This window comes from Hemiscyllium ocellatum, chromosome 35 (genome assembly GCF_020745735.1).
Source record: "Hemiscyllium ocellatum isolate sHemOce1 chromosome 35, sHemOce1.pat.X.cur, whole genome shotgun sequence".
NCBI classification, from domain to species: Eukaryota; Metazoa; Chordata; class Chondrichthyes; order Orectolobiformes; family Hemiscylliidae; genus Hemiscyllium; species Hemiscyllium ocellatum.
Window position 1 is genome coordinate 33,273,906 of NC_083435.1, and position 72,089 is coordinate 33,345,994.

Below are 72,089 nucleotides of genomic sequence, written 5' to 3' on the forward strand. Positions count from 1 at the left end.
CAGGCCATGTCAGTGGAGAATGTATAGATAGAGTTAGGGCAAAATTGGACCACACAATCATGACTGCACATACGGTACAGTAAGGGGGTGAGTATGCAAACTTGCAGAGCACCAGTGTGAAGGGTTATTGTGGAGGAGATTTTTTTCTCACTGATTATGGTCTGTGGGCAATTAAGTCGAGGATGTATTTACTTGGATATACATTTTTGTGCGTAATGTGAGGTCCGAGACACAAGCAATTGACTAATGCAAGAATCATTTGCAGAAATCGGTTAAAGCAATCTTTGGAAGGAAATTGGTCATGCACGGGCAATGCCAGAAGTTGTTATAAAATATGCTTACAAGTACAGAATTGTGGGTAGGTACGAGGTCAGACGTTATCTAAAGATGATAACAGATATCACGTATCCCCCTTCTCCAGGGTGATCATATGCAGCATTGCCACGTGAATTGTCAGGTTGCGATTGTTGGAAATATACATCGCAGTCTGCAAGCGGTTTGCCCCACTCAATGCAGTCGAATGATCCATTGCAATAACTCCTTGATGTTTGAGTTGCACAACCAATGGTTGTGTATTGGAGGACAATTTGGAGCTCAGAAGATTGTTACCAGAGGAGACTGCCAGGGCTTTTCCACAAGCAGATATATGGAAAACTTTTATGTGGCTATCGGTCCAGAGAAAGGGCTAGTAAATGTGTGACGGTGTTTGCACGAAATTGGAAATGGGCAACTAGCCAAAAGTGCAGGCCTACACGTTTGTCTGAGGACAATAAAAAAAAGGCAAGATGGGATATGTTTAAATGCACGCAGGCAAAATCTGATGTGAAAACATACACAACGAATTGGTAAGGATGTGTTCGATGTCTGGAACTCAGCTGCCAGTGTGGTTCCATCCCCAACGTTATGGATTACACTTATATTTTATAGATTGATAGAAAATACTGATTGACACAGAGAGATCAAGAAGCAGGCCACACAATGATTTGATAACAACTTACGGTGCAGATTGTCAAACTACTCACAACGCAGGTAATTTGGATAATCAACTCAACCACTTAACGAATAAAGTTACACAGACACCGGATATAATTAGTCTGGACAGTCAGCAAAGTGACGGGGAATGGGCAGGCAGAGGGATCATAGTGATAGAGAGAGATCTAAACGAGAATCAGGTAGACAAATATATACGAATGGTGCTAGAAGAGCATATACAATATCATCCAGGGAAAGATAGATAATGACAGAGGCAGACCAATAGAACTCTGCAGAATCCGTGGACAGTGGAGATCAAACTTCAAACTTGCTAAGCAAGGACAGTTCCCATCTTGAATCAACGACGAACAGATCAAGTATTGTTTAAGAGGATATTCCAAACAGATATTCCAAATTTACAGTAACTGACCAAGATTTGATTTTATGGGTGAAAAGCTATGGGAATGCTATTCAGGATCGAAATCACAACGTCTAAACATATTCGACTAATTGTCTGTGATGAAAAAAATGTCGGCATTATCTGAGAGGGAGTACTGAATGCATATGATGTCTGTCTTCTCCGTGCTTTTGAGGAAAAGGGATGTCTTTTAGGCATCACTAGATTAATTTCGCTAAACAAAAATAGTTTTGTGCTCCATTAATATATGAATTAAAAACATGTTGACAGTTTCTATCGAAACATCCGTTTAAAACGTACTGGAGAGATCCAGAGACTGACATAACTGGTGTAGCCTATAGGGAGAAGAGAGAATGTTGCATCACAAAATCCTAAACACCTTCCATGTGAGACTTACATATTTAACAATCAACGCACAATCATTTGTATTAGGGCACACATGCCAGCTCCAGTAAGACAAATCAAACTCGCACATATCCACCAGCGATGTGAAACGTTATTATTGATCAGTAGCAAACTCAGACAAACTTCACGAGATTATTGGAGGTCATATAACATGGCATCAAACCATGTTACCAGGAAACTGTGAGAAAGCTGTTCCTGTAACAAGTTAAGGCTTTCCTACTTTTTTTTCATAGAGGTTGCAAACAAAACAGGTTCCTAAAGCTCTGAATTCGGATAGATTTTATGGCCAATGTGTTTACAGTTAAAAGATGCTGCCTCAGACAGAAGAGTTTCAAGTCTTTAAAAAATGTATCATGAAAAGGGAATCGTCAGTTCTTGCATCTCAGCTAATACTCTGGTTTAGTTTTAATGCAGCAGTGCATGTGTGAGGAAACACTGCTGGACCATCAGTCTCCCCCTCTTTCTGACTTCTGTCCTTTAAGAACCTGTTTGATCTTTACTTTTGTGTCAAGGGATGTTAACAGGGACTGTTGCAACAGCATAAGTATGTTTGGATAATCTGTTGGGCTTTTGGGTATGATAAGTTGTTTGGTATTATGTTGTCTCATCTTTATGTTTCATTCAGTAATCTTATCAATAAATTTGGTTTTGTTAAAACTAAGTAGTTTGATCAGCTGAATCTCTCCTATAATATCCTCTGTACACTTGCTTAAATCAAGAACAAAGTTAGGTTCTGTGATACTTTCTTAAAATATTCTGAGGGATCTGGCCTGGTCCATAATAAAACACGTGGCAGGTCATGACACAATTGACAAATGTCCTACCAATTATTCAGCTTGATTTCTCCACTAACATTTGAATTTCACTGCCTGCTGAATTACAGCAATTGGGGAAGGTGTTTTTTCTAGTTCTGGTTGAAGAATCCATTGCACGGACAATACATGTCAACATTTCTAGCAGCACGCAACAAAGACAAAATTCGAATATATTGTTCTGATTTCATGGAATTTTGGGAGGAACAGTGATGATAAGAGCCAAGACAGATATATGGAATTAAAGTTGCTATGGCTAGTAGCAGCATGTTCGAGGTTTATGTTTGCATTTTGGAAAGAGAAGAACCAAGAAGTGATGCTGAAAATGTGTTGCTGGAAAAGCGCAGCAGGTCAGGCAGCATCCAAAGAGCAGGAGAAACGTCGATTCTCCTGCTCTTTGGATGCTGCCTGACCTGCTGTGCTTTTCCAGCAACACATTTTCAGCTCTGATCTCCAGCATCTGCAGTCCTCACTTACTCTTTACAAGAAATGATCTCGATTCCAAGAATGCAAATATGGAATTATCGTGCATGGTGCTAATAAATAGCAAACAAAATGAATTACAGTGGGAATATCTCGAGAGAAAAAAGCAAACCTAGGGACCAAAAGTAAATCCTAAATAATATAGCTTTAAGGCAAAATTATTGCAGTATCTATCACTCCCCTAGCCAAGCTGTTCCTGGACTGCTACAACACTGGAATAATCCAACGATGTGACGAACTCGCCAGATATGTTTCGTGCACGAACAGTAGGACAGCTCTAACCTGGGCAATAGCAACTAATTAATCAACTCTCAATCATCAACTGATCTGTGGAAAGCGTTATCAACAATGTCATTATGAAACACCTGCTTAGTAATAGCCTGCTCACTGATGCATAATTTGGGCTCCACCAAAGCTACTGAGCTTGTGGCATCATTATCGGCGTTCAATGTTCATTGTTGAAACATGTATGGAAGAGTTGAATTTCAGAGGTGAGGTTCGAGTGCCAGCCGTCATTTGACTGAATGTTGCATCAGGTACCCATAGGGACAAGGAAATTGAATCTATGTGGATAGGGTTGAGAGTTTTCAGTGATTGGAGTCATACCTGACACAGAGGAAGATGGTTGCGGTTGTTGTAGGTCAACATTCTCAACTCTCGGATATCTATGCTGGAGTTCCTCGGGATACTATCCTGAGTGTTCTGTGAGACTCCCCACTTTTCTGGATAATTGTAGCTCAAACGACATTTAGGGAGCTTGACGATATCCAGAACAAAGCAGCTGGTTTGATTGTACACCACCACCCCCTCCCCCCCCCCCCCCCCCCCCCCCCACCCATGAACATCCATTTGCGCCACCACCGACAATCAGGAGCAGAAAATATGCAACATCCACTAGATGCACTGTACAAATTCATGAAAGATCCTTAGACAGTTTCCTCTAAACTCGCAATCATTTCCATATAGGACAAGTCCAGCACATATATGGGAACACCACCATCTTTAAGTTCCTCTCATTACTGGCTTGAGCAAAAATTGCCGTTCCTTCACTCTCAATGTGTCAAAATCATTGGATTCGTTTGCTAACAGCATTCTGTGTCTACCTATAGCACGTGGACTGAACTGTATCGAGAAGTCGGCTCATTACCACCTTCTCAGGGAAAACTAGGGACAGGCAATACATTCTGGTCCAGCCAGAAAGCCCATGACCCATGGCAAAATAAAAGAAAAATGGGAATTTTCAGACAGATTGGAGAAATGAATTCGTCACAAGAAGATGAGTTCATTGAAAACATTCAGGCCATTTCTGTCCGAATATTACATGTTTCTATCAACAAACGTAATGAACGTTTTTTTTGAACTGGCAAAGAATACTGAGACAGGACGAATCGTATATCTTATGGTAAATGATGTCATAAAATAGATCAAGGCTCCTCAAAGCATATCAAGGAAACAGCCGAGACATTATTTTTTAAAATATTTTAGAGGTAGGTGTGAGGCATAGCATGGCAGATGTAATTCGGCTGTTGAAACTACTCGACAATAAGCAAAACAAACTTTATTTTTGCACTTCAGCTAAAATAAAGACAAAATACAAATAAAAGTAAAGGTTTGGCTTAACTGAACTATACCTGTGCACACAAACAAATATTCCACAAATGCAACCTTGGCACAGCCAACTTTAGTGAATTAGATTGTCTTACTTGCAATTCTACAAGCTGGAGAAGGACCCCACCTTTTAGCTGTAGCAAAGAGAGAGGAATGTTGCAGCGTTCACCATCCCAACAGCTACTGCTGAAAGCAAAACGAAAATTTTTTTGCTCTCTGTGATCTTAACCCCAATCATTCTGGTTGCCTCTATTGCTCAAACTTTACAAACAGCCCAAGCTTTATGCCCTTGGTTTTGAGCAGACCACTCGACACCTCTGCCTCAATTTTTCTTCAGCATATAAAAACATCTCTTAAAGTTATCAGACCATTACAAGTAACATGACTGGCTGTATAAACCCATATCAATGTTTCAAACATCTGCAGCGAGTAATTCACTTCCTGACTCCCCAAGGCCTATTTGACCATCCAGCAGTCCTGTTTGGCTTCAGGCTCAATTGACGACTGCAGCTGCTTAAATACAACAGAGGGTAATATTTTTGTCCCAACTATGGGCAATCAGCATACCGTGCTGCAGATATTGAAAGATACGACCCAACTTTTGAAGAACAAATAAAAGTGTCTACAAAGGAAACGAAAATAGAAACTGCTGGAGAAAATGTGCACGTCTCAGAACATCTGTGCAAATAAAGCAAAGTTAACGCTTTCTTAAAAGAAACTCTACATTCGAAAGGTTAACTTTGTTTTCTCTCCACAAATGAAGCCAGACCTGTGAGATTCTCCAGCAATTCATTTTTTTATGCAGATGTAGTGCAGCAATTTGTTGAGTTCAGGAGTGCACAATCACATTTACTCAATATCGGCAGTCAGCAATTTGTAGCAATGTTCACATAACTTATTGAGCTTGATAACAAGCAGCAGTTTAGATATTATTCATTAGTTTAATTAGATGACGAAAATACATGACCGTGACAACTCATGATGTTTCCGTGATGTCAGAGGGAAACTGGCACAGAATATTTTCGTCTCATTAGTGTCAAAAAGGCTGAAAACTCATTGTCTGTGTATTCCTCCTCCTCTTCTAATCGCACATTTTCTTCATGGCGAATACACCTATTTGAGGATTGATCAATGATGCTCATCTCCTGCATGGTCTTTCTTTTGAGAACTGATCAATGTGGACTATAGCCTGCAGTCCACCATCAGAAAACTAACCATCCGAAATTCCAGAATTAGTCTGCCCTTGCCTCTGGCACATATTGTTACCAGATATGCAATTAACTGAACGTAGTGCCAATCAATTGTCTGGTCATTTGACCAACAGTCATGAAGCAATTACTCGGGATTTTGGGTAACCACTGTCACCTTGCCCATCTTCACCTGAGGGGTACACGCATTCAATGTATGCCATGACCAAAGTGTCTTCCATGGTGATTCCTTATGCTTTCTTAAGCCAGAAATTGTGAGAGCTAATTACTGCTCCAACAATCAATAAATAATATTTTATATTGCACACATGCTTGGAAATTTTTTCCTTCAGGAATACAAATTTCCAATAATAGAAGTTTTATACAATGGCAGGAAAAGTTGAAAAGCAAAATAGTATTAAATAACCAAAACACTCAAAACGTTGTAATGCTTGTGTGACTAGATGACTTGCATGTCAATCAGAAATTACATGCAGCACGAAATTCGGCAGGAAAATTATTTGGTGTTCTTCATTGCAAATGAGATACAGTATAAGATTGCTTGTTACTGCTGGACAGAGCATGGCCGAGCATTCGCCTGAAGTAACGTGTAAACCTCTGATGTCCTTACGTGAGATTGTCATTAGTCATTGGATATCTGTTGCAGAGACATCAGGGAAGACCAACATTTTAAATATTGCAAAATATGAGTTTAACAATCTTGAGTTGACGGGGTATCCATGGTTATTGAAGGGAGTCAGTAAAATATAGATTAGATTCCCTACAGTATGGAAACAGGCTCTTAGGCCCAACAAGTCCACGCTGACCTTCCAAAGAGTAAATCACCCAGACCCATTCCCCATATTTACCACTGATTAATGCAACTAACACTATGGGTAATTTAGCATGGCCAATTCACCTGATCTGCACATCTTTGGATTGTAGGAGGAAGCTCACGAGGACACGAGGAGAATGTGCAAACTTCACACAGACAGTCGCCCGAGGCAGGAAGCAAACCTGGGTGCCTAGCGCTTTAAGGAAACAATGATAACCACTGAGCCACCGTGCCACCCTAAGGCTGACCAAATCCATAATGACCATATCGAATAGCAGGCTGGGTCAATTGGTCAAATGTTGTCCCAAGTTAATATTACTCTGAATCCTATGCATTGGAGTGCACTTCACATTAGCACATTGTGCAAGCAGTTTATAACATATACAAGTAAAGGAAAAGCTTGACATAAAAAAACCTCGTTGGATACAAATTCAGACTCTCAGAGGAACTAAGTATCGACATAGTTCAATCTGTTAACTTTAATTTGAAAAAAACTCTCCCTACCAGTACATGTCACAACATGCTGAATTCCCTGTGTATAATCAGTGCGGGTGCAGGAATACCAGTGATTTCACAGAAAATATCATGATGTCTTTTGAAAACAGTGAGGCATTTTGAAGTTTTACAACTTTAACTCAATTATTCAAGAATTGGAAAGAAAACTGGTCAGTGGAATGCTTCTTGGAGCTCGATATTTCCTGTAGTGATGCTCAACATGCATGGAAAATCATGGCATTGACAAAAAAGAAAAGCATTGTTACATTTTTCCGAGAAACGTGAGGAAAGAGCAAAGGGCTGCTGGAAGGTGAGTAAAAGCGTTTAAAACACTTACTTCCGGCATCGGGGCCTCCATTTGCCGAGAGGTGCGAGGGAGGAGCCCATGACTGCTGGGAAAGTTTTAAGTGGGTGAGATCTAGACCCTAGACCCTACACCGTCCGGCCTTCCTCCCACCCACCTCCTCTAACCTTACGAAGAGGCTGGAAGCTCGGTAAATTTTCAGGTTTCTCTTTTTTTCTCTTCCTTTATTTAGTCCTGTGTGGGCTTTCAGCGTAGCTGGATATAGTTATTAGGACAGTTGTACGTTCCTCCTGCAGAATGTGGCAGGTGAGAGACACTTCAAATGTCTCTGCCCACTACAACTGCGGTAAATGCACCCAACTCCAGCTACTCGAAAACTGAGTTAGGGAACTGGAGCTGGAGCTGGATGAACTACAGATCACATCCAGGAGACTGAGGACGAAATTGAGAGGATGTACGGTTCACGCCCCAGACACAAGTTAAGTACAGCTGGGTTACTGTCAGCGGGGGAAAGGGAACCGACTGTTAGAGCAGGGATCCCCTGTTGCTGTTCCCCTCAGCAATCAGTATACCATTTTGGATACTGCTGGTGAGGATAGCCTACCAGGGGAAAGCTATAGATGTCAAGTCTCTGGTGTCTGCTTTAATGCAAGGAATGTCCGAAATAAGGGTGATGAACTTAGAGCATGGATCTGTACTTGGGGCTATGATGCGATGGCCATAACGGAGACATGGATTTCACAGGGGTGGGAATGGTTGCGAGATGCTCCAGGGTTTAGAACGTTTAAAAATAACAGGGAAGGTGGAAAAATAGGAAGGGGTGTAGCATTGCTAATCAGAGAGTGCATCACAGCTACAGAAACGAAGTTTGTTGAGGAAATTTTATCTACTGAATCAGTATGCGTGCAAGTTAGGAACGGCAAGGGAACAGCCACCGCACTGGGGGTTTTCTGCAGAGCACCTAATAGCAGTAGAAAGATTGAAGAAATCATAAGCACATTCTAGAAAAATGCAGAAGTAGCAGGGTTGTTCCTATGGGTCATTTCAACTTTTTCAATACCGACTGGAACCTCAAAAGTGCAGATAGTTTGGATGGAGCCGTTTTTGTCAGGTGTGTTAAGGAAGGTTTCCTACTTCAGTATGTAGACAGACGGACGAGGGGAGAGGCCATTTTGGATTTGGTGCTCGGAGTCGTGGAAATTAAGTCGACCAGACTCAATGATTATCAAGAGCAAAGAAATGATCTTTATTAAAAATCCTTAGGATTTGACTCATTACACGAAGTCAGATACCTCAATGCAAAGAGTACTGAAACATTGTACAGATGCCTGCCTTATAGAGTTCCTTATCACACTCTCAAGGGCAAATACTGGGGGAACTCAAGTTGTTATCCTCTCATCCCCGGTCCTAGACATAACAATTATTCAGCTTTCGCTGAGTTCGACTATAACAAGGTCGAGTTGAATGTTAACAGAATTCAAACAGCGATAAGCTAACTACAACCCTTCATCAAAGCAGCGTTTACAACGCTCAGTGCAGCATTGAATTTAAGAAAAGCATTCTCTTTCTTTAAATTTCAGAGTAAATGGATAATTAATTTCCCAGTAAACTGAAAGATTTCCATTACATTTTCCCTCTTTTTGTCATTTTATGACGACAAGTTTAACTACAGCAACAACAACAAAGAATAGCTCTACATCAGAAAATGTTTAGGAAACACTGGGCTTTTCCTCAGAAACCACCTACCCAAAACATAGCTTTGTGGTGGTATTGTCACTTGCTCTGGTGTGCTCTGTGCACATTCCATGTTCACCGTCACACTCGTCAATGCCATGGTCGGGTGGAGTCCATGCAATCAGATCTTCCTGCAGGAAGGCCACCGATAATTTTACCATTTGGTATCCTACCGCACTCATAAGCAAGTAGCCCTGTAGACAGGTACACAAGCAGAGTCTGATACTCATCACTATGAGCAGGACCAGTCCGAGAACAAGTAGACCGTGTAGGACCCAATACCCATCCTCGCTAAAGGGCGTTGAGCCATCAGAACCAAGAGTCATCTGCTGTGAGAGATGGTTGTATCGCTGCCTTCATATGATATATTACACTAGAGATAGTCTGGGACACATCAGGAATATTAAAACAGCCTGAGGGACCTAACATTTTGCAGACGCCCTCTCTATCGGCCGTCGATATGTCTAGTACTAATCGATTTTGTATCACTGCTTCCCTTACTGCCATTAAATCAGTGTTAATGAGTGCTCGGCCTTCCTCCGTCTCATTTGCTAACAGTAGTACACTATATACGAGGTCATTAATCATGTTTATTGTCACCGTTGTACCTGCTCCCAAAAGGATGGACCACCCAATATTCGCTCCTGGTGTATTCCAGGGGTCCGTGAATGTGTACCCATTCCAATGCCGTGGGACATCCCTTCTGGTGCGTCCGTTACCGGCTCTTGGGGCAAACACTGTTGCGCCAGTGGAAAGTATCGCGGGGTAACATCACCCTTTTCATCCCAGGGGAAGGCGGTGGTACCCTTTCTCTCCACAGGCCCACATTATATCTGCCATCGTGGTCTGATTATTGATAAAGGATTCACACAATGTTTATGGTTGTACTATTTGCATAAGTTGCTGAGCAAGAATCATTGTTCATTGTTTCGGGTGGCACGGTGGCACAGTGGTTAGCACTGCTGCCTCACAGTGCCAGAGACCCCCGGGTTCAATTTCTGCCTCAGGCGACTGACTGTGTGGAATTTGAAAACATTCTCCCCGTGTCTGCGTGGGTTTCCTCCGGGTGCTCCGGTTTCCTCCCGCAGGCCAGCTGAATTGGCCATGCTAAATTTCCCGTAGTGTTAGTATTCGATAAATGTAGGGCTATTGGTGGGTTGCGAGTTGGTGTGGACGGATTGGGCCTGTTTCCACGCTGTACCTAATCTAATCTAAAGTACAGCGTTGTGCACTGGGAGATTCCCCAAGTGGAGTCTTCCCCGATTGGTGCAAATACACGTTTCTCCTTCGCCTTCCACTTTCTGGAAGGCTGTGGTCGGAAGTGTGTCATGGCAGTTCGCCATGAGTTCTGGTGGTGGAGTGAGATTTGCCGTTATTGCTCCCCCTATCAAGTCTTCCCTCAGTTAAGATTACTGTCTGCAACTGCATCCCAAATGCACCTGCCCTTATGAATAGTCCTACCAGGGCGCTTGCTAAAAGTGTGAACTGTGGCGACCCCATATTTGTATGAGACTTCTAATCACTATTTGCACTTAATTCGTTCTGATGCTGTCCGACGTCGCCTTAGGCCCAGCCACACGCTTGCAATGGCTGGCGTGCATCCACGTGGCTCTCTCTGTGATCTTAACTGCTGTCTGTGTTGCAAGGATCACTAAAAATGGTCCAAGCCACTTCTTCGCCTTCCAGTTTTTCCTCTTGACGTCTTTCAGTCTCCAGTCTCCAGGTTCTAGATCGTGCAGCTTCCCTTATGCTGGATGGTGTAGTGTTGCTTTCACTTGATTCTGTATTTGAGATAAAATTGCAGAGAGTTATATACAGTAACACAACATCTCATCTTCACAGTGGCCTGTTATCTGTCTTACCTTCGGTCTTGGGCCAATTCCTGTGTTTGGAGGTCGACCAAACAAAATCTTAAACGTGCTAAGGTTAGCTCTTCCTCTCCTCCTCGGTCTCATATATATTCGTACAATCAGAACTGTCTTTGTCCATGTCTCCCCTAGTTCCTCACAACATTTTGTCAATTTTTTTTTAGGGTAGCATTTTCTCTTTTCATTGCCCCACCACTCGTTGGCTGGTAGGCACAGTGTTGTCTGAGATGTATTCCCAAATAATCACTGATCCACTGTGAAGCATTATTGATAAATGGTGGCCCATTGTCACTACTAAGCCTTTCAGCGAGCCCAATCTCGGAATTATCTCACTTAGCAAAGATTTGGCTACTGCACTAGCAGCCTGTTTACATGTGGGAACACTTCCACCATATTGGAAAACATATAAACTTTTACCAAACAATATATTTTCCCTTTGCTGGGCGTTAGTTCAATGAAATCCATCTGTAAATGTTGAAAAGGTTTTTGCGGTTGGGGGTGTGCTGCCTGACTCATCTGTATTCCCCTCCCCACATTATTAGTGGCACAGATAACACAACTCTCACAATATTTCTGATTATGAGTAAATCCTTTCGTGTACCAGTGTGCCAAAATATTGTCGTACATCTCCCCATTTGACAAATGGCCCTTACAGTGTGCCAGTTTGGCATAGAATGAAAATAATGATTGTGGTAGATAGGGTTTGCCATTAGGACCACATCATACTCCTTCTCTCACATTGCATCCTGCTTTTGTCCACTCATGCTTTTCTTTCAGTGTGGACTGTGACAGTAACTCCCGTACGTCTGCTGTTGGGATACAAATTTCTGCCAAACATATGTCAATCTGCTCACTTGGCGGCTGCTCGGCTGCCGTTTTTGCTGTTGAGTCTGCCCTTGCATTGCCTTGGGAAATAAAATCATTATTTTTTGTGTGGGTTTCATATTTACACACAGCAATTGATTTAGGCAACAGCGCCGCATCCAGGAGGTCATAAATCAGGCCACGGTGTGTGATGGACTTTCCAATGGAGGTCTAGAAGCCCCTGTGTTTCCACGGGTTTCCAAAATCATGTAAACCCCGAACACATGTCTGCTATCGGTGTAAATATTTACTGTCTTTCCCTCATCCAATTTACATGCCTCAGTCAAGGCAATCAGCTCCGCTGCTTGCGCTGACAGATGGGAAGGGAATGATCCGGCTTTGACGATCACGTAGGTAGTCACTACAGCATACCCTCACAATTCTGACCTGTCTCCTTGCTCCTGGATGCTGACCCATGCACACAAAAAAAACTCCATATCTGGATTCTGAAATGTTGAATCCGGCAAATCTGGTCTAGAACTGCAAATTTCATCAGTTTCAGCGACACAGTCATGTGGGTCTCCGTCTTCTTCTGTGGGTAGAAGGCGAGCAGGGTTAAGGACTATGCATCACTTTATTGTAATGTTAGGCATCTCCAAGAGCACAGTATTATATCTGAGCCAACGTGCTGATGACATGTGTGCGGTCCTTTGCTCGGAAAGCAGTAAGGATACTGCATGTGGGACCAGAAAGGTTAATTCACAGTAGCCGACTATATCCCTCGATGCTATAACTGCCTTTTCAGTTGCGGCCATTACTCTTAAGCATTTAGGCAATCCTGCAACTACGAGGTCTAGTTCAGCTGGAAAATAAGTAACCAGCCTCAATCTTTCCCCCATGATCCGGCAACAGCACAGATGTCATGCGTCCATGCTTCTCATCCACCGTTTGCACAAAAGTCTTGTTGGGATGAGAAATCTCTCAGTGTTGTTTTAGTTTGGAACGCCATTTTTAATTCAACAAAGGCACTCTCGGCCTCTGGGGTCCACTGACACGGACTCTGGTTCTGCAAAGCTTTGCCATGGTCGATGTCACTTCGGGGCGCCTCATGTGCATAATGTGGGATAAACATTCTACAGTAGGAGCACATGCCCAAAATAGATAGTGATTGTGTCTTCGTGTGAGGCTTTGGAATTTACCGGATTGCTTGAACTCTGTCTTGACCAATGGCCTTCCCTTGTTCAAACGTTAAATGACCTAAAAACTGCACCTGTTGTTGCATAAATTGTAGCTTTGCGAGACTGGCTTTTTGTCCTTCCCTTGCGAGATGGCAGAGCCATGCAAGGGTACCTTTCTCACATTGTTCCTTTGTTGGTGCCGCTATCAAGCAAGCATCTACATACTCCAAAAGCGCTGACCCTGGAGTTAGAACAAGAGTCTCCAGAGTCCTGCATAGAGCCTCATTATATATGGTGGGGGACTCACAGTAACCTTAAAAAAGTCACGTGACGGTATACGATTTCCCTTTGAATGAAAAAGCGAAACAGAATTGACTATCTGTATACACTGGTATTCTAAAGAAGGCATTTGCTAAATCCACAACAGATAATCATTTGCTGTTCGGTGGAATTTGAGCCAATATAGTACAGGGGTTGGGAACATTTGGGCTGCGCGGGACAACAGGGCTATTGACTGCCTGCAGGTCTTGAAGAAACCTCCATTCCTCCAGTTCACCGGGAATGTTTGCCTTTTTGACCTGAAAAATGGGGTTTCTCACCGGTGAGTTTCCACAGGGGATTATCACTCCAGTCTTTAGGAGGGATTCAAAGACTGGAGTAATTCCTTCGATGTCTTCGGGTTTTAATGGGTATTATGCTCTTCAAGGACGATACTCAGATTTTGGGGTTATTCTTATTAACTCCACATCATGTTTGCCCTTTGCCCTCATCTCAGTAGGGATCATTTTTAATCTTGCATCTATCTTAGGGAAATGCGAGGCTATTCCCCAATGTTTTTCAGGGCTAGCGGGGGTTACCTGGATTGTCCTATCTGCCTGAGCTAGCCAATTTAGTTTCTACTTATATATCCACATATTTGCATTGAGCCAGACACCCACATCGTCCCTGAAGACCTAACCTTTCGCTCTTTGTGCTCTTAGCACCCATGTTCCCAAATCCTGCGACCTGTCACCAGACGTCTTTGCCAGTGACACGTGAGGAGTGGAGCCTTCCACATCAAAAAGATAGGGCCTGCTTGCTGTTACAGATACCTTAGATAAGTTCACACTGACTGCACATTTGTGATCACTCCAATGGAAATTACACAATAACAAGTGATCTGGTTTAACCAATCTCCTGAACCAATCTTTCTCAATTGGTTCATCAGGACATCACAGTGTATTGTGCTGTGCAGTGCAGCATATCTCCAGCAAGAAAATCGGTGTTAATGGGATTAATGTGATTGCTTGCTTCCAGGGTGAGTAAATCGCTCACTGAACTTATCGCTCTCTGGCCTAATCGACACTCATAGACATACATCAGCGGTCGTGGGTCATATTTCACAGCCTGCACTGGTAAATCTTCCCTTTGAATTACCTGCAAGCCCATCGGAGTAGTGAGCAAGTCCAACCCCAGTCTCCCTATGAGGTCCTGACCCATCAGATTTAAAGGACAAAATTCCAATTACAAGAAGGAGAATTGGAATCTTTCCCCGTTAGTAGTTTTGCACAATAGGGGTGTGGAAAATCTCTCCCGCACCACGGCTCCTGATGCACCCATTGTGTTCAGGAACCTTTCATTCATCTTTATCTGTGTAGATTGTCTGAACTGGCTGAATTTAAGGACTGAATATATTGCCCCTATATCTAACAAAAAGGTAAGTGATGTCTGCAACTGTGTGTGTGGTGCGATGGTGCAGTGGTTAGCATTGCTGCTTCACAGTCTCAGAGACCTGGGTTCAATTCCTTCCTCAGGGGACTGACTGTGTGGAGTTTGCACATTCTCCCCGTGCCATCTGGGTGCTCCTGTTTCCTCCCACGTTTTGTGCACAAATGTGCAGGTTAGGATGCCCATAGTGTTAGGTGCAGGGGTAAATGTAGGTGAATGGGTCTGGGCGGATGTGCTTCAGCAGCGTCGGTGTGGACTTGTTGGGCAGAAGGGCCTTTTTCCACACTGTAAGGAATCTAATCTAATCTAATCTTCCACATATAACGAAGAAATGGGCATTGACGTATTGTGATATTGGACATACTATCCACACTTTGCAATCTCAGCACTTTACATAGAGCTGTGATATGTCTCAGTGCCCTTAACGTTAGTAGAAGAGATTAGCATAAGCGCGTCTTCATTGCCAAGCATAAAGAAAAGAGGCTTACCTGTACCTTGTGGGCTGCCCACCTCCACTTCAGCCTTCTGCTATCAGTGACCCTGCTGTCCAGCCTCCATGGCTGATTGAGGCTGTTTGTATGGGCACTGTCCCGCTCAATGGTCCATTGCTCCAAAAACAAAACACCTGCCAGATCTCCCTCTTCCGCAACCTTCCTCTTCCTTGACCGCCACCTCTGCCTCTCTCTCTTCATGCAGCACCCCGCTCTAACTGAGTTAGCTGAACCTTAAGTGCTTGATGTTCCATCTTTAGGTTCTGCTTATCCTTCTCTTGGGTAAGCAATTTTTCAGCATGTATCGCATGCTGTTCTGCCAAATTCAGCTTTCCCGTGTCCCAGGTAATGCATTGTGTCTTTTACCGTTTTCGCTATTTTGTGCTTCGTTCCATTGATGAAGCTGTGCCTCATACTGTGTGATATCTGCTCCCGTTACGTAGTTTGATGGTCCCAGTCCACCGTGGGGATTATGGACTTCAGTGAGACATGTAAGGTACTGAGACACTGTACAGCTTTTTTCGGTTGTTTTCTGCCCGCATCTGTATGTGTGCTGATGTTTCCACATGTATTTCATCTATCCTTTACTTGAAATTTCCTTTCTCTGATATCAGCTTCAGCCTTCCACATGTTATAAGCACTCCAATTCAAGGTTCGATTTTTCCCCTTCATTTCACCTTCTCACTCTCCTCCAACCTCGACCTCGATATGTCCAGCTGCCTTTTACTAAAATGACCTATCTCCTAAAAACCCCATTCCTTAATGTTGTGGTTCTGTTCGCCAAGCTGGGAATTTCTGTTGCAGACGTTTCGTCCTCTATCTAGGTGACATCCTCAGTGCTTGGGAGCCTCCTGTGAAGCGCTTCTGTTTTGTTTCCTCTGGCATTTATAGTGGTTTGTCTCTGTCGCTTCCGATTGTCAGTTCCAGGTGTCCACTGCAGTGGCCGGTATATTGGGTCCAGGTCGATGTGTTTGTTGGTAGAATCTGTGGCTGAGTGCCATGCCTCTAAGAATTTCTTGTCTATTCTCTGTTTGGCTTGTCCTATAATAGTAGTGTTGTCCCAGTCGAACTCATGTTGCCTGTCATTTGCGTGTGTGCATACTAAGAATATTTAGTCGTGTCGTTTCGTGGCTCGTTAGTGTTCACGGATCGTTAGCTGTCCTCCTGTTTATCCTACGTAGTGTTTGGTGCAGTCCTTGCATGTTATCTTTTACACTACCTTGGTTTTGCTCACGCTGGGTATCGGGTCCTTTGTCCTGGTGAATTGTTTTTTGACAGTAGCTGTTGGTTTGTGTGTTGTTATGAGTCCTAGTGGTCATAGTAGTCTTGCTGCCAGTTCAGAAATGTTCTTGGTGTATGGTAACGTGGCTAGTCCTTTGGAGTGTGGTATGTCCTCATTCTGTTGTCTTTCCCTTCGGCATCTGTTGATGAAATTGCAGGGATATCATTTTTGGAGAATACATTGTAGAGGTGTTCTTCTTCCTCTTTTTGCAGTTCAGGTGTGCTGCAGTACATTGTGGCCCTTTTGAACAGTGTCTTGATGCAACTTCATTTGTGTGTGTTGGGGTGGTTGCTTTTGTAGTTCAGGACTTGGCCTGTCTGTGTGACTTTCCTGCATACCTTTGTGATGAATTCTCCGTTCGATGTTCTCTGTACCATCACGTCTAGGAATGGGAGTTGGTTGTCCTTTTCTTCCTCTCTGGGAATCCGATTCCTGTGAGTGTGGCATTGATGATCCGGTGTGTGTTTTCTATTTCTGTATTTTTAATGAATACAAAGGTGTCATCCTCATATCTGACCCAGAGTTTGGGTTCAATTTGTGGTAAGACTGTTTGTTCTAATCTTTGCATTACAGCTTCTTCTATGAATCCAGAGATGGGTAAGCCCATGGGTGTGCCGTTGATTTGTTCATATATTTGGTTGTTGAATGTGAAGTGTATTGTGAAGCACAGGTTCAGTAGTTTGAGTATGCAGTCTTTGTTGATACGTTCCCCATCTTGTTATCTGTTCTGTATGTCCAACAGGTTGGCTATTGTTTCTCTGGTTGGGTTTTGTCGATAGAGTTGTATAATGCCGTTAAATCGAATGAGACCATAGTTTCTTCCTTGTCTATGTGTATATTTTTGATGATGCCCAAGAATTCCTGTGTTGACTGTATAGAGTGTCTGGATCTGCTGATCAGGTGTTTCAGTTTCTGTTGTAGTTCTTTCGCCAGGTTGTGTGATGGTGTCCCTGGTAGAGATACGGTGGATCTGAGTGGGATGTCTGGTTTGTGCACTTTAGGTAGTCCATAGAATCTGGGAGTGGTGTTGCTTTCAGGTTCTTAAATCGGTATTATAAATGTTCTGCTGAATATGCCATCAGCTCAATGTTCTGCGACGTCAATTGAAAAATGTGAGACGCCAAAGAAACAGAAAAAGAGGTCAATGCTTAATGCTGCAACTGCTGTCTGAACTGTTGGATAGATAAGTCCTTCACATCCACTAAGCCCAGAAGTTTCTTTGGAAATTTCAGAAAAACTTGTTCGAAATTTGGACCATTTTCAGAGGGAATAATCCGTTCAAATACTTGTCAGCTAAAATCTAAAACCTCCCATGCATGCATAAATACGTTTTATATCTTCAAGCACAATTTAAGTATATATGTTATGCGTTTCCAGTGTCCTGAGAACATTTTGTTTGCATTGATTTCCCATTCGAGCGGCTTGTCATAGAGTCCATGTCATGGAGGACACGTCCTACAGAGCGGTGTTTGAGCGGTTATAACGTTAGTACCATTCAAGCTATCTTGGAAAGTCGAAGTATCTGTTGGATTATATCCTTTGCCTTTGGATTTTTGAGGAAGATGTGAAGGTAGTTCTCCAATGTTTTGAATGGCATCCGTTAGGTTGATCCAAATTCTGTAGCATATAGGAAAGCAGAGATTATTGCTGTTCAATAAACGAAGACCTTCAAGATATGTTTCGTCAAATACTCTTTCCAAACTCAGCCTGAGATTCCCCTGCCAAATTGGAGATTTAAAAAATGAATATGGTTATCTCTGTGAAATATACACAGGCAAAGTGTACTGATAAGTGCCTTATCTGATCTTACAGATATTATCAGAACGAATACAAAAAGACCCACGAGGTCTGACATAATGCTAATGTAATAGCTTAGATTACGTGAGAATGTACAACAATGTTCGGCAACATTGCTTTAGACATATTTCCATGAAGTCATGATCTTAAAGCATCCAGAATCAGATGGATGAAATATCAGCATTGGTTTGTGTCTGAGATTTCGATGTTGTGGCCATTTCCAAGGCATGGATAGAGCAGGGACAGGAATGGTTGTTGCATTTAGATTTAGATGTTTGAGTAAGAACAGATAAGATGGTAAAAGACAGTAAGGTATGGCATTGGTAGTCAAGAATAGTATTACTGTGGCAGAAAGGACATTTGAGTACCTGTCGACTGGATTAGTATGGGCTGAGGTGAGAAACAGGAAAGGAGAGGGCACCCTGATGAGAATATTCCATAGGTCTCCGAAAAGTTCCAGAAATGTAGAGGAAAGGATAGCAAAGGTTATTCTGGATAGGACAATGAGATAACAGGTAGTTTGTTATGGGGTCTTTAACTTTCAAAATATTGACGGTAAATGCTATAGTTCGAATACTTTGGACGTGAGTTTTTGTCCAATGGTTTCCTGACACAGTATGTGGACACACCAACAAGGGGCGAGGCCACAATGGAATTGGCATTGGGTAATGAACCACGCCATTTGTAAGGTTTGTAGGTGGTGAGCAATTTAGTGATAGTGACCACAATTCGGTTATGTTTACTTCAGCGATGGCAAGGGATAGGTATATTACTCAGGGCAAAGTAATTATGATGTAATTAGATAAGACTTAGGATGCATAGGATGAGGAAGAAACTGCAGGCAATGGGCACAATTAAAATGCAGAGCGTATTCAAGGAACAGCTACTACATGCCCTTGACATTTATGTGCCTATTAGGCTGGGAGGAAGTAGTAGAGCGAAGAAGATGTGGTTTACTAAAGAACTTGAATTTCTTGTCAAGAGGAAGAAGAAGGCTGATGTTAAGATGAGACAAGAAGGCTCATTTAGGGCGCTTAAGAGTTACTAGTTAGCCAGGAAAGACAAAAGAGAGAGCTAAGAAAAGTCAGGAGGGACATGAGAAGCCGTTGGCAGAAAAGATCAAGGAAAACTGTAAAGCTTTCTCCACGTATATCAGGAATAAAAGAATAACTAGAGAAAGATTAAGCCAAGTGAGGATAGTGGTGGGAAGTTGTGCGTGGAATTCGAGGATATGGGGAAGGACAAAATGAATGTTTTCCCTCGTATTTCACACGTGAAATAGACAATGTTGTCGAGGAAATTACTGAGATACAGGCCACAACACTAGAAAGGATTGAGGGTCACAAGGAGGAGGTGTTGGCAATTCTGGAGAGTGTGAAAATAGATAAGTCCCCTGGGCCGGATGGGATTTATCCTACGATTTGTGGGAATCCGGGGTTAGATTGCAGACACTTTAGCTTTGATCGTTATTATATACAGGAATAGTGCCGCAAGACCAGAGAATAGCAAATTTTGCCCCTTTGCTTAAGAAGGGGAGTAGAGATAACCCTGGTAATTATCGACCAGTGAGCCTTACTTCGGTTTTGGATAAAGTGTTGAGAAAAGTTACAAGATATTGGATTTATAATCATCTCGAAATGAATTAGTTGATTAGAGGTAGTCAATACAGTTTTGTGAGGTTGTGCCTCACAAATCTTTTTGAGTTATTTGGGATGGTGGATGAGTGTAAAATGGTTGATAGTGTGCATATGGATTTCTGTAAGGCATTTGATAAGGTTCCTCATCGTAGGTTATTGTACAAAACGTGCAGGCATAGGCTTGTGGGCGGTTTAGCGGTTTGGATCAGACATTGGCTAGCAGGAAGAAGGCAATGGCTGGTCGTTGATGGGAAGTGTTCATCCTGGAGTTCAGTTAGTCGTGGTGTACTGCAAGGATCTGTTTTGGGGCCACTGCCGTAGAAGGATGAGTTAGTACATTTATGGTTGACACTAACTTCGGTGGAGATGTGGATAGTGTTGAAGGATATTGCGGGTTACAGGAGTGTATAGATAAGCTGCAGATCTTGGCTGAGAGGTTGCAAATAGAGGTTAATGCGGAAACGTATGAGGTGATTCACTTTGGAAGGAGTAATAATAATGCAGTGTATTAGGCTAATGGTAAGATTCTTGGTAGTGTAGATGAATAGAGCGATCTCGGAGTCCATGTTATTTATTGCTGAAAGTTGCCACCCAATTAGATAAGATTGTTACTGACGGCATACGATGCGTTAGTTTTTATTTATAGAAGGATCGAGTTTCAGAGCCCCGAGGTCATGCTGCAGCTGTACAAAACTCTGGTGCAGCTATGCTTGGAGTATTGTATACAGTTCTGGTCACCACATTATAGGAAGGATTTGGAAGCTTTGGAAAGGGTTCAGAGGAGATTTAATAGGGTGTTGCCTGGTATGGTGGGAAGATCTTCTGATGGTGGGCTGAGGGATTTGAGGCGGTTTTCATTCAAGAAAAGAAGTTAGAGAGATCACATAATTGAGACATATAAAATAATCAGAGGTCAAGATAGGGTGGACAGTGAGAGACTTTTTCCTCGATGTTGATGGGTAGCACGAGGAGGCATAGCTATAAATTGAGGCATGGTGGGTATAGGACAGACGTCAGAGGTAGTTTCTTTTTACTAAGAAATAAGTAGCAGCGTAGATCGCACTGCCTGCTACAGTACTAGATCCACCAAGATGAAGGGCATTTAAGTGGTCATTAGATAAACATATGAATGAAAATGGGATAGTGTAAGATAGATAGGCTTCAGGTTTGTTCCACAGATCGGCGCACCATCGAGGGCCAAAGGACCTCTTCTGTGCTGTAATGTTCTATGTTCTGTTAAGGTGAACAGATATATTCAAACAAGTGAGTTTCACGTCCTTTTGTCTCTCTGGTTTCCTCAGAAATGTTTGAAGTGTTTGGAGCTCAAGATCAGTTTCCAGGGGACGAGTCTAAACCCAAGTCTGATGATGATGTCCAAGAATGTGAAAAGTTCCCGATATTTATACAGTACTGAAAATAAGTTTCCCTGCTGAATTGTGTCTTATGAGTACTTTTCTCAAGCATTTCTTTGTGCTTGATGGTCAAAAACAAGTACAAATGTTGCTGCAAAGCAATTTGTTCTCATGTAAAGACCATCTTTTCGCAAAAATGTCTCTTCTTATGTATTTTCGATTCTCCATCTTTTTTTAATTACCATGTTCAGAAAACCCTTAGTGATCTGTTTTGGTGGTGCTGTTTTTACATTCATTCACGACACAGGGTGGGGTGGGCAAATAATCCAACATGAGGACAGAAACAAGTTTCAGCAGAATAAGATAGATTGTGTGATAGGCAGGAAAATGTCAAGTAGTATAGTCAGTGACATTATCCAGATCAATAGCAAGAGGAAGCTAAATGTTTTCTTAAATATTTAGAATCTGAAAAAGGATTGTGTTTAGACATATCCTTAGGTTTTGTGATGTTATGAAGCTGAAGGCATTTACCGTGCCCTTAAGAGGGAGTGAATGCTCCCTTGCACTAAGAGCTTCCAAGTACCTGTCATACGACTGCCTAGCAGTCCCAGAGTATACTGTGAAGTTGAAAATATGTAACATTTGGCATTGAAATTGATACCTATGTTATTTGCTGTTTTGTCAAAATTAGAAATTAACTGATCAGTTTGGATTACGTCTGGAATGCTAAAATCCAATCGAATTTGAATTTATTCTTTTGCCAACATTGAACTAATGAGAAGATACGATGTTTTGGGTTACAAACGTATCAGGCATTTTGAAAGTCAGAATGACTGCTCCCGTCTGTCGAACCATTGAGAGAGTAACTGCCATCGAGAGACACAGAGATCCAAAAGTCTGAAATGCTGTCTAGCAACATTTTCAAATTAAACATCTTCTTAGTAAAAAGATAGAAGACTAACTAGGGAGATCTTCAGCTGGAAGAATAGAGATGTAGAGTTTTGAAAGTAACTTGATGTAATATTAATGTTTTTTATTGGAAGAATGTATTGTTATAGATTGGAGGCAGATAATAAGCAGTTAAGAGTAAGGCGGGCCTAGTGTGGTGAAAAACTTTTTTAATGCTCACTTCTGGAGTTAAAGAATAAATTGATATCATTTTCTTTAAATAGTGGAATGTGGGAGTCCTCTGTCATTCATATTTTAACAGATTACGAGACAAGGTAAGCTTTTCTGTGTGTTTGGTTGAATTAACAGAAGAGTTCACGACTGTGTCATCACAGTGAATTAAATAGAATCCTAACATGCAACAGATACGGCACGTTGTAACTCAAATGGCATTTTAACATGTGTTACAATCCATTGGAATTTGCAAGTTAAAGGGTTTCACTGTAATTAGAGCAGCATTGCCAAAGACATTGCTAAGTATTTTACGTATATTTTGTCCATCTGCCTCACAAGGAAGACATATTCACAAAGGAAGAATACAATAAAAAGTTCACGCCAATGATTATATTAGATTACTTACAGTGTGGAAACAGGCCCTTCGGCCCAACAAGTCCACACCGACCCTCCGAAGGGCAACCCACCCATACCCCTACATTTATCCCTTACGTAACACTACGGGAAATTTAGCATGGCCAATTCACCTGACCCGCACATCTTTGGACTGTGGGAGGAAACTAGATATTTGGTAATGGAATGCGGAGGTTTGTTGACATGTGAGAAGTAAATGCAAGCTTGCTTGGAATGGAGAAAGATATGAAAAAAGTCAGACTCTTGAGCCACCTTTGTTATTTGATTAAAATTATAGCTCATAGAATTGTAACTCCGAATCCACATTTCCGCTGAGCCCAGATAAAATTGCATTTCCCTGTCTCATAAAAATATATCTAATACTGCCTGAAGAAACTTGCAATGACTCAGTTTCAAGCACCTTTGCAGGAGCAGATTTACAATGATTTAAAAGCTTCTCAAAGGAATATCATCTCATCTCAGTTTTTAACAAGTTATGCATAATTTTTAAACAGTCAACTCCGAGATCTAGCCTTTTTTTTAGAAGAAAGACTCTTAAAGTTCATGCATTTTTCAACCATTGGCCCCTTATTATTCTAAACAACTGAAATTACAAGCCGAGCCTATCCTACTTTTCATAAAAGGACAATCATCCCACTACAGATATAAATGTAATAATCGATCATCAAAATGCCTCCAGCTAATTTGCAACCTTCCTAAAATAAAGTGAGCTATAATGGAGCGCAGTGCTCAAACTTTGATTTTAGTCTTGCCAAAATCAAGATACTGCAGATACTCAAAAGCAGAAACATAAACAAATGAAAAGAAAGAAAACGTACAAATCTCAGCAAACGTCAGGCAACTGTTAACCCAAATATCATCTCATCTCATAATCCGTTAGAGTATAAGTGAAAGAGAACTCCCAAATTCCAGCATTTGAACATAAAAAGATCAATTTATTAGAGTCATAGAGTCATACAGATGTACAACGCAGATTTGTTATTTAACTCTAAAAGTGATCATTAAACAACAACTTTTAGAACTTCAAGCCCCCTTTCTCTGAACCACTTATTATCTGCCTTCAACTCGATACCAAAATATCGTTCCAATGAACATGTATTAAAATTACATTAACTTAATTGCAAAACTACACAGCGGCAGTTATCTCGATGTCTGTTTTCCTCTGTATGTAGATGCCCCTGGGTAGTCTTCAGTCTCTTGCTGCAAAAAAAATTATTTTTGAAAAATCTTTTCTGACAGCTACTCTGTCGATGGCAGTTCGTTTCATAGTAACTTTCAAATAGTCACATCATCTCATTGGTTTGTGATTGGCAAAAACAATAAATTCAAACTTTATGGAGCTTTAGCATCCCGGAGCATAATTTAAACAGATTGGTTTTATTTGAATTGTGGTCAAAAGAACAGTGGTATCTAGTTTACAGCTAAATGTGACATATTTTCAACTTTTCATTGCACCCTGAGACTGCTAGTCAGTTAAATGACAGGTGCTTGCCAGCTCTCAGTACAAAACAGCTTTCCCTCTATCTGAAAGGTACAGTACACGTCTTCAACTTCACAGCATAACATCAAGAATTAACGTTTCAGGTTGAGGATCTTCCATCAAAAATTCTCAGATGAAAGGGCATCATCCCGGAAAGTTAAATCCAGACAAGATGAATATGTCTCTTGGTCTTCTGTGAATTTTCACGAGGACGCAGTTATTATTTTTGTATCTTCTGAAAATTTTGACATGTAATCAAATTCTTTAACTGATTTCTGAACTTTGTCTGTGCCATTGCGTAAATAAATGTATTGGTGCAGGAACTCAGGCGTTGAAGCATGTATCCTGTTCGCTCTATGATAGTGAAATGATCATTGTAATCAGTTTGGTAAAACTGGTTTTCTGTAAATTGTACATATACATGACAGAAAGAAATTAGTACCCAGAGCGAGATAAAACTTCCAGAAATGGCAAGCAGCAATATGATAGATTTTCTACGATTTTCACTTTCTGGGTCGTTCATGATTTCTCTGAATTGTCTCCTTATGCGATTGCTCCTAACAATATGCCTGATGGTCAAAGCATTAAACAGTGAAATAAAGAAAAATGCAGAAAATGGGGTTAAAATAGTATGAAAATGCAAGTAAGCTTTCCAAGCAGGCAAAACATAGAACTCAGGCTTTACAACACAGAACCATGCCTTGTTGTCCATAATAATTTTAGGTTGGTTTACAAAATAAAGTGGCAGGTTTTGTCCAACACAAAGTCCAGAAATAATGGCTATAACCACAGCTGCAGTTTTCGCTGTGCAGTATTTCCCTCTCAACTTCTGATAACAGATTGATAGACAGCGATCAAAGCTGAAACCAACTGTTAACCAAACAGAGCAATCAATGGAAATGAAACTGAAGAGAAAAGTAAGACGACAAATGGAAGTGTAATCCAAAAATGATTTTGGGAAATAAATCTTTTTAATCTCGGACAGAATTACTTCAAATTTTATGACAAGGAGATCCGCTGCTGCCATTGAGACCAGGTAATGAGTAATGCATTTAGATAGACCACTATTTCCACGGGGAAGAATTATGATTGATAATAGGTTGGCTGAAAGAAAGCGTTGAAAAGCGTAATTAGTTTTTTTCATAAGAGAAGGAGAAGTACGTGCTAAATTATTTTCCTTTTTCATTCCTTTTTTATTCTTGCATACAGAATATGAACCACCATTTTGCTCTGTTACGTAATTTGATGGCTTGTACATTCTTGCTGCAGAACATCAAAATTGCAGCAATAGAAATTTTATAAACTTTGTTAATATGACAACCTCGTGAAAATTGGACGAAATAATGGGTCAAATTTGTGGAGAAAAGAAACAGAAAACACGCTTCTGATATGAAAACAATTAATTTAAAAATACAAACATTTGGGGATATTGTCTCCTGCATGGACTGCGTCTGAGCATTCTGCTTTAACACCTGATCGAACTGTGAAAGGACAATGCAAACATTGAATGGAAAAGAAATTCAAAGAGGCATTCACGTGTTAACTGTCAAATGATGATTATGGCAAGAATTTGCTTCACTGCTTTTTGACAAATGAACTTAAAACCAAGAGTTAAAAGGTAGCTCCAAAGAAAACGTCCTGCGTGGGCGGCACGGTGGCACAGTGGTTAGCACTGCTGCCTCACAGCACCAGAGACCCGAGTTCAATTCCCGACTCAGGCGACTGACTGTGTGGAGTTTGCACGTTCTCCCTGTGTCTGCGTGGGTTTCCTCCGGGTGCTCCGGTTTCCTCCCACAGTCCAAAGATGTGCGGGTCAGGTGAATTGGCCATGCTAAATTGCCCGTAGTGTTAGGTAAGGGGTAAATGTAGGGGTATGGGTGGGTTGCGCTTCGGCGGGTCGGTGTGGACTTGTTGGGCCGAAGGGCCTGTTTCCACACTGTAAGTAATCTATTCTTAAAAAAAAAACAATCCGCTCTGATTGTATATCCTTTTGGGGAAAAAAATACAGTTGGTCATGTTACATTGAGAATTCATTGTGTCACTAAGGATTCGAAGCCAGGATGGTCATCGATGTCATGCAAACTGACCCAGTCTACAGTCTCTTGCGGCTTTGTAACAATATATCAGACGACCAAGATGATAAGAAGGAAATTTACAAATTCATTTGTTCAATGTTCAATGATTCATTCCTTTGCGGATCCTCCTGAGAAAGGATCGCTGGAGTTGAAATGTTACACCTGCTTTCTCTCCACAGACGTTGATAGACCTACTGAGTTTTACCATAAATTTCTGTTTCTGTATCAATTTAATAATGGCTTCATCAGTCATCATATCATGCTTGGTTGTACACTGTCCTAATACATGACTGATCCTGATAACTGAAGGTGTATCTAAAATTATTGGTGATTGTCCAAATACATTAACTTTCCAGCCATGTGAGATAAAAAAGGCTAATTACCTAAAATTCCTAATGTGCAGAAAGGATGCACATTACCCATCATCTCAACAGTGACTCTCCAAACAGCATCCCAGCCAGACCTAGCCAATCACCCTATCGACGTAAATCTGTATTTACCATGGCTAACTGAACTAATATGCATTTCCCTGAACACTACAGGACAATTTGCCATAACGAAAACACCTCACTTGCATATCTTTGGACTGTGGGAGGGCATACTGCACTCAGCAGAAATCCATGCATACACCGTGTTCCTGGCTCTATGAGGCAGCTGTGTGTACCACTGAACCACGTTGCCTTTCGCTGAAGAAGAATTTCAACAGAAGTAAAAATTTAAAAACGTGAGGTATCTTTCCTTTATTTATTTAAACGAAAATGAATAGAGGCTATAGAACATCCCTCCTGAAAGCTAACCTGTCTTGAATCTCTGGTAAACATATATGTTTTTTTTTGCAATCCCTGTTTAAAGAAAATTCAATTAATTAATAGTTGAATGCATATCACACAAAAGATGAACAGTAAAAACAGATAAAATGATATACTGCGTATTCATAGATTTCGTGAGCTGTTTATATTTAAACTACAGAACTTCTTGTTTTCTTTCTAACATGGATAAAATCCTCATTTTTGGAAGTACATGCTGCAACAGCCAACTCATCCTTCTGTTCTTCCAGATCCATTGAAATACGTTTTGAGTCAATCCTTAGAGACTACAGTGACATTATGGATCATATCAGATTATTAACCATAATTCCACATCCCTCAACCATCTTCAATTTGCATGATGTCATTAACGATTCAAAATCGATAAATCTCGGTCCCGAAATGTCTTTATAACCAGCCTTCCACAACACTTCCGGGTGTTGAATTCCAAAGAAAAACATGCTGTAATTGAATGTGTTCCTCCTTTCCTTCATCCTAAATAATTTCGTTGACTGTAGCGTCAAGAGCCAATGAAAGCATTCTTTTTCAGTCTCTGCTGTTTCTCTCCCTTTAAGAATTTTCCATGTTTCAGGATTTGACTCGGATTCTTCTAAGCTCCAGACAATGCAACCGTATTCTCCCCAATCTCTTTTGAGAGGGCCAAACCAGCATCCCAGTAATCTGTCTGCTGAACTTCTGCTGCAATACCTCCTTGGTCAGTGTGTTCTACCTTCACTGCTGTGATCAGAAGTGTACATATAACTGCAGCTATGGTCTAGCTAATATTCAATTCAATTACAACAGTCTCCTTTGCTCTCGTATTCAAATCGTTTTGTCATGAATACTGACATAACTTTGGTGCCTCAGCATTCCAGCTCCCAGTAATCTTATGAAAAAGGACAAATCAGTTTACTTCCTATGTCCATCTTTTCTTATCACTCTCCATTGTAGAAATACTCCACGCTATGTTTGCTCCTTAATCTTCTTGGAACTTCACTGTTCATAGTCTACCAATCTAAGAATGGCACATTTAATCAAACTCTCTGCTTTCTGCTTATTAACAAATCCTCAATCCAAACGAATCTTAGTCTCTAAACTTTTACTTCTATTCTTTTTCTTTCTTGGCGTGGTAAATGTTCACTGCAGAACTGTTACATGTCCTGTCGATATACTTTTTGCGTAAAGTCTGCTCATCATCCACCCCCGTTTTAACTCCTAAGCAAATGATGGTTTGTTAAATCGTCGCAAACTCCATTTCAGATTTCTGTGTGATGTTCCACTGAGGTCTTTGGCTTCCACTTGATCCCTCAATTTATTCCAGATCCTGAACAACGAACTGTGTCTGTGAGCTTCAGGCATATTGAAAACAAAAGACTTAAGCAGACCTCCGTGGCAAAGCAACACACATAGATCGTGCAAACTGTTACTGTGCTGATGAGCGAAACTGTGCAAATTTTTTCTGTTACTATTTTTTTTCAAAAACACGACCTTCAAAACACAACCATTTAGATCGTGACAATAATCTGAAGACTAGAAACGCAGTTGTGATTCTGTTAACTATGTATTCTAGTCTGACCATCTTGCAACTAATATCAACATAGAGTCGTAGAGATGTACAGCACGGAAACAACCCCTTTGGTTCAACTTGTCCATGCCGGCCAGATATCCCAACTCAGTCGTGTCCCATCTGCCAGAACCTCGCCCAAATCCCTCCAAGCCCTTCCTTTTCATATAGCCATCCAGATGCCTTTTAAATGTTGAAATTGTACCAGCCTCCACAACTTCCTCTGGCAGCAAATTCCATGCATGAACCACCCTCTGAGTGAACAATATTGTTCCTTAAGTCTTTGTTCTATCTTTTTCCTCTCACCCTAAACCTATGCCCTCTAGTTCTGGACTCCCCCATCACAGGAGAAATACTTTGCCTATTTATCCTATCCACACTCCTCATGATTTTGTTAACCCCTCAGCTGCCCACACTCCTGGGAAAACAGGCCGAGCCAGGTCAACCTATCCCTACAGCTCAAATCCGTTACCCTGAACCTTCTTTGAAATTTCAACAGAAAAAACAATATCCAGGTTTTTGACAACTAAGCTTCGGAACAGGTACAATGATCTAATTCATTCATACATAAACTAAGTGCACAGTCTAGTAATATAGCTGTCTTATAAACCTGACAAACTTAACATATCAGATGGGAAAACTGCATGGTGAGTTCCTCTGCCTCTGTAGTGATGGGAATTTTCGTAATTTATAGGATTCATTGTCACTGTTAGTGAGAAAGTACGTTTGCTGTGGAACTCATGATAAAGCAGATGAAAAATAATGAAAAGCATAAAATATTATCAAAAATAATTTCCACGTCAAATTTGTAACATCCGTTCTCGAATTAATTGCATATATTCACTTAGATTCTCTCATCATGAAAATACCCATTGCTTCCACGGGTCGAGAATATTAAAGAAGTTTCACCTTACTGGAAGAAACACCATTGGCTTATACGGCCGCTTCCTTATTTTGAGGCTATAGTCGTAATTCTGGACATGCCAGCAAGATGAAATATTTGCCAAACACCCAAGAAGGATTCTCTGTATTTCTGAGCAGAAATTAATTTGACACAATCTAACTGGACTTCAATAAGGCTTTTGGTAAAATCCCGCATGGGATATTTATAGATTGGCAAGACAAAGCAAGGGAAAGAACGATGAACTGTAGTACCTTGGGTAGCAACGGGTATTAGAGGAACCTTGGTGTGCATGTACTCCGGTCACTTAACGTCGTGGAGCTTTTGCATAACGTGGTTAAGAAGTCGTGTTGCTTGCTTTCCTTGATCAGCATTCAGTTTCCCAGCCCGGAAGTTATGTTGAAATTGTGTAAAATGGTGATTAGGCCAGAGTCCAAATATTGTGCGCAGCTCTGGAATTCACATTCTGGAAGGTGATATGATTGCAATGGAGACAGTGCAGACAGGATTGGTCTGAATGTTGCCTGGAGTGGAGAAATATATTTGTGAAGTGAGATTGGATAAATTGGTGTTGTTTTCATTGGAGCAGAGGAGATTAAAGTGGGGAGAGATTGTGATGCATAAACTTTAGTCGGATCGATCCGGCAGAGAGGAAGAAACTTTTTGCCATATTATAGGGATTCTACTTCTCTTATATTTGCGTCATATCTTTCCAGAATTTTAATCAGTAAGTTCTTACTTATTTTCTGTTGATGATTAGATCTGTTCAACTTTCCCACTGACGATTTTGAGAGAATGGTTAAATTGTTTGTTCTTCTGGGTTACGGGATATACCCAGAGACAAGATATTATTTAAAACATTTTTTTTTTCATTTTATATAATGAATTAATATGATAGACAACTGTTCAGAATTGATAGGCCGCTAGCCTGAAATTCCTGAACCATAAGTGGCGTCAGTCCACATTAAGATTCTCCCCAACAATTGACCCATTCACAAACTTGCTGGCGTTTTGTATGTTGATTATAAACCTTCAAACAGAAGACTGATACTCAACCAGTTTGATCACTTGACGAACAAATCTCTGTGGGTGCAAATCTTCCAACAGGCTTCTAAATGAATGGGAATGCCAAACGTGGGCTACTGGACTCACAACAACACCAAGAATCCATTTGTCATTTATACCAGAAAACGTTGTATGAATCACTGCAATTAACCCCTTATGATTGTATGGACTCATAAAACAGGTGAAGAAAAAAATGGTAGATACGTTTAACTGTCACCATAATTCACTTTGGCTAACACCATACCAGACTTAACTCGGATCTCCTTACTTTTTATTGGTTTGTATCAATATTGAACGCTGCCTGATCATGATTGAATTCAAGGGAACTTCACATGATAAGTTTCAAGTCGGACTGTGTTAAGCAGCAGAAAATTTTTGCTCAGTGTCTTTCCAGCACGTAACAACATTATTCATCTTGTGTGGTCATTTTGCTATACCTGTAAATATTTGTAAAAAGAAAATCCGAGACTATTAACGTGAAGTAATCCTGAAATTAACATTGAAATCACTATCAGAACACAATACATTATGCTGTGAAATGATGGATTTAAATGGACAGAAATGAGGGCAATGCCCTTGGTAACTTCTTCGAACTCAACAATTTGCAGCAGGATTAAGAGATTGCGGAGTATCAGTTCACATCTTCCATCTATGGAATCAGAATGACATCTAGATTCTCAATAAAAAGGACGCCAAAATTGGAGGTATTCACAAGTTTAACAATTGTTCCGTCTATCACTGGCCTTACAGTGTTTAGTGTTTACTATCCATATGAGGACCCGAAGCATTTCATAAATTCTCACGGCACATCATCACCCAAATCCTCAATCTACGAGCAGATAAGCGCAAAAGGGAAGAATGACTTCTTTTTTCAAATTGCACTTCATCCTAATTTGGAACACAATGCTTGTCAAGTATCCGTCACCAAAATCCTAAAACTTACTCCCTAATGCTGTTCTTCTTGCACTGCAGAGCCTTCAGAAAGAGAATAATCTTCATGTTTTGTCCTTTAACCCGTTATGGAGAATAAATACTTAAAAATTTGCAAAGATAAAGGTAATTATGCAGTTTCTTAAAAATTAAAACATTTGTTTGCATCAGATCATATAAGTAACAAAGTTATCAATTGGGAACATATTCAGTCAAATTGCCAACTGATAGTAATGACTTACCAGGAATGCCAACGATTGCGAGAATAGGGTAGTACACAGCTTCAATCTGTATCAGCATTGATGAATTCATCCTTCAAACGATGTTGATTTCAGTAATTCCAATTGAAAAGCCTGTGCAGTCTTCAATCCCAGCTTCCAATTATATCTGACAGAAATCTCAAGTGGGATAATTAGACAGCAGCTAATGAGTCAGGGTCTATCAAACACGGAGATCAGTTACTTGCTTGGTTATAATGACAATTAACGAATGGAAAACATGCACTATCCAAGAAAGTAACATGCCACTGGTTGCAAGCAGTCCACGTTATGGACCATCAGAACAGAAAGACAATCCGAACTAATTTTGCCACAATACACCCAGATCTCCAAACTCGCTTCACCAGTCATCTCCCTGCCCATTCGAATCTTGTATGTTGTCATATTTTTGCGTTGCAAAATCAGCAATGTGATGCCACAGACAAACATCTATTCATGAAAAAAAGTTTTTGTTGCTTCCTTCCATTTGAAATTACTTCAAATTAAACTTTAGCCTGCCATCCTTTAATTTTCATTCGAAATTTTAGGAAATATGCATCCACCCTTTTACATCAGTTATAATATTAAGTGCATCTATGTAGCTCAAATTTTGCGACAAAATATGTGAGGAGGATGGACATGATTGTCGCAGAGTAGTTTAATTGCTAAACTACTCAGCTGTCACCAAGATGGTTCGTTTAATATTGATGCTCACTGAAGGTTATCATTAGTAAATTAGCTGAAACTAGTTCAGTTAGAGTCTTCGTGCCTTGATGTGCACATATTTATATTATGCCATTGGGTTGGGTTAAATGTTACCAGAATCCTGACGGATGATGCAAAGTTTTTTTAAGAAATGAATTTTCCATTTAAGAGAAGGGTTTTTTTCTGTTCTGCCCCAGAAGGTTAATCCTATTAATTGTCAATCCTCAGGAAGCACTGGATGCAAACCATTTAAATATATTCAAAGGTTAAAGCGAAATTTTGAAGATTTCGTCGGAAAAACATCTTGTTTAGGAACATAGAGCCTTGCCACAGTGCTACAGTGAAGAAAAGCCTAAACTGGAATAACGGCATTTTGCTTTCATCTAGGAAACTCTACAATCTTCTGTACTTAATGTCGACTCCAAAAATTTTAGGACTTGAGCAGCATCACCAGTATCTTTATCTCAACCGTCATTCACGAGGCCACTCTATCGCATGGGCTGCTATCACATGCAACCCACTGTCAGCTACTAAGTCCCCATTAACAGTTATGTATTCTTCCAGACAGAACTTTACCCAATCCTTTATCCAATTGCTTTTCACTCTTGGGAAACTTTCTCCAACTATTGCTTTCAATCTCCCCCCTCCACATAAACTATCTTGCAAAGCATCAAACCTTTCCAAGTTTTAAAGGTTCACTTGACCGGAAATTTAACTCTGCTTTTGCTCCATAGATGCTGCAAGAACTGCTGATTGTGTTTCTCAGCAATTTAGTTGGTTGTGTCAGTAACTTTAGGTCCTGAACAAGTTTTCCCATCTGCTAGACCCAACAACCACAAACCAGGCCTTGCATTTACATAGGCTGTAACTGCAACCATTCTTATCAGTTAATAATCATCCCCAACAGCTATTGATTGTCCGAGGCTGAAGAATCCCCATTTCCATTTTCTGCCCAACTGCTGTTCTCCCTCTGGGCACAATCTCCACCTATCATTTATTCCATCACTCTTCCTCCAAATTTCTGTATTCAGCTGACATAACAAACCTTTCCTAGCTAAACTCAAATACGAAGACATCACTGGACCAAAAGCTTAACGTTGTTTTCTCTCCATAGATGCCGCCAAACCTACAGAGATTTTCCAGCAGGTTCAAATAAATAATCGAATTTACAATTGATTAACTTTGAAGGAATCGGAGATCACTACCTCATAATTACTTTCTAACTGATTTCTTTCTATTGGATATCTTTTACAAATATTGCACGTAACCCATCTGGAGAGTCCGGTGCAGCATTAAAGAACTTGTACTCTGTTTAAGCAGAATTCAAAGGGTTCTACAAATTAATTAAGGCCAAAAGAGTAACTAGGGAGGGAATAGGGACTCTAAATGATCAAAAAAGCCGTATATATGTGGAAATGCTGGACATGGGTGAGATGTTAAGAGAGTGCATCACGTCAGTATTTACTGTGGAGAATGATGTGGAAGCGAGTGAACTTGCAGAAATCAATAATGATATCTTGAAAGGTTCACAATTGTGGAGGAGGAAGTGCTGGAGGACCTAAAATGCATAAATCACCGGGACCACATTACTAATATTCCAGAACATTGTGGGTAGTTAGGGAAATGATTGCTGGGCTCTTTGCTGAGATATTAGTATCATCATTGGCCACAGGTGATGTGCTGAAGAATACAGTGTTGCTGATTTGTTGCCATTTTTTAAGAAAGGTGGTACGAACTCTGGGCATATCTATGGTCAATGGATAATCAAACTTTAAGAAGGCTAAGCAAGGGCAGTTGTCAACAATGAACATAGAACACGAAACAATACAGCACAAAACTGGCCCTTTGGCCCAAGATGTTGTGCGGAACATTTGTCCTAGCTTAAGCACCTATCCATGTACCTATCCAATTGCCGCTTAAAGGTCACCAATAATTCTGACTCTGCCACTCCCACAGGCAGCGCATTCCATTCCCCCACCACTCTTTGGGTAAAGAACCTACCCCTGACATCCCCCCATACATTCCACATTTCACCTTATATTTATGACCCCTTGTTATACCCGGGGGAAAATTCTCTGACTGTCTACTCTATCTATTCCCCTGATCATCTTATAAACCTCTATCAAGTCACCCCTCATCCTTCACCGTTCCAATGAAGAAAGGTCCAGCACTCTCAACCAATCCTCCTACGACTTATTCTCCATTCCAGGCAACATCCTGGTAAATCTCTTCTGCACCCTCTCCAAAGCTTTAACATCTTTCCTAAAGTGAAGCGACCAGAACTGCACACAGTACTCCAAATGTGGCCTTGCCAAAATCCTGTACAGCTGCAACATCATCTCACGACACTTGAATTCAATCCCTTTGCTAATGAACGCTAATACACCATAAGCCTTCTTACAAGCTCAATCTATCCACCGGAGTGGCAACTTTCAAAGAGCTATGAACATAGACCCCAAGATCCCTCTGCTCCTACACCTTACTAAGAACCCTACCGTTAACCCTGTATTCCGCATATCGTGTATTGTTCTACAAGAGGAAACACCTCGATACTCCAAATTGACATTTACACATGACCAAGATCTAGATTAAAGTTGATTCTATGGGAATTGCATGATAGGCCCTGGGGATGCTTCTCAGTATTGTAACCACAACGTTCAATCAGAGTGGTTTAATTGTCTATGAAGTGTAAAATTTTGGCATTATCTGAGAGAGAAAATATTGTTTGCACATGACTGCAGCCTTCCCTGTGCTTTTGAAAAAGAGAGACGTCTTGTAGGTCAAAGTCCGGGTAAATTTTGGGAATAAAAGAAGTATGCCTGTGACCCCACTAAAATATTCAATTGAAAATGCCTTGTACAGTTTTTTTTGGCAAATTCTGGTCGAGAATGCAGTGTGGAGACCAAGAGACTGGCCTACCTAGTGTTTGGTATCGGGGGAAATGAAAAATCACGAATTCTTGAAATACCACCAATATGAGACTTTCACCTGCAACATCCAACACATCAACTTTTGTATTAGGCCAGACAAACCACATTAGTTTAAATTGAAGTCACTAACGTTCACAATGGACAGAAATCTTTATTATTGTCAATAGAAAACTCAGGCAAATTTTCGGGGATTTCGGGAAGCAATACAACACTGGCATTAACCTCCTACCTGGATGCGTACTCCTGCTCTTGACACAATTAAGAAAAGTATACAAAGATTTTACTGCAATTATTCAGCAGAAAGAGAAATTCAAATTTTTTGCAGAGAAATCGACGTGACTAGCTAATGGGATTACTTCTGGAATCCATGGATCTGTGACCTATCCACTTGCCCACATCGGGCATCTGTTTTACTTTAGGCAAACGTGAGGATCGTGTGGTGTTGGAAAAACCCTTCATCGACCCTCCTGATGAAGGAATTTTTTTTTACTGAAACGGCGATTCTCCTGCTCCTCAAATGCTGCCTGACCTGCTGTGCTTTTCGAGCATCAGTTTTACTTTAGTTGACCTCACCATTCTCACCGTTATTTTCATTTGGTTGTAGAATAAACACACACAGAAATTAACAGTGGGCTCGATTTTCCTGCAGTGGAAGCCTAAATATTAATAAACCTGGACTGACACAAGAAAACACAATTTAAATTGTTGAATGGTATGACTTCTACTCTACTAAGTGCTGCAAACAGACAAAGAGAGTAGAGACCGACACAGTGCATGCATGGAGTAGCTGAGTATCAATTTATTTCTTAAGTTATTTATATATAGCCCTGTTCTGCTTACTGATTTGCAAAAGTAAGTTACTTAGTGTATCGGGTACAAATGATTATGTACAAATGGGAGCCCAGTTTCTCAGGCACTTGGTCTTTATGTCGGAGACTTAATTCGGGCCTTCAGACTGTGTGGCCAGCGACAAAGATCCTATTTTCACTCGATGCTTCAAGAGGTCAACAGAAGGGACAGTGGCAAAGCTATCACAAGCTAAAGAATTGATATTCTCAATCGACCTTAAGTGGAAAATTGGGCTTGACAGCAAGTTTGACAAACTAGATTAAACAACAGTTGTTGGCGACAGACAACAGTGGAAATCAAGGTCAATGCATTCACAAAGTTTCAGCATTAATGAATGACAACCAGCCCGACGTTTGTATTTTGGAAAATTTTTGACAAGACTTCCTGCTACCTTGACCTTTACACAATGCCTGGAGATGTCCACTTTATACCTTCCCAACATGGTAACAGTGATAACGGGACCACTTTGGATGACGATGGCATCACAACAACCAAAATATTTGGGAAAGCCTGGGGCGAGGCGAAAAAAATACATAAACCTGGAAGTCACGCCCTCAGTGAACAATGCAGAGAACATTCGTAGCAAGACTTGAGGGTGAAAACTACATGGCAGCCCAAGAAGACTCTGAAGGTGATGTGTCCCACCTGCAAGAGCGATGTCTGTCGAAAAGAACTTTTGTGGAAAAAACTCCAAGAAGTATAATAACCAAAACGAAACAAACCTCAAGTTAACGCCTGCGGTGACAGATTCAACTGCATTGAAAATATGTTAAAATGAAAAGAAAGAAGAACTCAGTAGAGATTATTGAAGTCTCCGGCACAGAAATTAGGACTGAATGTTTGTAAAAGGTGAGGAATCAAACTTTGAACACACTGCATAAACGAATACCAGTGAGAAGCGACACAGTTATTACAGGAATGATGATGTTATATCTGAATGCACACTATATACAACATACGGTAAATGACTTTGTGGCATCGATCGAAATTGGCAGAGAAGATCTAGTCAGCATCAAGAAGATGTGGTTGCAAGGGGGTCAGGACTGGGTGATAAATATCCAAGGATATACAACCTATCAAAAAGACAGGCGGGCGAGTGGAGGGGGTTGCCTTGTTAGTAAAGACTGACATTAAAGCAACAGCAACAAATGAAGTAGGATCAGATGCAATAGAATCTGTGTGGGTAGAGTTGAGGAACTGCAGTGGTAAAATAAAAACATAAGGGGGTTACCTACAGGCACCCAAATAGTCGTCAGGATTTGGCGACATAAGATAAACCAACAGAAAGAACTAGCAGGCAAGAAAGTCAAGGTTACATTGATTATGGGATATTTCAATTTGCAGGTGGACTAGGAAAGCCAGGTTGGTCGTGAAGTGCAAGAAAAGAAATTTGGGGAACGTCTATGTGATGGCTTTTTGGAGCAGCTTGTGGTGGAGACCACTGGGGAACTGGCAATGCTGGATTGAGATTTGTGCAGTGAGGCAGACTTGATGAAGGATCTTAAGATGATGAAGGGCTTTTGCCAGAAATGTCGATTTTCCGCTCCTTGGATGCTGCCTGACCTGCTGTGCTTTTACAGCAACACTATAATTCAGACCTGATTTCCAGCATCTGCAGCGCTTGTTTTTAGCTTTACTGTTTAGTGTACGCTGATGACCTCACTGAGGGCCTCAGTCTCAGTTTCCAAGTTTACTTGTGATGCTATCTGTAGTGACAGGCTGAAATACCCTAATTGGTCTTTCAGATATTATCAATTTAAATGCAAGAAAATATGTTTGTTCCAATAAAATGTAAATTTCTTTCCTTAGGCATATTTAAAAATATTAGGTAACACTACTTTAGATATATTTCAATAACGTGGTTAGCTGAAGGTACATACATCTATTCAATCAAATGAGTCTCACATCCTTTCGCCTATAGGGACTCCTCAGCAACGGCTAGCATTTGGAGCTCAGCCTCAGCCTCAGTATCAGTCGTGAATCCAAATCGTATGGTGCAACGAACTGTGAAAGTCCTGACATTAATAGTATGGTGTAATTGATGTTCTTTGCTGAATCGCGTCCTCTGAGTACTTTTCACAAGCATTCCTCAGTGTTTGGTGGTCGAAAATAATTACATGTTTCATTGCAATACAGCTTGTTCTTACAGGAAGTCTCTTTATTTTGCAAGATGCCTATTCTCACCAATTCTTCCTTCTTCACCAATTGCTTATTATCATAGAATCATAGAGTCATATGATCTGTCTTGGAGATGCCATTTTTACAAATGTACACTTCAGGAGGTGTGGTGGGAAAATAGTTCAGAATTAAGACACAATAATTTTATCAGTTTTAGAGAGGTTGCATAATTAAGCAAGAAAATGAGAACTAGAGTATGTTTGGCGATGTTATCCAGATCAATAGCAAAAATAACAGGCAACTAGAATTTTGTGGAATATTTGGGATCTGGGAACGATTTGGAGGTGTCCTGGGGCTTTGTGAATAAAACAGAATGTTAATGTGAAACCAGAACCCGCACGTAGGATATCAAGCAGCATTTTAATATATGTTTCAACCTGGATTTTTTCGGTATAAGGGGTTTATAGTAATAGAGAAACATTGCTGAGGCCATCGCCAAGTATTGTGAGCAAATTTCGTCTCTCTGCCGAAAGAGAAAAGATATATTGCCCAAGGAAGAATACAGTATAATGTCACTAGGTTAATATCTGGTAATGGAATGGGGTGGCGGTGTTGGCATGTGAGAAAAGAATGCAAGCGTGAATAGAATAAAGAATGACAATAAGACGTTCAGACTTTGCGCTGTCAATTGAAATAGAATATATACTTAATGCGATTCACCCTCAAATCTACTTTTGTGACGATCCCTGATATTAAAAAAAATCAATCACTTTTCAAACAAGAACATATCCAACGCTGCCTTAAAAAACGTAACGGGCCCTGTTTCAAGCAGCTTTGCAGAAGCAGATTTACAAAAATTCAAAATAATCAAAAGCAAGAAAATCATCTTATCTCAGTTTTAAATAGGTGATACATGATTTTTGTGTCCCCCCGAATTCTATATGTACCTATCAGAAGAAAGATCCTTAGTTCTTGCGTGTTTCAACCAATAGACACCTTAATCTTCTAAACTACAGAGATTACAAGCCTACCTTGTCTAATATTCACCGAAATGCCAATCATCCCATTGCAGAAGAAGTCAAATAAACCTGCATCAAAATTCATCTAGCACATTTTCATCTTTTCTAAAATTGTTTGAAGAGTATTGTGCACACTACACAAGATGTGCTCACATCCTGTATAAATGAAGCAGCGCCTACATTGTTTTGTTTTAAATTTTCGTTGTGATAACTATTAATATGTCTTTTGATTTCCTAAATATCTTCTGCACCTGAATGCTATTTTTTTAAAAAAAAAAACACACATTTGGGATGTGGGCGTCGCTGGTTCGATCAGTAGTTATTGCAATTCATCTGTTGCCATTGAGAATATGCTGGTGCACTGCATTCTTGAACTGCTGTAGTTAAAATGTTGTAAGTCGTCACACAATACCGTAGCTGAGCGAATTCCATTATTTTTTTCCCGAGACACTGAAGGAATGGCAACGAATTTCCCACTAAGACAATACGTGATATGAAGGAAAAATCTAGAGGTGCTGCTTTCTCTAGGTATATGCTGCTCTTGACCTTTTAATGGTCATGGTTCTGTGGAACGAGCTTTGAAATGTTCGTGCGTGTGGTCATGTGGATCCCTGTGCATTCAGATGAATGCAAGTCTTCTCATTTATTGGACATGTTACAGACGGATTTGTCTATTTATTGAATGATGAATCATCATTCATTCAAAATGTTACTTTCCTTTTTTGAAGCAGAATTTAACCCGCAGGGATCTGCAAAAGCAAGTATACTCAAAATCAACTAAGCTGACATTAATCAGCATTTATTGTAAATATTGCAGCAGTTTGGCTGAGACTTGAAAATAGATGGGATCCAGATCATTCCCTGTTTCCCTTCCAGATTTCGTGCATTTGCAAGAGAAAAGGAACACATTATCTACTTTAAAATATGCTCAGCAACTACAGATTATCATGAAAATGCGTCACCTGTAACGCAACTGAACCTTAGTGTCAAAACATTTCAACATTTGCAGCATCGAATAATTCTGTTTCTATTATACGGACCTGTTGTGTTGGCTAAGATCTGCAGTTTGAAATGCACAAGGAGCCGTTGCAAGCTTAAGAACGCAGCCTGTGTCATGTTTACTGTTTCCGATATGTTTTTTAAAGTTTTTTAATTTACTAAATTATAACTCGAGAATTCACCATTTTTCCCATCATGCAATTTTAAATGTTGTCTACAATGCCACACTTTTATTCTTCCTGCCAAAAGAGATAAATTCAAACATTCCCATTCAGCATCCATTCATTGATCTCACACTTCCAATTTACTTATGAACGCTATCTGTATTAAAGGCCTAGAAGGACGATATTGATCAGCAAGGGCAGCAATTATTTGGCAAAATTTCGAACAAATGTTGTGATGAGTTTGCATTGTCATCACGGCTATTAAACAACAGATTCGCCAAAATCAAAATACTGCCGATGCTTGAAATCTGAAATAGGAGCAAATTAAAAGGAAAGAAAATGTATAAATCTTAGCACACCAGGAAACATCGGGAAAGAAAAACAACGCTCACCTTTCAGGTAAAGGGTTTCCCATTCAAAACACTCAGATGAAAGATCGTCAGACTAGAAAATTATCTCTGTTATCATTCACAAATTCTGAGTAACTAGCTTGTCTTGTGCTGGAGGGTGAACCTGCAGGAAGCGGCAATTATTATTTCTATATCTTGCAATAATTTTGAAAATCAAGGATTTTCTTTATCACATTTCGTAAATTAGCTTGTGTCATTGCATGAAGGACCGTATTGGAGCAGGAACTCAACAATGTTGAAGCACGTATCTAATGTAGTCCATAATTATCAAAGGATTATTATAATCAGTTTGGTAAAACGGGTTCCCTGTAAATGGGACAGGTATTTGACAGAAAAGAATTAACATTCATAGCTAGAAATGGCATGAAGTAACAGGCTAGTCGTCAAAGACAAGAGAACACTTTGAATGTCCACCATGTGTACAGCCTGTTAAAGCTCTGTTACAATATATCATACAAACAAGAAAAGAAGAAGCAAATTCGCAATGTTCTTAATTAATAGGTGAATAACATCGATGGAAACATTTCCACATACTTGGGGACAGTGCTGACGAATGCTGACTGGAACTGAAGAGTTAGTTCTGCTTTCTCATCACAGATGTTGTTAAGTGTGCTGAGCTTTTTCTTCCAGAAAGTTCTGTTTTGTTGTCAATTTAGTAATGGCTTTATCCATCATCTTGTCAAGCTTTCTTTTACACTACCCCAGTTAGTGACCCAAACTTAATAAATGAAGAAATATCTAAAACTATTAGAGATTGCCGACATATGTTAACTGTCCATCCAAGACTGATGTAAAGCCTTCACGTTAAAAAATCCGAACTTGCAGAAATAAACCACATGGCCCATTATGTCAGCACCGCCTCTTCAAAGAGCACCCCAGACAAACATAGCCCATGACCCTGTCTACATAACCCCGCACTTACCATGGATAATCCCATTCATTTACTGTTGCATGGACATTACTGAGAAATTTGCAACGACAAATACATCTAATATATTTGTCCTGTGGTAGGAATTCGGTATAGCTGGCAGAAACCCACACAGACACCGTTTTGTGAGGCAACTGTTCTAACCACTGACACAGCGAGTCACCCACTGAAATAAAAATTTAATTAACACTATTGATTTGACAACATGAGGTTTTATTATTTTTTGCTTGTGACTGTAATAAAACAAACAGGAGTAGGGAGCATAGAGCATCTCTACTGAAGTCTGAGTTGCCTTGTAACTAAAATATATTAATATAATTTGTTACAAGTTGTGTAGAGACGAGCAATGTCTCAAAATAAAATTCAACCAGTTAATGTTCAAAGGAATATCGCAACAATATTTCAAACTTGAAACATAAACTGTCAAGACAGACAAAAACATTTATTGTCTAAGCGCTCTTTTTTGTAGTTTGTTCATATTTTAAAGTAACAGAACACGTTGTTCTTTACAGCAGCGTAAAACTTCCCATTTTTAAGGCATAAACGGCATCGTTCACTCAATATTCAGTTCTGCTCAAATCACAGAAACACGAGGCGAGTCAATACATAGAGTCTACTGTGCCGTTCTACATCATAGCTTAATATCGACCACTACCCATATTCCCAACCCACCTCCAATTTCGTGCTGACCTCACAGTGCTAGGGCCCTGGGTTCGATTCCGGCCTGTCTGTGTGGAGTGTGCACACTCTCCCCGTGTCTGCGTGGGCTTCCTCCCACAATCACAAAGCTGTGCAGGTCAGGTGAATTGGCTAGGTGTAGGGTAGGGGAATGGATTTGGGTGGGTTCTTTTCGGAGGGGTGGTGAGGACGTGTTGGGCCTAAGGGCCTGTTTCCACACTGTAGAGAATCTAATTAATAAGTCAAAATCTTCAAATCTTTGTCTTGAATGGATTTAATATCTAAGCTTCCACTGCACTCTCAGTTAAAGAATTCCAAAAAAGCATATTCGCTTGTAAGCAAATATGCTCCTCTCTTCGTTCCTCCTAAATGATTTCATTGATTTTGGCTTCTAGAACTAATGGAAGTATTTGCTTTTGATATCTACTTCGTCTCTCCCTTTTAGAATTTTTTTCATGTTTCACGGTTTGACTCATATCTTCTAAACTTGGGCAGTCTCGCCGCATGATCCCTATCTCTCCTTAGAGGACAATTCCAGCATCCCAAGAATCTGCCCACCGAAATTCTGTTGCATTTCCTCCGTGGCCAATGGACTCTCCCTTTGGCATTATGTTCAAAACTGGCCACAGGACTGCAGCTATGGTTTATACAGTATTCCATGCAATTCTAGCAATCTCTTTGCTCCTGTATTGAAATTGCCTTGACATATAACCGAACATAACTTCCTTGTTATCTCTGCATGCTATTTTCAGTGCCTTAAGAACAAGGACAAATAAGTTGCACGTGGATATCCATCCTTTCATATAACCTATTAGTAAAATAAAACTCTGCATCATCTTTGTTCCTTCATCCTAATGGCAATCTACTGCTCATGGTCTACCAACCTGAGAATGGTGCATTTATTCAAATTCTCCAATTTCTGCCTATTAACCAATCCTCACTTACTTCCAGTATAAATCGATTCTTAACCCCCCAAGGTGCTACCTCTACTAGTTTCCTTTCTTGGTGTGGTAAACATTAAGGGCAGAACAGTTAGACCTTTCCTATAGATATGCTCTCTGAGATAAATTTGACTAATCTTACAGGCTTTTTCTAACTCCTGAGTAAATTAAGTGAATTAAAGTCGTACACAAACTCCAGTTCAGATTTCTGTTTGATGTACCACAGAGATGTTTGGCTTCCATTTGCTCCCTCAGCTTGTTGCAGATCTTAAAGACTGAATTGTGTCTGAATTTCAGGTGCATCGAAAAACAATCCATGCCCCACGCACACCTTCATGGCAGAACAAATCTCATGCCTCTTGCAAACAGTTAGTGTGCTGATTAGCGTTAATTTGGAACCCTTCTCGGTTACTAAATAATAAGCCTTCAAAATATAACCACTTGGAACGTGACAGCACTGAGATCACGAGAAACACAGTTATGATTCAGTTACTAATGCGTTCTAGTATGAACATCTCACAATTGTTTGCGACAAAATAACCTGAGCCCTCCTTGAATTTTCAAAAGCTACCTCGTCCAGGTTTTCATCATGTACCCTGTAGGACAGGTACCATTATCTCTTTCGTTCAGACGTAAAGTAAGTGTGACAAAGATGCTCCCCTAACAAGGTTATGTTGTCTTCTTTTTTCCAGAGACGATGTAAAAGACAAAGACTCTGAAAAGTCTAAGTTGAAGGTTTTTAGGGCCAGTTAGATTATAGCTAACAGATACTGCCTCAGGCAAAAGGCTTTTATTTTTTTTTAATTGTACAATGAAAGGGGAATCACCAGTGCTTCCAGCTCAGCTTTTCTCTGTTTTGGTTTGGCCTTAGCAGTCGTGGTGAAAAAGATGCTGAACCCAAAGAACCGTGTCTATGCATATCTCTCTGATTTCTCTCCTGTTCGAATCGGTGTTTGATTTTACGTTTTGTTCTACACGGTGTTTATGGGGATTGTTGCAAGTATGTGGAACAGTACGATTCCGTTGGACAGTCTGTTTAAAAATAGATTAAGTTATTCGGTATTCTGATCGCTTTTGTTTCTGTTTCATTCGGTGTTATTGTAAATAAATTCCATTTTGTTTAGAATAAGTGATTGACTAGCTGCATCTCTCCAGGAATAGCGACTGTACTCCCATTTAAAACAAATTCAAAGTTAGGCCCTGGACCACTTTCTTGAAATATTTTGAGGAGGTCGAGCCTGGTCCAGAACAGTAAGTATACAGTCCCCTGATATAACAAGCTTATAAATCTAACAATTTTAACATATCAGATGGGAATTTCCATGGTAAAGTCCTCTGCTTCTGACGTGATGGTAATTTCAGTAATTTACGTAACTTACTCTAAATGTTAATGAGAAGCCACCTTTGTATTGGTCCTAATGACAAAACACATGAAACAGAAATAAATAAAAGCATAAAACACCAATAAAGATAATTTCCTCGTCAATTTAGATAAGCTGCTTAGAGTGTGTCTTCCGCATTTTAAAGGATTTTGTGCACAGTTCGCACAATATAGAAAATAGACAAATGGAAATGATTAATCTTCTTAACCAGTCAATAGGTCCTGTCAGATCTGGTAGGTAAACTTTACACTCCTGCAGTGTCCAAATGTCTCATTCGTTCTCCAAATATTTGCATATGTTTGTCTTAGGTACTCTCAACTGGAAACGATCCAATTCTTTTAAAAAGCGTTACCTTAAATGAAAAAACTTAACCTTTGCACTGGCTTAAATGACTGCAGTCACAATTCTGGACATGCCAGCGAGAGTTAGTATTTGCCAAACACCCAAGGAAGGTTCTCTGTATTTCTGATGGAAAATTAAATTGACGTAATCTAATTTGACTTCAGACAGGTTCTTGATAAAATTATACATGGGCGATTGATAGAGAAATTCAGAGCCAAGGAAAATCGGCTACATTAATCCAGAATTAGCAGCTTACGGAGCATGGTTTTAGATGTATCTTTTTTTTTCTGACTGGGACATGTAAATCCAGTGGGTTTCCGCAGTGATTAGCGTGTTGTCACCTACTGTTTATTTTAGATTCGATTACCTACGGTGTGAAAACGGGCCCTTCGGCCCAACAAGTCCACACTGACCCTCCGAAGAGTAACCCACCTCGACCAATTTCCCTCTGACTAATGCGCTGAACAACGTGGGTAATTTGGCATAGCCAATTCATCTGACCTGCACATCTTTGGATTGTGGGAGGAAACTGGAGCACCCGGAGGAAACCCACGCAGACTCGGGGAGAATGTGCAAACTCCACACAGTCAGTCGTCGGAGGCTGGGATCGAACCTGGGTCCCTGGTGCTGTGAGGCAGCAGTGCTAACCACTGAGAATCTGTATCACCCATTAAAACTGGACACGTGATGAATTTGGCAGGGCAAACAAGGCAATGGAACACTTGATATACTGCTGTTGCCTGGAAAAGAACGAAGACGAAAAGGCTTTACTGCTATTGTCCACTGGTCCCTAATGGTACTTGGACAGTCGCATAACGTCCTTAAGACAGCATGTGGGATACGATAACAGCTCAGATTGTTAACGATTGAACAGCCACAAGTTGTGTTGAAATCGTATAAAATTTTCATTGGGCCAGAAGAAGAATATTGTTGGCAGCTCTCGAAATTCACATTCCAGAAAGGGACGTAATTGCAGTGGAGACTGTGCAGATGCGATTTCCATTAACATCACTTGGGTTGAAGAGTTACATTTATGAATTGATATTGGACATTGGAGTGTTGTTTGCTGTGGTGAGTGGAGACTGATTCGCGAAGTGATTGTAATGTGTAAAATTAAGTGGGATACATTTAGTGGAGAAGAAGGGTCTTTTTGCCTTGGTGTGGGTATTCTGTTCCTCTTATATTCTGTATCTACATCATTCTAGAATTTTGAACATTGGTTTGCTTTTTTCTTATTTCCTGCTTTTGGTTTTACTTCTTCAACTATCCCACTGGCGATTTTGGGAGATTAGTCAAATTAGTCATCATTTCAGTTTGTGGGAAACTCCAGGAGACAAGTTGTTATTTAACAGAACTCCACCGTTTCACTTATTGGAGGAATATGACAGATAACTGTCAAAACTAGATAGTTTGCCAGCCTGAGTTCGTTGTCGTGTGAGGGGCGTCATTCCACATTAAGGATCCATCCCACAGTTACCACACAAACGTTTTCAGGTCGTTGCAGTTTAATTTTCAAACTTCAAATGAAAGAGACTGGTAGCCAACATATTTGGCCATTTGTGAACGCATCTTCTGTGGGTGGCAAGTCCTTCTGCAGGATTGGAACCACAAGGAGATTCTATGTGTTTGGTTCCAAGACTGACACGGCATTAAAATCCCAATTGTCAGTTTGTACTGGTGAATGCTACACAAACCAATGAACTAGTGTGACTGCATGCATTTTCAGAACAGGTGAAGGTAAATTTGTAGATCACTTTCAGTGTCACAATAATTTATTCTGGGATTTACGGTGAGAGGAGAAAGACATTAAAGGGACCTAAAGGGCAGGGGTTTTCTTTCGTGCAGAGAATGTTGTGTGCATGGAATATGCTGTCAGATAAAGTGCTGCCGGCCGGTACAGCTGCAACGTTTAAAAGGGAATTGGATGTGTACATGAAAAGGAAGGGTTTAGAGGCATATGTGTCAAAAGCTCGCAAATGGGCTTGGATTAATTTAAGATACCTGGTCGGCATAGGCAAGTTGGACTTAATGATCTGTTTTCGTGTTGTTCAACACTCTGACTCTCTGACTCTTACATATTACATGATCAATTGTTACTAATCTGTCTTTAAAGACTATTTTGTAGACCTACAAGAATATCCGAGCATTTCCCTGCACAATTGGAAATAGGAACGTGTAAAAAATCCAGACATTCAAGTAAGCTTTGCCCATTTTGCCCTCCTTCCTTTCTTTCACAGAAGTGGCTCTTGTTATTATTTGTAGTGTATCATCATATTTTACACGAGTGGACTTGCTTCATAATGGGAAAGCAAAATACCTAATGAGGTATTTTCAAAACTTTTCCAGGAAGTGAAGGCAAATATCACCGAGGCACTCGCCATAATCTTTCAACGTACACTGAACTGCCATAGCATACTAAGTCTGCGTGAAAGCAGGAATACTGTTAAGGTGTTAAGGTATATGAGGACTGGGCAGATCAATGTGGAGCAGGGAGCAGAAAGCAGGGATACAGATTTTTGGATCATTGAAATCTTTTCTGGGGCAGAGTGCTCTGTAAGGAGGGAAAATGTATACATCAACTGGCGATGGACCAATATCCTTTTGAGAAGATTTACTGGAATTACGCTCTCAACTAGTTACCCTACTTTGGCACAGGAGGTGACGGGGTGGGGTGGGGGGTTGCGACGTTCGGGGGAGGGGAAGATCCTAAACAGCAGTGACAATTGAGGGTAGTACAGACGTTAAAGACATCAAGTTAGATAAACAAAGCAAGCAACAGCATAGCGGTGCACAAAGGCTAAATAATGAATAAAATTGTATGTATTTCAAGCAACAGGCCTGAGAGGTAAGGCAGATGAACTCAGGGCATGGATGGCAATACAGAGCTTTGATACTGCTGCTATGAGGGAAACATGGCTAAGTGACAGGCTTGCTCTGGAGAACAGACGATAAAGATTGGACAGAATGGAGGTAAGAGAGGAGGGTTAGTGCCTTTTTATAATTCTGGACCACAGCAGTACTTAGGCAGGTTATTCCAGAAGGGATGTCTAATGAGGCTCTACATGTGGAATTGAGAAATAAAAAGGAGATTGTCATATTGAAGCGATTGTACAGTAGACCTGTAATAGTTATTGAATATTTGAGGAGCAAATATGTAAGGAAACGACAGATAACTATAAGAAGTAATAGCATTGTAATAGTTGGCGATTTCAACCTTCGAAATATTGATTTGGACTACCATGGAGTTAATGTTTGCAAATGCAAGATTTTTTGAAGTGTGTGCACGAAAACGTTCGCAATAGGTGCACTATTAACAGAAGGAACAAAGTTCAATCTTCACTTAGAAAATAAACAGTACATATATTGAGATGTCATTGGGGAAGCACTTTGAAACTTTGACCACATCTCTATTAGCTTTGATCTAGTTTTGGAAAGGGATTGGTATGGTCCTCAAGGTAAAGTTCTAAATTGTAGCATGGCCAATTTTGGTGCCATTAAACTTGGAACTGTCAAAGTTTATTGCGGGAGTCTGTTCACAGATAAATGAATACATGGCATGTGGGTGGATTTCAGAAACGAGGTAAGGTAAAATCAGGGCCAGCATGTTCCTGTTAGTGCGAAGGGCAAGTGTGGCAGGAGTAAAGGACACTGGGTGACTGGAGATATTGAGGTCAAAAAGAAGAAACGATTAGGCTGGAATCACCTGAACACCCTGAGGAATCTCAGGATGTCGACATACTCTTAAGAGGGAAATCAGGGAAGTAGTAATACAAAGGGGACTTGAGATTGCTTAGGCAGATAAGATTAATGAGCATCCAAAAATATTCTGCTATTATTAGGTGTAAAAGGATAAGTAGAAAGAGACTCGAGCCTTTTAAAGATCAAGTGAAAATCTATTTGAGGAGCCACAGGAGATTAGAGAACTTCTAAACGAATATTTCTTCTCAATATTTTCAATGGAGAACGACATGGAAGCTGGAAATAAGTAGTAACGTTTGAAAAGATAGAAGATGACGTGCTGGAGGTCTTAAAATGCTTGTAGGTTGATAAAACCCGGGACATATTCCAGGACATTGTGTGAAGCCAGGCAGGATATTGCGATGCTGATGGCAGAGGCAATTTTGTCATCAAAAGCCACGAAACAGGTGTTGGAAGATTGGCCTATGGTTGATGTTGTGCTATTATTTAAGAACTTACTATGGGCCAGATCAAAACCTCTCAAGATATGTGAAAAAGATCGCCTACAAGCCAAATTCCTCGTATTTTTAAAGGCAATTGAATTGTGTTATGTTCTGGATGCAATTTAATTAGTCAAACCGCAACACTTGAAGTAAAACACACTTTATTTTAGCACCACAGTTAAAACCCAAACAGAGAGAAGAATCTGGATAACCAAAATTTATTGAAAAGCTTGACAGAATAATTGATTATTTCACGACTAATCAGCAACTCCTACCATGCAGCAACATTCCATAAACACACATTTAGCAAAGGCAATTTCAATGAAATAGATTGTATGACGTGAAATTCTCCCGTTCAGAAGGGAAGAATATCAGTAGAAAATTCTGAAAGGTAGAGTGAGTGAGACACAGAGAGAGAGAGCGAGAACTCAAGCATTCTGCAGTGTCTTGGAGGGATGTTTGGCAGCTTACAAATCCCATCAGCTACTGAATGTTGAACTGAAATCCGCATTTTGTGGGAGATTGGCCCTACTCCTTAATGCTGCTTTATTATTCAAACATTAAAGTAAAAACTCAACGGCTTGCAAGCTGTTTACTTTGTTAACGTGAAGCAGACCAATCCGTGAGTCTGTCTCAACATTTCATCACGAAAAAAAGGACAAAATGCATCTCTTAAAGCCACAGAATCATCACAACTCCACCTTTAAAAAAATCAATATACAAAGATGGCTTCATTTTTTTAAAAAAAACTTGGTCTTACGTGATTAATGCATTATAGTGTAAGTTAATACACTAATCAAGTTGGCATTCAACATTGCAATTCATTTCAATCCATTAATTCCATTGTCAAATATCTCTGTCTTCACTAATTAAAGACATGACAATCAGTAATTAAGTTCTCTCGCCTTGACAGCCGCATAATTTTGATATTGAATAGCTGAAATAATAAGCTCCACCAAATTAGCCTATCATTTTTATTATCGTTCCCTTTTCCAATAATTTTAGGAGGTTATGATCAATATCTGAAATTCTCTCAGATACCTCAATGGCAACCTTAATGTTGCCAAACTCAAGGGCTCGTTCTCAATCGTGAAATATTTCTAGAGATGAATATTCAACTTTTGGAAAAATACCCAATAGGTCTTTCTATATTCAAATTTTTGTCTTGCAAGCATGTAACTCCAACAACTACATCACTCGCATTGACATCCAAGTTCAATGGTTTTGCGTTGTTATGGTTTGCTATCACTGGGACAGCCGTTAACACGGCTTGCAGATTGTTAAATGTTTTCTGACACTCTGTTGTCCAACGAAAGTTTCTGAACTTCTCCAACAGGTGATTAAGGGGAGCAACCACAGTGCTAAAATTCGGTAGAACTTTCAATAAATAGCACTCCGTCCCAGGAATCATAGTGCTTTGTTCTTTCAGGGATGATATAGAACAATCTACAATAACTTGTTTTTTCACACGTCCAGTAGGACCATCTGGCCATGTCCAATGACATAGCCCCGGAACATGTCAGATAGTCTTAGTCACTCCAAAAGCAAAGCTCTGAGACTACTAGAAAACTGAAATGAAATTAACTAAACAAAACCTAGGTAGATAAAGTTCAATAAGCTGGGCAAAATCCCGGAAAAAAAGAAAGCAAGTCTTTTAGTTGGATTGCTGTTGTCAATGATATTCACGTCAAAATTCATCAGCCTGGAATTTTATCATGGGCTACACGTACAAATGATGTATACCTAGCACCGTTTTGTGTAGGAGGCTGTTTCTGCGGGAGAAGACGATTATTATTTGTGTACACTGTGATAATTTGAAATGTAATCACATTCTTTACTTAGTTTCTGAACTTAATCTGTGGCACAGCATAAATAAACGTGTTGGTGTAGGTACTCAAAAGCTGAACAACATATGTGGTGTATTCGATAATTGTGAAAGCGTCATTGTGATGAGTATGGTAAAGATGGTTCTCTGTAAATTGAACACAAATCCGACAGATGCTAGTTAGCATCCATACAGAGATAAAACTTACAGAAATAGCAAGCAGTAATATGCTGGGTTTGCTGCGATTTTCCTAATTCTGAGTCTTTTATATTTGCCTTGAAGCTTCGCCTTACCCTGTGACTCGTTATAATATGGCGGGTGGTCAGAGAATTGAACATAGAAAAAACGAAAAACGTCACAAGTTGTGTTATAACAGTATCAAAGCACAAATACGCCTTCTAAATAAGCAATATATCGATAACCGACTTTCCAACACAGAACACGTTGTCAATAACGTTTGTAGGTTGGTTCACAAAGTAAGATGGCATGTTTTGTGCGTCTTAAAGTCCACAAACAATGGTTATAGTCACACTTGCAGTTTCCTCTGTGCAGTATTTGACTCACAATTTTGGCAGTAGCTGGACACAGAACGATTGAAACTGAAAACAATCTGTGAGCAAAAGAAAGCAATCAATGAAATAAATGAGCAGGTAAAAGTAACAAGATGAATGGAAGTGTACTCTGGGAATGAATATGAAAAATAACTCTCTTTAGCCGTTTACAAAGTGTCTTCAAATGTTAGGACAAGGAGGTCGTTCACTGTCATTGACACCAGGTAATGCACGATATATCTGGAAATACCACATTTTCCACAGGAGAGAATCACAATTGACAATGTGTTAGCTTAAAGAGAATTTGGAAAAATGTAGTTAGTGCTTACATTCGTGACAGTAGGAGGAATAAACGAATGCAACTTGTCAAACTTTGACATTTCTATTCCCCCAACTCATCTACTTTGTTTTTGTTTTACAGAAGTAATCGTTGTGACAACATTTAATTGTCTGAATACACTAGTTCTAGAACAATGGATTTGGAACAATTCTGGTCATACAAATTTTACAAATTTTGTCTAAAGTATAACTTCAGATACGAATTTCGATTGGTCTAGGGAGAACATTTATTCTGAGAATAGCACATTTATTGAGACTCTCAGCTTTCTGCTGATTAATCAATCCCATGCGAATTCAAACGGAATCTTAGAAACAGCGGATTTAATTCCTATCTTTACCACTCTCGGTTCAGCAAATTTGGCAGTCGAATCATTCGGTATTTTCTGTATATTCACTTTCTATTGCATGTCAAACTAATCTTTCAGCATCGTTCGTACTCTTCTCTAAGTTAAGGTATGATGAGTCGAAGCAAACTCCAACTCAGGTTTCTATGTGATATAACACAAAGATTTTTGGCCCCTATTTGCTGACAAAATTTGTCCTGTATCAAGGAGGACGAACTGTGTGTCATTTGTAAATATATATGTGTGTGTGTGTGTGTGTGTGTGTGTGTGTGTGTGTGTGTGTGTGTGTGTGTGTGTGTGTGTGTGTGTGTGTGTGTGTGTGTATATAAAATCCACTCCCTTAGCACACCTCCGTGGCAAAGCAAAAACTTCTTGTCATTTTATTCGGTTGACGTTCTGATTAGCTAGACTTTGGAGCTCTCGTCACTTACTTAAAATTTGTGTGCACCATTCAAAACATAACTCTTTACAACCCAACAGCACTCAGAGTACTGAAACAGAGTTGTGGTTCCATTATTAATATTTTCATTTGGTAACACCTTGCACATTCTTCCCGAAAAAAGTGACACAATCCCTCCTTTAATATTAAACAACGCACTCATTCATGTTTTTATCAGGTATTCATAGAGACATAGAGATATACAGCACAGAAACAGTCCCTTCAGTCCAACTTGTCCATGCCGACCAGATAACCTAAATTCATCTAGTCTTATTTGCCAGAAGCTGTCCCTGAATAAAAGAGAAACAGAAAACAGAGTACAGAATAACTTAACCACTCTGAAAACCCAACAGATCATTCCAGCGTAAAGATGTTCCAAGTGCTTTCAACGATCGCCATAAATACCCTTTGGCACAAATGGTAAGATCAAACACAGGTTTACACAGGAAAGAAGTCAGAGAGACAGAGAGAGAGCCAGTACCATCCTGGACCTGCTCCTGTGGGGCGAGTCGCACATTTTCCCCAATATTTAGAAAACCCAAACCAAACTAAAGAACAGCGTAACTGGGAGAACTGGACACTCCCCTTTCATTGTGCAATTGTTATTTTAAAAACTTGAAAGCCTCTGCCTGAGGCAGGATCTGTAAGTCATAACAAATTAGTCCTTAACCCCTGCAGCTTCAGTCTTTTCGGAGTCTGTTTATGATCTCTCTGAAAAAAGGGTAGCAAAGATTGGATGTAGGATCATTCGGTGCATCCACTTTGGCGTGAGCAATTTGGCGTGGCCAGTTTGGCGCGACCAATTTCAGTGCAGACCCACTTCGGCACAAGCAATTTGGCGCAGCTCTTAATTATTCCTTTTCAGGCTTACTTACAAGCATTAATGAAAGCAATAAGAAGAAAAATAATGTTTACCCTCTTCAGTAAAAATGTTAAAAAGAAAATAAAAATGAAAGAAATCAGGCAAATACAAAATAGTTGATGGCATTTTAACAGGTTTTATTTTATTTTAATAATTTGTATATTAATATGTTTCATTTTTATATATTTTAATGATAGTAGTTTAATAACTACTGCTGAATAACTACAAAACAGTTATGCGCCGAAATGGGTCTGCACTGAAATGGGTGGCGCCAAACTGGCCATGCCGAATCACACACGCCAAAGTATCTGCGCCGAATGGTCTCACTCTGGCAAAGACTTCTGAATGGTGTAGCTTCGTTACAAATTGTACCAACGTCCACCACTTCCTCTGGCAGCACATTCAACGTGCGCACCAACCTTTGCATGATAAAAATGCTGCTTAGGTCCCTTATAAATTTTCCTCTTCTACGATCAACTTATGCCCTTGAGTTCTGGTCTCCCTCACAAAAGGGCAAAACCTTTTTTTATTTACCATTTCCATGCCTTTGATGACTTCTTTAAGCTCTGCAAAATCACGCCTCAGCCCCCAACACTACAAGGAAAACAGCCGTCGCCTACTCAGCCTCTCCCTGTAGCTCAAACTCTCCAATCTTGACAAGATCATTGCAAGACATTTCTGAACACTTTCAGGTTTCACAACATCCTTTCCATGTGAACGAAACCAGAATTGCATACAATGTTCCAAAAGTGACCAAAACATTCTTCTGTACAGCTGTAATATTACTTCTCAATTCTCCTACTTATTGTTCTGACCAATAAAGCATAGGAGCCTTTACATTAGAACAGGAACAACGACTTTTTTCACTAAAATGTAAATTAAGTAAATTTAAGTAAATTATGTAGAAATCTTACAAACCTTGCCATAGCATATCAGCTTTGGGATTTCCATGGTGAAGTCATTTTCGTCTGTACTGATGGTGTGGCAAGGCAGTTCCTTTAACAAGGCTATGTTGTCCTTTTTTTGTTCAGAGAGGTCATAGAAGGCACAGACTTCGAAAAGTCTAAGTTGAAGGATTTTGGGGCTCTTTAATTATGGATAACAAATATTGCCTCAGGACAAAGTCTTTTAAGTTTTAAAAAATAATCACTTGTACAATTAAAGAGGAGTTGCCAGTGCTCCCAACTCAGCCATCACTCGTTTGGTTTGGTTTTAGCACTGTAGTGCTGTAAAAGCTGCTGGACTCAAAGAAGCACGTCCATGCTGATCTCTTGTAAGACACTGTGTATGATTTTACGTTTTCTGCCAAGCAATGTTTGTGGAGATTGAAGTGTTTGGTACAGCATCATCATTGGAATAATCTGTTGAGTTTTAGGATAGGTTAAGTTATTCTGTGTTCTGTTCTCTTTTGCTTGTGCTTAATTTGGTAATCTTTTAAATACATTTTGTCTTGTTCAAAACTAGATGGTTTGGCCAGATGCATCACTTCTGGAATATTTGTGATAAACCTGATTTAAAGAATTAGCAAAGTTAAGGTCACGGCTACTTTCTTGAAATATTTTGAGGGGATCTAGTCTGGTCAATAACAACGTTAATTGTGATAATTGCACAATTCACTAGCTATGTTAATGAGAAGTTATGTTAAATAGATGTTAATGAACAAGATACAGAAGCAGAACCAAAGAAAAGTATGAATTTTAAGCCAAAAATAAACTCCTTCATTGACTTAGGTGTGCTGCTTCCCCGCCTCTGCTAAATTTAAAGTGATTGTGCGTGGAGTTAACACACTAATGAATAGAAGGAATACAGAAATTGGATCAGTGTGTCTCCTTCGTCAATAATTAAGGTCATGACAGATCTGGTGGGTGAAAGGTACATTCATATTTTATTCGAATTTCTCTTAGCATCCATTCTCCAAACATGTACAGGTATTGATCTTAGAATCTCTCAAGGGAAAGTCTATTCATTGCTACCTGAGATAGAAAATTTCAAAGAATCATTATCTGACCACAAGAAGCTTACCCTTCTCATCGATTTAAATGACTGATTCTTCATTTTGCAACTGCAGCCACAATTCCAGAAACCCGTCTACAATCTATTCACCTCAAGGGATCTTCCACCAACAGCCTCCAACCTCAGTATCTGGGAACCCCATACTGCCTGATTTTACTTATTAACAAAAATTCGCAACCCATTCGACCCATCATCTCAACCTACTCCTGCCCCAATGAACTTATCTCCACATAGCTTGGCACTGTCCTGTCCGTCTTGTTCCCAAATCTCCCTACATACATTCGAGACACCAATCACAGCCTCCTCCTCCTCCACAGCTATCGGCTCCTCTGCCCCACATGCCATCCAACCACCGTCACAATGCCTCGAAGTCTTCCATTTCTTCCTTGCCCGCCGACCAAACCAGTACCCTGCCACTGACACACTCATGCGATTGGCTGAACTGGTCCACATCCTCAACAATTTCACCTTTGAATCCTCCCACTTCTCCACATCAAAGGGGTAGCCATGGGTACCCTTATGTGCTCCAGCTATGCTTGCCTCTTCATCGGGTACATGGAACAATGCATCTTCCAAATTTTCACCGGCACCTTCACTGCATCGGCTCTGCCACATGCTCCAACCAGGAGGTTGAACAGTTCATCAACTTCATGAAAGCCTTCTAAACCGACCTCATGTTCATCTGGACCATCTCGGACACCTCCCTCCCCTTCCTGGGCCTCCCACCCCTTCCTGGACCTCTCCAGCTCCATTTCCAGCGATTGACTCAACAGAGATATCTACTTCCAACCCACCAACTCCCACTGTGACATGGACTACACCTCCTGCCAAACCCCTCCTGTAAAAACGCTATCCTTCATTCCCAAACCCTGTGCTCTGTCGCATCTGATCCCAGAGGAACAATTCCACCATAGTATACCCCAGACGTCTTCCTTCTTCAAGGACCTTAATTTCCCCTCCCACGTGGTTAATGATGCCCTACAGCACATCTCCTCCACTTTCCACACCTCCGCCCTTGAACCGCGCCCCCAGTCGGAACAAGGACAGAAACCTCCAGTCCTCATTTCTACCCACCAACCTCCAGATACAATGCATCATGCTCTGTCATTTCTGCCACTTGCAAACAAACCCCACCAGCAGAGGTATATTTCCCTCTCGACCTCTGTGTACATTCTGCGAAGACCACTCCCTCTACAACTCCTTTGTTAGGTCCACACTCCCCACCATCTCACCCTCCACTCCAGACACTTTACATTGCCACTACAAGAGGTGTAAAACATGCACCCACACCTCCACACTCACCTCCATCCAAGGCCCAAAAGGATTCTTCCACATCTGACAGAGGGTTTCCTACACTTCCACAGATGTCATCTACTCTGTCCGTTGCTCTTGATGTGACCTCCTCTCCACTGGACAGAGAGGGCGTCAACTTGAGGAATATTTAAGTGAACATATCTGTGATACACGCACTAAACAACACCATCATCCTGCGGTGGAGCATTTCAACTTTCTTTCCCACTCTGCAAAGAACATGCAGTTCCTAGGCCTCCTCGACCACCATATTCATGCCACCCAATGTTTGAAGTAAAAATGCCTCATCTTCTACCTTGGGGCCCTCCAACCTCTTGGAATCAATGTGGATTTTAACATTTTCCTTATCTCCCCTCCCACCTTACCCCAGATCCAACTCTCCAACTTGACACTGCCCTCTTCAGCTGTCCTACCTGTCCATCTTCCTTCCCACCTTTCCGCTTCACCTTTCACTTTGACATATCGCCATCACCTCTCCAACTTCACCTACCTATCCCATTCCCAACTGTGTTCCATCCCGTTTATCTCCCACCCTCTTGACCCTAATCACACCACATTCCTGATGAAGAGGTTATGCTCAAAACATCTATACAACTGCTCCTCAGATGCAACCTGACAGGCTCCGCTTTTCCAGGACCACACTTTTTGACTCTGATCTGCAACTCCTGCAGTTCTCACTTTCTGCAAAAATTCCTGCAGTTCGAGGGGTGTCACTCTATGTTAAGAATCTGTTCCACAATTGGTACACAATCACACTCTTGTTTGGGTAGTTTAGAAGTTCAATATCAATCTTTGACTGAACGAGGCCTCGGACAAAATGTTCAACTGTTTTATGAACGCATCGTTCCAGGCTGGTAAGTTTTCCAGCTTGATCTGATCCAGAGACATATGTTTCTGTGGCAACTATCGAGACTCCACGATGTTGGGTTGCCTCCCTGATGCTATGGTCAAGCACATCTCTGAGCTGTTGCATGATATTCTTATGGGGGAGGGTGAGCAACCAGAGAATGATGTAAATATTGGTACCAACGACAAAGGTCGGATAAGGACTGAGTGACCATTGGAATTTAGGCAGAAGTGCTACGTGTTCCCAAGGGTAGAAACACCATGATTTGGCATATGAATTCGTGGCTTGAGAATTGATGCCGGGAGCAAGGAATCAAATCCTTGGATCGTTCAGATCTATTCTGGTGTAGACGTGACCCTGTCGAAGATGGCTGAGTGACACCTGAACTGGAAGGGGACCAATATCCTGCCTGGAAAGTTGCTAGAGCCATTGGGGAGGGTTTACATTAGCCTGGACGGGAAGGATCCAATGCTGTAGGAAGATTAAAGAGAAGGTTGACGAAAATACATATATTACTCAGCATAAGTTAAATAGTAAAGGCAGTGTCCGTAATCCTCGTCCTGGACGGGGCAGCATTTGCACGGCAGGAAACAGGGAAGTCTGGATTAAACTGCATTTATTTAAATGGAAGAAGCCTGACAGTCAAAGCTGATGAACTCGGGGCATAGATAAATACATGGGACTGTGATATTATAGCTATTATCAAAACATGGCTTAGTGGATGGACAGGACTGGCACCTCAATGTTGTGGTGAACAAATTCCATAGGAAGGACAGAAAGGGAGGCAAGTGAAAAAGGAGAATCAGGTTTTTGATTAGGGAGACTATCATGGCACTACTGAGAGAGGACACTCTTCCAGATTCATTCACTGAGTTTATATAGGTAGAATTGATAAGCAAAATTTGGTAAATCAGTTTGATAACATTGAACAATAGTTGCTACAACCCCAAACACCCCACTCCCCTCCCAATGGTCAGTGGGAGATTGAGGATAAACACATAAGGAGATAGCAGGTAACTGCAAGAATAGTAGGGTGTAACAGAATGAATTATATCATTACTAAAATCGATTAGCCCTGCCACAGTGTTAGGAGCTTAAATGGAGACAAACTTCTTGCAGTACGTCGAAGGTCTTCTGAGAGATGTAGCAAAACGTACCTCCTCTTGCGAAATAAGGCAATGCAATTGATGAAACTGTTCGTGGGGGACTAGGACCATAATTCCATGCGTTTGAAAATATCTATGGAAATGGATATGTTTTGTCCAGACGTTAAAGTCAATTAAATTCGAAATTGAGGCGAGGCCAATTTTGATGGCCTTACACAGTAACTTTCAAAGTTTGATTGGGGGACGCTATTTGCAAGCAAAAAAAATGTCTGGTAAATGGGAGGTTTTCAAAAGTGAGTTAATATTTCAGGATCTGGTCGAGGGATGGTAAAAGCTGGCAGCATCAGGGAACTCTGGATGACTGAAGCTTATTAATGCCCAGATCAGGAAGAAAAAGTAGGCATATGACATAGCTAGGCACTTGGGATGAAGTGAATTCGTTGACAGGTATAGATTGTCTCGAGTACAATTCAGAGGGCAATCAGGAGGACTAAAACATGACAAGAGTTGGCTTGGCAGATCATATAAAGGATAGTCCAACGAGATTCTACAGGTACATGAAGGACAAAAGAGTAACTAGACTCAGAATCAGGTCTCTGAAAGATCAACAAAAGGTGAGATACTGTATAAATATTCCTCATTAGTATTTATTGTCCACAAAGGCAGGATGCTAAGCAACTTGGGAAAATCGATAATAACATCTTGACGAAAATCCACGTCACAGAAAACGAGATGCTGGAAGTGTTAAAATGCATTAAGGTAGATGATTTCTCAGTACCAGATGAAATGTGTCCCAAAACAGTGTTGGAGGCTAGGAAGGTAATTGTGGGGTCCTTAGGAGAGACATTTGTATCATCAAAAGCCATGAGTGTCATGCCAGAAGATTACAGGATGGCTAATGTTGCATCAAAATTTAAGGAAGGCCATAAGAAAATGGTTGCAAACTACCGATGGTTATGTGAATGGTAGGTGATTTGTTAGAAAGGATTGTGAGAGACAGGGTCGACAGGCATTTGGAAATGCAACGATTCATTTATGATAGTCAGCATGAGTTTGTACGTGGGAAATCATGTCTCACAAACCTGATTAACTTCTCTTTGAAAAATTGACAAAAAAGAAGTTTGGTGAGTGCAGTGTGGCATGCATTATCTATGTGTACTTTACCAGGACATCTGGCAAGATACCAGATGATGGGTTGTTGATTAAGGTTAAATGTCACAGGACCAGGAAGTGTGAGGCAATTGGATACAAAATTGGCTTGAAAGTAGAAGACAAAGAGGAAGGGGCTTGTTTTTCAATCTGGAAGCCTGCGGCCAGCGTTGGGTCCATTGTTATTCATTATCTACACAAATAATTTGAATAAGAATTTAGGAGATGTCATTAGCATGTTTGTCGTGCTACCATGATTGTTATCAGGAGTACACCGAGATCCTGATCAACTGAACCAGTGGGCTAAAGAATAGCAAATGGAGTTTAATTTAAATCAATGCAAGATAGGTCAAGTCATGGTAGGACTCACACAGTCAATGAGAGGACGCTGGGGAATGTTATAGAACGAAGAGATCTAGGGGCACAAGTTCATAGCTTCTTGAAAATGGCATGACAGGTAGACAGAATGGTAAATGAAGGCTTTTGGCATGTTTGATTTTGTTAGTCACAGTATTTTTGTAGCTGCTCAAAACTTTGGATAGGCCACATTTGAGGTACTGTATGTAGTTCTATCCACCCTGAGGTGGGTAAGATACTATTTAACTAGAAAGAGTGTATAAAAAGATTAACTAGAATACTGCCTGGAATTAAGTTAGAAGTAGAGGTGGGATAGACTGGGACATTTTTCCATGGTGCATACGAGACTGGGGAGTGACCTTATAGGGATCTATTAAATTATGATAGACAGAGATAAGGTAGAGAGCCAATATTTTTCTCCATGGTATGTGTGTCTAAAATTGAGGGAATAGGTTTAAGGTGAGAAGGGAGGTATGCAAAATGCTCCACTGGGGCATTTTTGTTTTCAAAGAGAGTGGCTGGAAAAGACTGCCAGAAGTATTTGAGAAGGCGAATACAATTTTATCATTTAAGCAACATTTGGACGGGATGATTATGGAGATATATGGACCAAACACAGCCAAATAAGACTAGATAATTTGCAAAAACTGGGTAGCATAGATAAATTGGGCCAAAGGGTTTGTTTCCATGCTGTAATCCCCTCTGACCTCTATGATTTTTCTTGTACTGAAAGGAAAGCTACATGTTCGGCCACACAAGACAAGTCAAAAATCTTAATTATCATTTATACTGGAGAATGCTGCACAAACCAATTCAACAAATATGATTGTATGTATTTGCAAAACAGGCGAAGGAAAATTATTAGATCAGTTCAAATGGTTCATTTCACTAGACCTCATTTTTATTTCCTGAATTCTCCTGATTTAGATTAACATCAAAGGCTGTCTGAGAATGATTAAACTCAAGAGGCTTTTAATGGGTAACTTTCAAGCCAGAGTATGCCAAGGAAAATCTTTCCTTGGTATTTGGTCAGCACATGGTAACATTATTCATCTTACATGGTCAGGTTTCGACTCCAGTAAATAGTTGCAGCATCAAAATGCAACAACACTGGGCTGAAATTAACTTTGAACTGCCTATCAATGCACGATAAATTAAGTTGTGAAATGCACCCATCAATGCGACAGAGATGAGTGCAAAGTCCTTGGTAATTTCCCCAAGCTCAATAATTTGCAACATAATTTAGCGATTGCTGAAGTATCATTCCATACCTTCCACTCACCTAGTGTATTCAGTCAAAACGTAATCTGGATTTTCGACAGCATCAGCACAAAGAGGCTCAATTTAGAGTGATTGACTAGTTTAACAGTGGTTCTGCCCATCATTGGGGTTGTAGCCTTTAGTGTTTAGTATCAACAGTAGGAAATAAAAATATCACTATGCAACGTTGATTCTGATTCACTGATTCATACATGCATAAGGGGAGCAGATATTTGTGAAGACTGCCATCATCAATTTCTTTTCAGATTGCACATCATTCTCATTTCAAGCTTGCAGCAGGCAACATATCTGCCCAGACTTTTCAAAGTCCTGAAATCTGATACCGAAAAGTGCCATTCGTTTTCACTTCTTTGCAATGTTTTCAGAAGAGGAAACATATTAGAGTCAGAGACTCATACAACATGGAAACCGACCACTTGTCTAACCAGTGTGCACTCACCATATTCCCAAACTAAACTACTCCTACCTATCTGCCCTTTGCTCCAAACCTTTCCTATTCATGAACTTGTCCAAATGTCTTCCAAACGTTCTAAATGTACCTGCCTCCATCATTTCTACTGGCAGTTCATTACACATACGAAACGCTCTCTGTTTAAAAATAATGTCCTCATGTCATTTCTTATTTTTATTGCTTCTCTCCTTAAAGGTATGTCAACTACATTTGAACTTTCCCAACTTGGGTACAAAGACACTTGGCATTCACCATATAAATGCCCGACATAATTCCATAAATCTCAATAATATTGTCTGCTCAACCTCATACCCTTCAGTGGACGGAAGTCCCATTTCATTTTACATCTCAAACATTCCGTTCTGACAGCATCCTGGTAAACCTTTTCTAAAATCTCTCGACTTTAATAATTTCCTTTCTACAGCCAGAACTGAACACAGTACTTCAGAAGAGGCCTCACCAACGTCCTATCCAACCTCAACATAAAATCCCAACTCCCATACTCAAAGGCCTGAGCAATCAAGGCAAGTATTTTAAATGCCTGCTTAATCACCCTTCCTACCCGTGATGCAAATTTCAAAGAATTATGTAATTGAACTCCTAGGTATCTCTGTTGTACTACTTATATGGGGCATACCATTAATAGTATAAGACCTGTCCTTCATCTCTTGAAAATTAACTATGGATGTGGAATATATATATAAGTAAAAGTTAATAAACAGAAGTAATTGTACAGTTAACTAAAATTCAAATTTTCTTTACAAAAAGATTATGCAAATAACAAATGTATCATTTGTTTAAATATCCAGCTTGATCGCCAACTATTAGTAATGACTTAAGAGGAACACCAACAATTACGAGAATAGGGAAATACACAGCTTCAATTTGCATCGCTGTTGATTCTACCAATAATCCAAATAACGCTGATGGCAAAAATTTCAACTGAAAATCCGATTGATTCTTAAATCCAAGCTTTCAATAATACTGAGAGAAATCTCAAGTGAGCTAATTAGGGAATGGCTGGCATCAGTCATGGTCTTTTGAACACAAGGATCAGCTGTTTGCTTTTTTATAATGATTCATGACGAATGGAAAACACACATGATTCGTGAAAGCCACGGATACCACGCGGTCCACGTCAACATTTATGTCACACCAGAACAGAAAAAGTCCGAATTACATTCGTCACAGTATTTCCAGATCGCAAAACATGTTTTGCTAATCGTCTCCCTAGCCGTACTAGTCTTGCATACTATCATATTATGCATTGACAAATGTACAAGTGAACACCACAGCCAAATATCCCTTCATAGAATCCGGAGCGTGGAAACAATTCTCCCAAACAAGTCTACACTGACTCTCCAAAGAGCATCCCACCCGCTACTCTATCCCTGTAAGCCAGAATTTTCGTGGCTAACGCACCTTACCTACACTCTATCAACACAACAAGCAATTTAGCAATGCCCATCCATTAAACCTGCTCATCTTTGGACTGTGCGAGTAACCTGAACACGTGGCAGAAACCCACGCAGACATGGGAGAATGTGTAAACGCTACATTGACAGTCATACAAAAGTCGAATCGAACCCCAGGTCCCCAGTGCTGTGTGGCAGCAGTGTTTACCACTGAGCTATTTTGCCACCATCTTGTTTAGAAAGATGTCCCTTCGTCCAATTAGTAATCATTATAAATTATACTTCAGCCTCTTATCTGTAACCTTGACTTCCGGAATCAGTCACCCACCCATTTAAATTCGCTTATAAATTTAAATATAACTGTCTATGACCCTTTAAGCTGTCTCTTTCAGCCAAAAATAAAAGAGGAGGGTGGACGTGATTGTCTCAGAATACTTCGTATTGCAAAACTTCTCAGCTGTAACCAAAATGCTATGTCAAGGAAGTAAAAGAGCTGAAACTGACCATGTAAAAGGACTGTGAACCCTGTTGTGCACTCGATTCCCTTATGCCATAAGGTTAATTTTAAGGTGAGCAAAGATCTGAAGGAGGATACAGATTTAAACAAAATACAAGTCCTCGTTTCAGGGTGTGATGAGCGATTTTTAAAAAAAATTCTGACTCATAATGTTAGTCTGGTGAAAAGTCAGTTCTGAGAAAGCATTGAAATCACGACCCTTGAAGATATCCAAAGGTTAAAGCTTAAGCTAGCTACTGTTCTCGCAATGATTTGTTTTTTTTGGGAGCAAATTGAAGTGTTGCAGTGCTCCAGGGAATGTCTGCGCAAGCTAGAAGAATAGCACCTTATCTTCATCTTGGAAACCCTGTAGTGTTCTGGATTCAATATCGAGTTCAACATTTTTAGTGTTTGAGCAACTTCTCCCATGTACTAAGCCCAACTGCTACACACGAGGTACTTTTTTTATCACCAAGGATGTTACTGTACACAACCCATTGTCAGCTACTAATAAAGTGCCTTTTTCAGCTATTCATTCTTCCAGTCTTTCTCGAGATCTTTGCCGTTTAGGCCCTTCACTCTGCTTGTATTCCTGATGAAGGGCTTTTGCTCGAAACGTCGATTTTACTGCTCCTCGGATGCTGTCTGAACTGCTGTGCTTTTCTAGCACCACTAATCCAGAGTAAATCAGAACACACAGTGACGTTCCACGCAGGCACAGGAGGAATGTACAAACTCCACACAGATGCCCGAGGCTTGAGGCAAACCCGTATTTTTAAGGCCATGAGGTAACAGTATTGACAACTGAGTCACCATGCTCTCCACAGATGTTGTCAGAACTTCAGATGTGTTCCAGAAATTTCTGAAGTTGTGTCGATAATTTTAGGGTCCCAGCACCTTTGTCATACTCCTTATTCCAATACACACAAACAAGCCCTTGTCAACATATCGGCTCCTGCCACAACAGTCCCATTTCCAATCAATAATAGGCCTATTACAAGCTATTGTTTGTCCGAGGTTAGCCAATTGCCATTCAGTTTTCTGCTGAAGTGCTGTTCTCTCTCTGGTCTAAATCACTTATCATTTATTACTAGCCCCTTCTTCCACCTTTCTGTCTTCAGCTCATCCATCAAATGTTTCCGAACTGCAATCCGTTCTCAAGAAGGGTGACTGGACTCACTATGTTAACTCTGCATTTTTCTCCACAGATGCTGCCAGACCTACTGAGCATTTCCTTCTCTTGGAAAATGTGAACAAATATTCGAATTTGAAAATCATGAACATTGAAAGTAACAAAAAATAGTTATCTCGTTACTGCTTCCTTATTGTTTCCCCTTCTATCTGCCATATTTTACAAATATTATGGAGTTTTTCCACTGGAGTCTCCACTGTAACACTAGACAACCTGCACTCTGACTCGTTGGTCATTAACAGTTCTTGTGGAACTTCTTTTTTTTCACTATTCATATCAAACACGTATGAAATGAAATTATGTTTAAGAGCTCTTACACATTGCTTGATCAATTTGTTTGTAATCCAGTGTTGGGAAACCATTTTTAGCACCACAAGATTTTTGTCAGCATTAGGTAAAAACAAGGGCTACAGATGCTGGAAACCAGAATCTAGATTAGAGTGGTGCTGGAAAAGCACAGCAATTCGGCAGCATCCGAGGAGCAGGAAAATCGACGTTGTGGGCGAAAGCCCTTCATCCGGAATAGATGCAGAGTGCCTGCGGAGTGAAGAAATAAATGAGAGGAGGGTGGGGCTGGGGAGAAAGTAGCATAGAGTACAATAGGTGAATGGGCATGGGGATGAAGGTGATAGGTCAGAGAGGAGGGTGGAGTGGGTAGGTGGGAAGTAAGATAGGCAGGGTGGACAAGTCATGGGGACAGTGCTGAGCTGGAAGTTTGGAGCTGGGGTGAGTTGGGGGTAGGGGAAATGAGGAAACTGCTGAAGTCCTCATTAATATCCTGGGGTTGAAGTGTTCCGAGGCGGAAGATGAGACATTCTTCCTCTAGGCGTCCGGTGGAGATGGAGTGGCGGTGAAGGAGGCCCAGGAACTCCATGTCCTCGGCTAAGTAGGAGGGGAAGTTGAAATGTTGTGCCACAGGGCGGTGTGGCTGATTGGTGCGGATGTCCCAGAGATGTTCCCTAAAGCACTCTGCTAGGAGGCGTCCTGTCTCCCCATTGGAGAGGAGACCGCATCGGGAGCAATAGATACAATAAATGAAATTGGTGGATTTGCAGGTAAAGCTTTGATGGATGAGGAAGGCTCCTTTCCGGCCTTGGTTGGAGGTGAGGGAGCAGTTGTGGGTGTAGGTTTTGCAATTCCTCTGGTGGCAGAGGAAGGTGCCAGGACTGGAGAGTGGGTTTTGGGGGAGCGTGGACCTGACCAGGTAGTCACACGGGAACAGTCTTTGCAGAATGAGGAAATGGGTGAGCATTAACCTCCACAACTAGAAATATGAACGAGAAAAAAATCCAAACAACTACCCCGCTTGTCTTATGGAAGCGTTGCCCATTTGGGATTGTGTTCGTTTTATTTCGACCAAAGCAATAATTTTCACTTTTTGTAACTTTTCATCATAATTCACACCAGTGCATTTATGTCATAATGGGAAAGCACAAGGACTTCTGAAATACGTCCAAGGATTTTTGGATCATTGAGATCGCTTCAAGGGCAGAGATAACTTGTGTATGAAGGACGGGTTACACCTGGTCTGAAGGGGGAACCAATATCCTGATAGGGAGATTGGCTGGGGCTGCTCCAAAATTGTTAAACTTGTCTCACTGGAAGTGGAAATCTAAACAGTAGTGAGACAAAAGAGAATGTTGAGGCTCGTACAGCAGTCACAGAGACCAAGTTAAATGAACAAGACTGGTAGCAGTACATCAGGGAATCAATGCTTTTTTAACGAATTAAGTTGCATTTATTTCAAAACAAGAAGGCTGACAGTTAAGGCCAATGAACTCATGGGGAACATAGGAGTGTAATATCATGACTACAATAGAAACATGTTTGAGGGAGGGGCACAGATGCTGTAGGAAGGTTAGATTGGAAGATAGAGAGGGGGCTTAGTAACAGGATATTTCTGAGGGATTGTTCTTTGAATCTGTACGAATGGAACTGAGAAATAAGAGCGGAGAGGAGGGTGGATCGATGGGGCTGACCACTTTGGTGAGATTGTGTTATAGGCACCCAACAGTCAAAATGGTGAAGCAAACATACAGGGAAATTGCAGACAGCTGCAAACATAATAGGCTTGTATGAGGTGGAAATTTCAACTTTCCAAACATAGATGAAACTGCCGCATGTTAAGGGTTTGGAAAGGGCAGAATTTGTTCATGGTGCGCAGGGAACTTTAACAATCAATATGTAGATGACTCGACAAGAGAACTGGCAAAACTCAACCTCCTCTTTTGGAAATAACTAGGGGCATATAACCGAGGTACCAGTGGGAGAACAGTTTGGAATATTACACCGTAATTCCATTAGTTTTGAAATTTGAATTGAAAGGGATCAACTGGGGACACAAAGTAAACTTCTAAGTTTGTGCAAGGCCAATTATGAACTTATTAACTGGAACTTTCAATAGTTCAGTGAGACGGACTGTTTGCAGGTGAATGAACGCCTAACAAGTGGAAGAATTTTAGAATCGAGATAAGGAGAGATCTGGACCAGCAATGATCCTGTCAGTATGAAGGACAAGTGTGGAAGGAATAGGGAACACTCAATGGCCATTGATACTAAGATCAAGAAAAATAAGAAGGCATGTGTGAGGTATAGGCATCTGGGATCACCTGAATCTGTTGGTGATTATATGCATGAATGAGTACTCTGAAGATGGAAGTCAAAACAGTTTAAAAAGAGGACTTGACAAAGCTTTGGCAGATAAGGCTGAGGAGAATCCAATTTAATTAAGGTCAAAAGAGGAAGTGAGGAGAGAATTGGGTGAATTAAAGATCACAGGGGAACACAGGGAAGTAAATCCACAGTACCGAAGAGTGTGTATGGAAGTTCATATAATACATGTTAAAACCTTTGAACCTCATGAAGTACATCACCGAAAATTGTGGGAACCTAGGGAAGAAATTTCCTCACCCTTTGCAGAGATATTGCTGTCATCATCACTTATAGGTGAGTTGCTGGAAGACTGCCAGGTGGATGATGTTGTGCTACTATTTCAGAAGGTACTATGGATCAAATCAAAATAAATTCAGAAAGCAGTTTACTCCTGAGTGTTTCCTTTTTTCAAGAAAAACAAGCAAAAAGCTTGTGATCTGGATGCAGTTCGATAAGTAAAACAACCAGGCTGGAAGAAAAACACACTTTATTCACACACTTTATTTAAAAAACTAACAACGAACGAAGAATTGTGATAACTTAATTCTGCTTGAAAATTTAACCAATTAATTGAATGTTTCAGCACTGAACAGTAATTTTTCCACTCAAAAAATATCGTGTAACCAGACTCTTTCCAAAAACAGATCCAGCCATGTAGATTGTCTCACATGCAAGTCTCCACGCCAGGATGAAATAAAACAACATGAAGAGAAAATTCTGAGGGAGAGAGTCAGAGAGAGGACTCAAGCATTCTCGAGTAGCAGCTTCGAAACACCAACAGCTACTGAAAGTTTAACTAAAATCCTGGTTCTGTGGGATCTTGACCCCACCCTCCATGCTGCTTTTATTGTTCCAACTTAAAAAAAACTCACAAGCTGTTAATTTTAGTTTATCAGACAGCTCTTTACCTCTGTCGCAACCAATTGTCATTCAAAAAAGACAAAATAGATCTTTCAAAACCACAGCATTATCATAACTCCCGTCACAAAAGAATGACCCATCAATTTCCAAGGATGGGTTCATTTTTTAAAAACTGACGGAAAGAAAAGTTACTCTGACTTCAGAGCTATTGTACTTTCCTTTTTTCGTTGATGACTTGGTACGTTCCCAATGACCTTTGTTCTCACATACCATAGAAGTAACAAAGAGGATTGATTAGGGCAGAACAGTAGATGTGATCTCTATGGACTTCAGTAAGGTGTTCGATAATGTTCCCCTTGGGAGACTGATTAACAAGGTTAGATCTCATGGAATACAGGGAGAACCAGCCATTTGGATATAGAACTGGTTCAAAGGTGGAAGACAGAGGGTTGTGATGGAGGGTTGTTTTTCAGACTGGAGACCTGTGACCAGTGGAGTGCCACAAGGATTGGTGATGGGTCCTCTACTTCTTGTCATTTACATAAATGGTTTGGATGCGAGCATAAGAGGTACAGTTAGTAAATTTGCAGATGAAACCAAAATTGGAGATGTAGTGGACAGCGAAGAGGATTACCTCAGATTACAACAGGATCTGGACCAGGTGGGCCAATGGGCTGAGAAGTGGCAGATGGAGTTTTCTTTAGATAAATACGAGGTGCTGCATTTTGGGAAAGCAAATATTAGCAGGATTTATACACTTAATGTTAAGGTCTTAGGGATTGTTGCTGAGCAAAGAGACCTTGGAGTGCAGGTTCGTAGCTTATTGAAAGTGGAGTCGCAGGTAGATAGGATAGTGAAGAAGGTGTTTGGTATGCTTTCCTTTATTGGTCAGAGTAGTGAGTACAGGTGTTGGGAGGTCATGTTGCGGCTGTACAGGACATTGGTTAGGCCACTTTTGGAATATTGCATGCAATTCAGGTCTCCTTCCTATCTGAAAGATGTTGCGAAACTTGAAAGGGTTCAGAAAAGATTTGCAAGGATGTTGCCAGGGTTAGAGGATCTGGGCTACAAGGAGAAGCTGAACAGGCTGGGGCTGTTTTCTTGGAGCGTCGGAGGGTGAGGGGAGACCTTAGAGAGGTTTACAAAATTATGACGGGCATGGATAGGATAAATAGACAAAGTCTTTTCCTTGGGGTGGTTGAGTCCAGAACTAGAGGGCATAGATTTAGGGTTCGAGGGCAAAGATATAAAACAGACCTAAGAGGAAACTTTTTCACGCAAAGGGTGGTATGTGTATGGAATGAGCTGCCGGAGGATGTAGTGGAGGCTGATACAATTGCAACATTTAAGAGGCATTTGGATGGGTATATGAATAGGAAGGGATTGGAGGGATATGGGCCAGGTGCTGGCAGTTGGGAGTAGATTGGGTTGGGATATCTGGTTGGCGTGGACGAGTTGGACCAAAGGGTCTATTTCCATGCTGTACATCTCCATGCCTCTATGACCATGAGGTCATCTAGCCATGTCCACTGTCGTGGCACAGAGATGTGACAGATCGTAATATTTGTTCCAAAAAAAGTGTAGTGGATACTGGAGGTCTGAAACGAAATGAATGAAATAAGACCGTTTATAAAACTCGGCAGATCAGGCAACAAATGGGATGGAAAACTGAGGTTGCATTTTTGATTGATTCTGTCATTGAAAATATTCACATGAAATGTTATCTGCCTTAATTTGATGGAATTCCTGCCATTTTCCTATTCCATATCTTTGATATTTCGCCTGAAGCTTTTCCTTATCTTGTTATTCGTTGCAATGTGCATGATGGTCAGAGCATTGAACAAAGAAATAAATGAAAACGTAACAAATGGGGTCATAATAATAAGGCACAATTAAGACCTCCAAATATGCACTAAAACATTGAAATTGCATTTTACAATACAGAACCATTCCATATTGTCAAGATCGATACCCGGGTTGAAGGGGTTATGCCAGTACCATCTCCTTCTCGTCGGATTCCGACTGGCATGCTGTGTTTTTCCAGCACCACAATTTTTGACTCTGATCTCCAATGTCTGCAGTCGTCACTTACTCCTAGTCGTTACAAAATAAGATGACATATTTGCTAAAAGTGCAATGTACACATACAATGGTTGTAACTAAAGCAGCAGACGTTTTCTCTGTGCAGTATTTGACTCTCAACTTTTAACATCAGAGTGATCAAAGCGGAAAGCAACTGTTAACCAAATAGAATAATCAATGGGAAAAAAAGTGAAGGCAAATGTAAGAGAACAAATAAAGTGCAATCCAGAAATGATCTCTTCAACCACACGCATAATTAGTTCAAATATTAGCAGGAGATCCCTTGCTGCTCCTGCCACTATTTAATGCGCGATACATCTGGAGAGACCACAATTTCCATGGCAAAAATTCACAATAATACATTATTTGAAAGCAAGTTTGGAAACTGAAGTTAGTATTTCTATTCATGACAAAATGATAATTAAATTGATAAAATTTGTTAAATTATGTCCTTTTCCTTCTCCCAACAAATCTTCTTTATTTTTCTCTTACAGAATATGATGCACAATTATTCTCTGTTAGATAATTTTATGATTTAAATGCACTGGCTTTCAAGAACTGAATTAGAACAACGTGTCAATACAAACAATGTGTCATCCAAGGTCAAAATGTAGACTGGTCTGGGGAGAATATTTATGGTAGAAACAGAGAGCACCCTTCTGAAATTGCAAAGAAACATTATTTATTCCAGTGTTCAAAGTTTGACGAATACTGTCCCAGAGTCATCTGAAAATCTGCGTGTGGTCTATTGGCATGCTGCCCTATTGATAATGGGTCGTCAAAGGACAAAGGAAATATTGAGTTGAATTGAAAAGCAAAGAGGCATGCAACTGCTGCCTGTTAACTAATGATTAAGGTAAGGATTTATTTAGATGTAAAATTAGAAC